This window comes from Corapipo altera, unplaced genomic scaffold (genome assembly GCF_003945725.1).
Source record: "Corapipo altera isolate COAL_440 unplaced genomic scaffold, ASM394572v1 22b, whole genome shotgun sequence".
In the NCBI taxonomy this organism is placed as follows: domain Eukaryota; kingdom Metazoa; phylum Chordata; class Aves; order Passeriformes; family Pipridae; genus Corapipo; species Corapipo altera.
Window position 1 is genome coordinate 8,185,693 of NW_020884876.1, and position 71,677 is coordinate 8,257,369.

The 71,677-nt window shown below is 38.4% G+C and overlaps 2 protein-coding genes and 1 long non-coding RNA gene across 6 annotated transcripts; 2 read left to right on the forward strand and 1 right to left on the reverse strand.

The window, feature by feature from the left end:
- Positions 1 to 5,298: 5,298 nt before the first annotated feature.
- TRAPPC11 (trafficking protein particle complex 11) lies at positions 5,299 to 31,623 on the reverse strand. The gene is made up of 29 exons (XM_027635930.1): positions 31,310 to 31,623; positions 30,211 to 30,380; positions 29,734 to 29,804; positions 28,767 to 28,881; positions 24,806 to 24,905; positions 23,990 to 24,063; positions 23,679 to 23,775; positions 22,758 to 22,891; positions 22,267 to 22,414; positions 21,708 to 21,801; positions 20,290 to 20,369; positions 20,118 to 20,196; positions 19,977 to 20,031; positions 19,029 to 19,174; positions 17,878 to 17,939; positions 17,643 to 17,775; positions 16,922 to 17,052; positions 16,247 to 16,402; positions 15,522 to 15,709; positions 14,706 to 14,854; positions 13,017 to 13,138; positions 12,246 to 12,365; positions 11,819 to 11,884; positions 11,560 to 11,716; positions 9,904 to 10,012; positions 9,316 to 9,407; positions 8,296 to 8,429; positions 7,744 to 7,911; positions 5,299 to 6,288 (listed from the first exon to the last, which is right to left on the reverse strand). Exons 1-29 carry the CDS (start codon positions 31,514 to 31,516, stop codon positions 6,244 to 6,246), a joined length of 3,402 nt encoding a protein of 1,133 aa, XP_027491731.1. The 5' UTR covers positions 31,517 to 31,623; the 3' UTR covers positions 5,299 to 6,243.
- Positions 31,624 to 31,923: 300 nt separating this feature from the next.
- RWDD4 (RWD domain containing 4) lies at positions 31,924 to 38,848 on the forward strand. Of its 4 annotated transcripts, XM_027636173.1 has the most exons (9): positions 32,016 to 32,030; positions 32,298 to 32,378; positions 33,214 to 33,314; positions 33,962 to 34,071; positions 34,182 to 34,326; positions 35,119 to 35,233; positions 36,485 to 36,534; positions 36,703 to 36,705; positions 37,813 to 38,077. In XM_027636173.1, the coding sequence occupies exons 3-9, from the start codon at positions 33,303 to 33,305 to the stop codon at positions 37,843 to 37,845; spliced, it is 468 nt and encodes a 155-aa protein (XP_027491974.1). In that variant the 5' UTR covers positions 32,016 to 32,030; positions 32,298 to 32,378; positions 33,214 to 33,302; the 3' UTR covers positions 37,846 to 38,077. The 4 variants fall into 4 exon arrangements, with proteins under 4 accessions (XP_027491973.1, XP_027491974.1, XP_027491975.1 ...); XM_027636172.1 differs by lacking the exon at positions 33,214 to 33,314 and having other exon boundaries at positions 31,924 to 32,030; positions 37,813 to 38,848; XM_027636174.1 differs by lacking the exon at positions 32,016 to 32,030 and having other exon boundaries at positions 32,292 to 32,378; positions 33,190 to 33,314.
- A 20,011-nt stretch (positions 38,849 to 58,859) lies between these two features.
- LOC113943770 lies at positions 58,860 to 62,760 on the forward strand. Its single transcript, XR_003526436.1, has 3 exons — positions 58,860 to 59,127; positions 59,920 to 59,957; positions 62,549 to 62,760. It is a non-coding gene; the product is annotated as an uncharacterized LOC113943770 (long non-coding RNA).
- The last annotated feature ends 8,917 nt before the right edge of the window (positions 62,761 to 71,677 follow it).

Below are 71,677 nucleotides of genomic sequence, written 5' to 3' on the forward strand. Positions count from 1 at the left end.
AGAGAATAACATTTGTCTGACCTCTTTGCAACCTCCTAGGCAGGTAAAGATCTTATAAACAGGCAATTTAGTAGCAGATAGAGAAAAATTAGCATTTTCCTTGTTATAAAGAGGGTGGTGGTTGAAAACCAGACTAAAATATCTTTACTTTGCTTTTTAGCCTCCTAATGTTGGCCCACAGAGAAACCATTGTACAGAAAACCAACTAGTGAGCATTCTGATATCTTCAAGTGCATTTCTAATTTCCTTTATCTGTGATTATCACATACATTTTGATATTTACTGCAGCTGTTTGTTCTGTCACTTGTGGACTATTTTGAGAGAGCAATCCATTATTGAGCACATATGCCCAAGTATCAAGCTTCCAGGATATGCTGAGGTGGGATTCCTTGATGTCAGTTATGAAATGGAGGATATATGTATCACTATACATACATGTATATATGTGTACATGTGTGCTTATGCCAGGCTTACAGTTAGTGAGACTGGAGGGATGGGGTACTGGCTGCTGTGAAGCAGTTACATGGTTTTACTTACATTTTAGGGCTGAAACAGGCATTTGGAATGCCCCTGGCTGAGGGTGCAAGGCAGCCACCCCTACCAAAAACAGGTGGTAAGAAGATTTCCACAATGGCATCATGAAATCAAACCGTGAAGAAAAATCAGGCTAAGTTCATCCCATGCTGCAGGCTAATGGAGTATCTTCAGAGTGGGACAGAGAACTGAAATATAAGGGGGTTTATCCTCATTTAGGTATTCACTGTTGTTTTACTGCAATTTATTTATTTCACTGGTATACATAGCTGTGTGTACAAACACGTATGCATATATAAAAGCTAGATAAAGAGAACCACCTGGATTCAATACATTTCATATAATTACTTATTAAAATAGTTTGGGAAATGAATAATTGAAATACTGGTTCGCAAAAAAAAAAAAAGATATGAAAAACCCAAATATTTTTGCAAGTTCAAGCTTTTCCATTACCTACTTTAAAATATTAAAAAGCCCACAGTAGTTGCTAAAGAGTGCAGATAAGACAGAAAAGCGAAACTTTTGTATCCAAAATGGTTTACATGGAGAAAGCACGTGCACGCTCCAAAGTAAAAACAGTTAGACTTTTAGAAAGATTAACTGGAATTTCAGCCTCAAGGTCAGCTTTGAATATCCCAATGGAATCAGATACTTCTTATCAACTCCTAAATGCAGGCAAAAAAATGCCAGCTACATGTTTTAATTTACTTTCTAGGGATAAATTTCCAGCTCACAGATCTTCCCATCCCCCTGGCAAGTTCAGACAATGGTAACCAGCATGCATACTTAACATAGTTTTGCATTAATACAACACATCCTATAAGCATAGCCATACAAACTTTCTTGCCTTTTCACAGTATCATGTTACCCAGCAAGTCATCTAGAGATTTGGCAAGGAAATTTGACATAATTTTCTTGAAAAAAACTAGAATAAAATATTGCCAAAGGAAGTTATACCGCCTTGGATAAATCTTTGGGGTATTTTAAAGTTCTATTTAAATACATAAATACTTGGGTTTACTTATCCAACACTTGCCATCTCTTTGGCAGAAAAATTGCAAAACTGAGACATGTAGAGTTTTAGTTTTCTAAAATCTTGCTCATTCCTATTAGTACTTGCAACATATATTCCTTACTCACCTCCCCCCAGATTAAAACTGTTTCTATCAAGGTTCACAAAGGCTGCTGTCCCCACGTCTAGTCCTGCTGCTCTGCCCAGTCACAGTGCCCACCAGTTTCTGCAGGATAAACAAAGACAAGTCTCAGAGCTGTGTTAGGATTGGAAACTTCTATGAGTCCTGCACCATACCTAGGTATTTCCACAGCAAGAGGGTGCGTATGCACTCTCCTATGTGGGGCAATGCCAAGAAGTATTCTCTCCTAGTCTGAGGCTAAGGGAATTATCTCAGAGCAGGCTTTAATCATGGAAATCCATGGGCACAATCTCATAGGAGGTCCCAACACAATCTGCTGTAGAAACAAAGTAAGGGTTTTCCCAGGAGTGCTTTGTCCTGAACAAACAGAAAGCTAAGGCATGTCTGGCGTCCGAGATGCCAAGGACATTTCAGTCATAGAGTTCTGGGGTCCACGATAGGCAGCAGACCAATTAGTTCCCTGACTAATTGCAGAAGTTAGAGTTCATTCTAGAGGAAACTTCCAGAGCTTTTTGAGAAAAAAATTTATTAAGAAACACAATAACATAAGGAGATCAAACAGAAGGTCACAGTGACTCCTGAAAGCCAGTACCTATTTGCACAGACAAATGAGCAAGCAGGAAGGTCACTGCCTGAGTGTGAATCACAGATTGTGCCGAGTTGGTTGAGTCCAACCCTTAGCCCTGCATGGGACCATCCCCAAGAGTCACACCATGTACCCAAGAGTATCATCCAAATGTTTCTTGAACTTTCAGGCTTGTGCTCCCACTTCCCTGGGAAGCCTGTTCCAGTGCCCAACCACCCCCTGGGGGAAGAACCTCTTTCTCATATCCAACCTAAACCTCTACTGACACAACTTCAGACCACTTGAAGGGAACCTTTGAGCAATCTTCTTGAAAAGCAGAGAGCTCACTCCTGTCGAGCCCTCTCTGCAAGGAAGGGGAAAGGCAGTCAGTCCCAGTCTGCATGGATGGCATCCTTGCCAGTAGAGAGAGATAGATGATACCCAAAGGCAGAGCAGAACAGCTGGGATAAGTTTTGACCAGTTTGCATAACTTGGGAGCAGTCTGTATCTATGTTACCTGAAGTCACCTCTGCGTGTTTTTACAAAGCACACAGGTGTAGCCCAGCATGCTAGCCCTTAAATTTAGCAGGATTAAACAGGTCCTAGGTGGCATTTAACACTCCCACTAGGTTTGTTCATCCCTAGGTTTTACTCTAGCAGAAACCTCAAAGCAGATGAAACTGTTTTTCCTTTTATCTAGTTTATCATACTGCAGTACCCAGAACCATCCCTGCAGAGAGCTCTAAAGAACCTATTCTCCAAAATTATTTTACACATTGCATAATCTTATTTTGTGAACTGTCTTTAAGCACTACAATTAATTGGGATATACACTATTTTTTATCGACAACACAACTCACAGCTACTCAACAACCATGGTCCTTGTGAGGTAAGAAGTGTTACAATCAGGAACTATTTTACAACCCAGTGTGGTGAGGCAATGGGACAAACCTGCAAGGTGAGTAGGAGCTGCCTCAGTAGCCTATCAAGCCAAGTGTCTGTCAGGGCACACCTGATAAGCTGAGATGCAAAACACACTGCATAGTCATCATGAATCTGAGAAAGCTGAACACACTTAGTCACAAGTCCTGCACAGTTCTCCATCCTCCACTTCGGTTAACCCTGTAACAAGCTTCATCCTTGGAATAAAGCAGAGATTGCTACTCAGCCCTACTTCCCTACTGGGAAGGTAGTTTGGGGTAAGATACCCAAGTTCACCATTGCTCCCCTGAGCCTAACTTCTTCACTGAAATGACATGAAGGAGCAGGAGCTCATTGTTTTTAGAAAATGAAGCAGCAGAGGAGGTTTAAGGAATAAGGTGCTTTTGAGATGTTTTTTTTACTTCATATGTAAGTAACATACAGTAACCTCAAACCTGAAGGAGGGTCCTAACTGAAGTGTTCTTACCCAGGAACTGCCAATCCCCCAGGTGAAGGTAGAGAAAGCATGAAGAGAAAGAACTAGTTCATTAGGACATGATAAAAGGAAGTTGGTAGAACCTCCAAAGCTCCTGTATAAATCAACAATCTGAGAATACTTCATGTAAGACCCTAAAAATGAATTTGAAAATCTTTTAATCCTTCACTTTTCCTTAACTTCTTATAAATAGAGTTCAGTGGTTGGAAGCAATGAAGAAGGAATAGAGAACTTTCTTTGCTCCATATTTTGCTGTAGCCAGATCAGAGATGAGGGGAAATGTCCCATCTCAGTGCATGAGAGGGGAAGCACATGTTCTTCCCCTCTCATGGGCCAAGCAGCACAAAATGGGAGTAAACGGTAGTGCTGGGGCTAAGTCTCCAGCTCAGTAGCAGTCTGGACATGTTGATCTCAATCTTTTTTCCCTGAGAGCTATTTTTAAACTATTTTCTAAGTAGCTTCTCTTTCTTTGATACTTAATTAGTTCCAATTAAAATAGAGTACATTTAAGTAGTATACATTGAAGTTTGATGAGCAACATTCAAAATACAGTAAATAATAAAAAAAAAATTGCACTTACACTGAAATATATGTGCCCTTTTTATCTCCTTAAGACTTCCAAAGGGATTTGGGTTATGAATCACAAACATTCCCCTCAGCATTAGGGTTTTATGAGTCAGAAAGATAGTCATCATTAATCACTTCTCTAGCATTTTTAACAAGGTGGTTCCTGCTTGTTGAATGTTTTCATTCACATCAGTCATTTACATAGCATAAAAGGTATGCCTAGCACTTTAGAGACAACTAAGACAAAAATCTTTGCTTTGTAGTGTTTATGGCTATAGTAAGATCACACAAAATAAGAAAAGATTCCCTTTGTGAATGAAAAAAAAAATAGGAATCGTAACTATGGCAAAGTATTTTTTTTCATGCTGTGAGATATATTTGCATTTCTGTATTTCCATATTATTTTTATATAGTTCCTACCTTTACTACTCACCATTTTAAGCAGGAAGCTATTTACACACTTCACTTAAAACTTCAATATTATTGTAACCATGAAAGTGTTTTATGCTATCTCCCCTCTGAAAGGAATACAAATCACTGTTTCAGTGTTAGACAGTTTTGGGGTTGAGGGAAGGCACCCCAGTTCTCCACCAAACACTTAAACTACTTGCACCAGCATGTCTTTTAAGAAGCAGTAACAGAGGTGCCAGAGATGCTGTAACCCGACTGGCTACTTAAAAGAAAAAAATACCTGGAAATGAAATACATTTTCCACTCTTAAAAAAAAAAAAGAGAGACAAGACACCTATTCCATGATTGCCACTTAGTTCAGTATATTTAAGCAAAGAATAAGGAAGGTTTAATTTCTTTTTCCTAGTACAATTTATCAGTCACCTTCTTATCCTCCTTTACACAATGAAAAACACCCTCATAATATAACTACATCTGCACTCCATGAAAAAACTGTATATGCTCACATGTTTTTTCAGGACTTCACTCATGCTTTCCTCTGAGTATCACAGCTGTTATTTTGGACTTCAGTGCCACAGATGAATGAATCAGCCCACAAGAGAGACCAGAGTTATGAAACAACTGTGAAAACAATGCAATTAAGGACACAGTTTCAGCAGTACTCTGTCACAAGCTGTTTATTAGAACTTCACTTTGACAATAAATAAGGTATTTCTCAAGCAATCAAAATGTAATTATTTAGAAAGTTAAACAATGCAAGTTTTCACAATGCAATTTTTTATATATACATAATTTACTGTATTTTTAACACCAGTTCATCTGGAGCTGTACAACAGTAGGATGTCTATTTTTTAAATTCACACAGCAGAAGACTACCAAGACATGTCTTTCATCTGGAAGCTGTGTGTGTAAAAACAATCGTAAACCATATCAGCTTCAGGTTGGATAGTCCAACTGTTAAGAACAAATCCCTCTGTTCATTAGACCAGCTGCTGAATTCCAATTTGAATGTATGGCTTACCCAGGAGAAACTGTGGCTTTTTAAAGTTACAGTTTTAAAGGATAGATAGGCTGCTCAATTCCAACAGTATGATGCAACCATTTGTAGTTTACGGTGCTACTGCACAACATATTCTGCTCTCTAGACTAGTGGCACAGGGCAAACTTCTGTAAAGAATGATCATTTTCATTGTTGTATGTCTCTAATAGTAAGTACAAACTTTGCACTTAAACTTTGTACTGTTAACTATGAAAACATCTTTCAGTTTTGGTCACATGAATTAGCATTTCTTCACTTAAATACTCAGGACGTTTAATATGCCTAAATAATGCTTTTCAGAGTTTGACATTCAAAATTAAGTTCAAAAGAATGTTCCTGTTAAATAAAGCACCAAGATTTCCCCATATGTTTATTCCTTAAAGAAAGTCTGTGAAATATTAGCTTTTTTTTTTTACACATTAGTTCTGCTAAGTGTTGTAATTTTAAAATAAAATTTAATTCTTATGGTTTGATCACAGCCATATTTCCAAAGTAAGTTTTACATATTCTGTGCAACATCCCATTTTCTTTAAGTGCAGAGGTACAGGTCTCAAAGTTATGCAGCTGCAATCGAGTTATCATCTGCTTGACGACCCTGAGGCTTTAAGAAAATAAAGACAGAGAATTAAAAAAAACAAACAAACCACCCAAACAACTCCCCCCCAAAAAAAACCCAAATACCAAACAGAAAAGGCTAAGGCTACTAGGAAACTAACTTTGCAATACACTGTATTATCAATGTAGCTCTGGTACACAAGTGTAGCATTAAGCTTATCCTGACTTCTAAAGGTTTCCAATAGCAGCACAAACACAGAGGACATCCAGCTGAAATTTCAGTTTGGCCCAGTGAGTACTTGGTAGAAGCTTCAGCTCTTTAACTGCCCTGTTAAATGCCTTCTCCATACACATCTGGACAGCTTAGCACAAGGCCCAGCTGATCAGAGTTTTGAGCTTTATTGCAGGACAGAAAGCTGAAAATTATCAGTGCATAAAACAGGAATGAGACTGACAGTTTCTTGGAGGAATTTTAAGCAACATCATTAGAGAGGGGAGAGAGCAAGGAGGAAGTTTTAAAGAAAAGGCATCCGTCAATAAGGTTTTCTGAGGTCTTGACAATTCCAAAGCAAAATCAAAGAATTCTGAAGCCTGAAAGAGTCCACAGGAGTGTTCTGAACACCACGCTTTTGAGGGTAAATGCCTTTTCAATTTACTTAGGGAGACACCTTGACAATCAATTTTTACATGTAAAAAGTAAGTTCTGCCTATCTGTTTTTGTTAAAACAAAATTGAAAGAATGCCAGACCTGTTTCCTAGAAACATGATTAAAGATGTCTAGACAAGTCTATCTCAAATCATACAAACAAACTCTTCAGGTTCTTTGGTTGTTAAGAGCCTGAATAAAAAGTGAAGAAAATATTCTGGAGACAGCAGCAGTGGAATGAGGAAGCATGGTTTTAGGTAATTGGATTTAAATGATTCTTAAAAAGTCAAAAGACCACCGTGATCTGATTTTCATGGCATGAGTGAACTGTCTTCAGAGTTATATCGCTTATGAAAAAAATCTAGACTGAGTGATTCACTGACAAAATGTGGTTTTAAAAGTTATTTAGGGAGGTGTGGGATGCTACAGTGTCTCTGAACTTTGTCGTATGGGTTGCTCAAACACTTCTTTTTTCAGAAGTGCTACAAATTTTGGTATTGAAAGTACTTCATTATATTTAGCTCACTCCACTACGCTCAACATAGAGGAAACTTTAAAACTCATATAACAGAGTAAGACATGGAACAAAACAACAGGGAAAGGACAAGCACGTTCAGCTTGTTCACCTAGCAGTAACCAAATATGCATTGCACTGAAACGGATTTCCTAAAGATTTTGGTTGACAACACCAAGGCACAGCACGAGATTTTTTCAAAGCAAGTAACTCTGTTACAAGGTGGCTATTTTAGTCTGCTTGGAAACACTCAGCTTGAACAGAGCTGGAGTGGTTGTCCCCCAAAACCTGAGGAGCCCCAAGGAGAGCCTTTAAACACAGGTCACTTCCCACAGCCTTACCTTTACAAAAATGTGTGTCGGGATGAATCGTCTGAGCAACTGATTGGTGAAGTTTGGGAATCGCATCAAGTTAACGTGAATAGAAGGTAACTGCTGATATCCAGCCATCAGAGGATAGAAGTTATATAACATTTCCTGCTCCGTGCCAGGAAGGATTCTTAATCGGATCTTAAAAAAAAAAAAAAAAAAGCCACAAATATGGGTGTTTTGTGTCTAAAAGCAGTCCTCTGGTTACTTTCTACTTATACAATGGTTACTTTCTGAAGCTGGAAAGAATGTAAATAATTGCCTATTCTAATTTAAACTATTGCTTCTACACTGAAACACCATGTTACCTATAAACAACATGACAAACAGCTCCTAGTCAGACTTCCATTTAGCCCTTTTTCAAAGGGAATCTGAATCTCCATATTCTTCCAGACAGAATGTACCATACTTTAAACACCTAAAACCCAATGAGTTTGTCCTCTCTGCACATCAGCAGAAGTCTAATCAATGCATTCTTCACTACCAGATAAGCCAGCAAGATCAGTAGATGTGACAGTTTTGTACCTGTTTAAGGCCAGAGAACATGAAGGCATCACTGGGTTCCACGGACACCTCCACATCCTGGACTAAGTTGGTCTTATTTCGCAGGTGATACCTGACAGGTAAGGATTCTCGGACTCGACCGAATGATGGCAGATCTTCAGAAAAAAAGTAAGAAATCTCAAAGTGCGTTTCAAATTCCATTAAAAAAAGGAAAAAAAAGTCTATTGCAAAAAGCAGTGAAAAGTTTGAAGAAAGAAAGATACAATAACTAGGCATCTAAAGCATTTCTGAGAAGTTTTTTAGACACAGATTAAAGAACAGAACACAACTTCATTACAATTTTCTAGTAACACTTCTTCAACATCTAGTTACAAACGTCCTAACTGCTAACATTGCCCAAGAATAATAACTAGGAAGTCACTTTGGCTGCTGCTGGGTATTTTCAGCTTACCAAAATCTAATCAGATACTGTCAAGAAGCTCCTTTAAAATATAGGATAGGATGGTGGAAGAATCTCAGTAAAAATGAAACCAAACCAAGGAAAGCATCAGAATTATGTGTGTTCAGTGAGCATTTCAGTACCCCTCTGTTCTTGTGCACGTGAAATGCTAGAAGAGAGACAGTTCACCTGCCTACAAGCATCTTCAACTCTCTAGGCTATTTCTTTCCTTGGATGCAGCCAGGGTGGGCGTGGATGGAACAATTGTCACCATAGGCATCTAGAGAAACCTACTGGGAAGGCAGCATCAGCACAGGTAAGTCCAGCCTCTGTGCTGCCGTGTAGTAAAGGTCAATCCATTGACAGCTTTTAGGAGAAAATATTCATGTAACTAGCTTCTTGTTCTTCCCTTCAAGGGGGAAAAGCAAAGCAAGGCTTGAGGCAGTCTAAGTGATGATATGGTTTATTTCACTAGCCCCATAATATCCAGCATCAGTTTTCTGTCTTTTGCTACAGTCAGTGCAAGCTCTGGTTTCTGTAACAAATTTTTGGCAGTCCTAAAAATTCAAACTGGGATGTATATGTTGCCAAATTAATATTACCTGCATTAACATGGAGGGGAATGCTCTCTACAATCACATGTGGTAGAGTGATGACTGTGCTAACAACAGGTACACTTTCCACAGGTGAACTTCTGCAGGAAAAAGTCAAATGCAGACCATGTTGAATATTATACAACATGAAGTATAAAGCAAGTACACCAAAAGAACATCATTATATGTGACTAAATTAATATTTAGTAGCTTCAAATAAATTAGTAGTTTCAGTGGTGGAAAGAAAAAACAGAAATACCCAAGTATTTCATGACTGGAGAAGACAGGGAATAGAAGGTGACAAAATAGCTTTGTAATTGATCTAAGATCTTCCACGAAGCTTTCTTCTTTGTAATGCTAAAACCATAATACTGTATTTATCTCTTAAGTGAAATATGGATTTATCAAAAGTCTAACTAACTAAGCAGTAATCAGTAAGGTCCAAAGTCTTGCTACAGAAAGATCCAAAACTTTTTTTTGCTTTTTTGCACTTCCCCCCCCCCCCACCCCAAAGAAAAACCAAACCAACAACTCACTATCATCCCTAAGAACAAATCACCTTACTTCATCTCCCCATCAGGGCCAAGAGATGCTTACCTCTTCCAGGAAATTATATAACACCCAGTTGCCACTCCAGTAACATTAGTAACTGGAGGACAGCGAAGGCAGAAGCACTCACTGGCACTCTCACCTGTCTGTAAAACAACTATCAGCAAGATTTTGTTTAAAATCAAAGCATAAAATTTTTGCAGAAGCCACCAAGTCTAAAAATCCAATATGACACAAGCATTCAGCCAGAAAGGCCTTTGAAGTGCTCTGCAAACTATACCTACATAATGTATAAATTGCAAAGTATTTCAACACATGAAAGAGTGACGTGAGCAAGCATACGACAGTTTACTTTCTGATCAGCATTATGAGGTCTTTTATGTAACACAGAATGAGTCATTTGAAATTTAGAGTTCATAAACACCCAAAAAAGGCAAAATAATGCCAATTCAAATTCTGCACTTCTACAGCAAATTCCAAGACATCAGCATAAGAGGTCTCTGATGCTTGAAAATAATATGAACATGGATATCTCCCCTCTTCCACCCAAAATGGATGAGACGTGAGGAAGAGAAGGAACACAAGAAAAATCTACTGACTTTGAGTTTTCACTCTTTTTCTTCTTTTCTTTTCTGATCAAATGAACTAAAAAAAAGTACCTTTTCATTTAGAGAGTGATATTTAAAAAGTACTAACAGAATAGGTTTTAGTCTTTCAAAATTAATCATTAATCTTAAAAAAAAAAAAAAAAAAATCAACCAAAAGATGGACAGCTACGGTTGGTACCTGTGGTGCTCATATGTCCTGGCACTTTGCTCTTTAGGAGCAATCAATTGAGCCATGAAGCACAAGGTGCCAGAGCTGAAGATGAAATATTATAGTTTGAAGACTAAAGGACATGGGAAGTAATTGCTTTTTGCCAGGCAACCTTTGAATCTACAGAGGAACTAGAGTACTGCAAGTCCTTGATTGCATGGGTGGACAGTTGCCCCACAATCAGGCAGCCACTGAAACTGCCTCATTTGATCCGAAGTTAATACATATTTTCACATCTCCGCCCCTGCAAATGCAAAGAATGTTTTGTTGGAAGATTTTGGATTGGCTCTATTGTTTAGTACTCCATTTATTTAACTTTAACATACTGCAGTTTTAATAGGTAAGAGTTGCAAGATAATTTTTTTTAAATTTAAGTAATAAGTTATTAAATTGTGGCAATATTAGAAAAAAAAAAAAAGATGCTTACTACTAATTGTTTTTATAACCTACCCTTTCTAGCTTCACATTTTTCAGTTTTGTGGCTGCAATCATGAGCATTGATCACTGGTCTTTGGATGTTGCCTCTATCACATGGTAAAGTGTTTGCATTCCAGAAAGTATACATAGCTCATAAAAACTGGAAACATTGAGTATCTTTTCATATGGATATCTAAGTTGCATTTCAGAAGTACTTCCCTGACATTTGTTATATTTAGAATTTTGTTTACCATCCATTATTCAAAAGTCTACTTACTTGATCTAGTGAAGCAGAACTACAATTTGAAGCACACTGCTGTCCAAGTTGCATTCTGGCAAGCAACCAGAGTATTAAGCAGCTTTCTTCTATTCACAGTTTGATAAGCAAGCATTTAAAATGTCCCCTTCTATTACTCTCAAGTTATGCAAAAAGTATCCTCCTGATAGAGAGCATACTCTAAGAAAACTTACCATTCTCCACATAAGATTCCAGTTGATCTACTGGGGTCATGGAAGCTGACAGCTGTAGCTGGCTAGTTACAATAGTGAGAGGCCAAGGAGAGGCACTCAGGATGTCCGTCATCAGTAAAAATGGTATATCTGCAAATACTCTGTCCAAGTGCTCCAACTGTCAAAGACAGACATAAGTTCTGACTATTTCTGACCAAACAGGGTGCAACTCTCCAAAGTGGTGTGATTCCAAAATATCAACAACTTTTCAAACACATACCTTCGTGGAAACAAATTTGACAGCAACATCAAAAGGAAATACTGTGTCTATGGTTACAGTTTCATCCTGTATAGGTAACAAAAGAGGTAGAAAGAAGAGTTTCAGACCTGGCTGTTGATGACAAAGATTACTAATGTAAAATTACTTTTAATTATCATTTTAACCAAGTCCTCCCCAGGGAAAAACACATCTTTAAAGATATTTAAGAATAAATGTAGAAAACTTCTGCTTATAGTTACAAAATGACTCACCCTAGGAAGGGCTACCATTATGCTGATTTATATGCTGATTATACCAAATGCTGATTTAGCGGGTTTTTTTTCCATCTACAAGAAAGGTTTCTAAGACACTTGAAACTACAACTTTTAGAACATTTCTTGCATTCCATGAATGTATCTCCAGCAATCAGTGCACCTTTAAAACCTACCCGGTGACACTTGCACAGGATTTCTTTCCCCTCAACAACAGTGTTGATTAAGTAAGAAATGTAAAACAGGAACATTCTTGCACCAACTGTTCCACAACGAATGTAGATTGGTTTTTCCAGCTGCAAAATAAAGGAGATTGTGTGAGTTAAGCTATACCTAATTTACATTAATTAGGCCTAGAGCTGTCCAAAATGTATTAATCATCTTACTTGGTCCAAGAGGGCAATAGTAGAATGGGTATTTTTTGACCATAAGAAATCTCCTTCTATCTTAATCATGCAGTGAGTTTTAATCAGAGTAGCACAGCTCCAGCTGCTTTGCTACTGATGCTCATCTGTTACTTAACAGTACAAGGAACGACCCATAACTGTGTAATATGTGATATACCCGATTTCTAATTTACTGATCTCAGCTTCAGTTTGGTGCAAAACCTGCATATTTGATCCTCTACCACACTGAATCACACTTGCTGACTATTATCTACTGTCCATTAGGCAGGCATTTAATTAACAGTTGAGATTAGCCTCCTTATTTCTTATCTCCCTGCTGTATCATCAATCCCAGAACATACATTATTCCTAAATTTAGTCCATAAGAGAATCTAGTCAAAGAAATACTAAGCTACATGTAAATAGTAGGTTAAATATGCCATAAGTATTTAACTTATCGGTTCATACATCTGAAAGTAAACACTTGGCCTTCTATGAGAGTTTATTAGTTGGTCTCTATTTTCTTAAGTGTGATACAGAAATAAGGTTTTAAGCCTTCACCTTTTCCCCTGGTTGCAAGTCTCCTACAGGAATGTCAGGAAGCAGTGCAGGAAAAGAGTCATCACAGGCATCTGTTCCATGAAGAGTCACCTGAGTTTTCTGAGTCAGGTTGGCATCTTGCCCTAGGATTAAAAACTGTCTTCATATCCACACAGGCTTACATCACTAAAGCATGAAAACAATAACTAAAATACAATATTAAAATACAATATTAATCTCAAAAAAGCAATGCATAAGGAATTAACATTGCTGATTTTATTGAGGGAATCTTTCAAAAGTACCAGCAGAGGGTAGATTTGAACACCATCTTAAGTTTTTAAATTGAAGGGTTCACATCCCTGCAAGTTTGTTTCAGCTATTTAGGCCAGGGAAAAAGTATCTCAAAAATCAGAAATCACATCTAGATGTTCCCTACCATAATATGTAACACAACATGATTATGTGATCCAAGTTTTCTTGATACTCTATAATGAAGTAAAAACAAAAGTTTCACTGTTCTGTGATTCTTTTGTTTTCAAGAGCATGGTTTAATGATTTCACATATTTTTAAAACTGTTCTTCCAAGTTGGTATTGAAAATACATAAAAACAAATGTATAGATGCTAAGTGACACTATTCTTTGGTCAGAGTTTAACTAGAATAGTGGCATTACCACAATTATGTGGGATAATTTTCAACGCAAAACAAGCCACATCTTGCCAGAGTTGCAACTGGAAAATACATCACCTTCCCTATCAATGAAATGTCACGTTTCAATTGTTCTTTAAATGCAACTAGCAAGCCCACACTGACCTTGCATATCACATATTAAAGGGTTAAGATCAAGTAAGGAAAAAACCCAAGAGAAAAAAGAGACCATCTATTAAACGCTGCTTCAGGAGCCAAGCCCAAACATCCAATTAAACAAGTCTCGAGAACAGTCCACTGACTTTAATGAATCATACAACTGCAGAGGGTACGTGGTTCTGTTTCAGAACACACAGAACACATGGCATCCTTTATGTTAGTGGCTCAAAAATATTTTTGCCTTTTAGGATAATTGCGACTAATAGGAGTACCAAGAGTAACATTTGGGCTTGACATATTGAAAACTATCAGCAATATCTATATACAGCTAACTAGGGCTTACACATACAATATTTGCATTTTTAACTTTTCATTCAAAGAAATACTGCCTCAGTTCTCCATCGTTCTCCAAATTTGAAGTGGTTTAAAAGCCAAACTGCAAAGTTCAGAGCAGGGGGAAAAAAAGCACAGGGTGAGCATAGGAGAAAACCCACAAAGACCATACTTAGAAAACATTTATCTAGTGCTGTCTAATGCTTTCATCTCAGTCTCAGCAAGGAAAAGATCTCTCTTTAGGGGAAAAAGAAAGCTTAGTTACGAGCAAATTAAATGAAAAGTTAGAAAGGAATACAAAAGCTTCCACGTTTTCTTTCAAGCTGGTGAAAACTTATATTCTGAAAATATCCAGGTAAATGCCACAGACGAGCCATGGTTAAAGTAATTGTAACTGAATGAGTCTGTTAGCTCTTGTTCTTACCACTGGTATTTCATCATTCCCAACTTTTGCTTTGGTTTGGCTCTTAATTACTGTGGGAAAGCCATTTACTATATTTCTCTGCATTGCATTAAGAACAAGGACTCAATTAAAAGACTGCTGGATTAAAAGAAAATAACCCCAAATACCTGGCTTTAAACCTGCTGTAAGCTTAACATCTTTGGCCACTGTCTCCTCATGTGACTGGACTGTCACAATCAAACAATACATTTCATTAGTCAGGGCAGGAGGTTCATGACGGAGCTGAACAGAAATGTTTGGCACTCTAGAAATAATCCTTTAAGAGAAGAGACTCAGTTATTGTATGTTTCTTAAATAACATGTTTTAAGCCTAGTTTAAAGGACACTGAACCAGTCTACTATTTAAGAGAGGTCTGACAACTGGTAGCCTATTAAACTAAGATATGTGAGGCTCCTGAAAAGCAGTATGATGGGAAAAACTCCGTAAAAACAGACAACTTTGGAACCCCAGGAATAAGCATTAATGGTTCAGATGTTCTGTCAGGAAAGAAAAAAGCACTCACACCAACTGCAATCAAATTTAATTATTTTTATTCCTAATAATAGTTTTCCAATACATTTTTAAGGGATTCTTTGTGCGATAGCTTTCATAAGAGAGCAATAACACCTCCCAGTGTGCACAAAAATCTGGGAAAAATCTGCATAGCAAAGTTAGGTGAAGGGGAGAATTAAAGTATTCTTGGTAGACTCAGAGATCATTGCAAGCTTTTTCTGTGCTCCCAGCTATCTGGAGCCTAAAGAGTCCTAAAGAATTGGATTGTATCTATCTTATCCCCAGTTAAGCAAAGACATACTAAAAAGTTTGTATTGAAGAAGTCCAAACAAGCCTTTTATCTTCTTAAACAGAGTGATCAGGACTTCACAGGAGACTCACAATGATACATTATTTATATACATATATATATTTTCAAGTTTTTACTCACATAGTGCTTGCCTGAATAGTCAAACTGTCCCAGTGCACTTCATTGTCTGGAAGCTTAGGTCTTCGCTTGAAAGAACGTGCTGCCTGCAATGCTTCTTGAGAAGAGGCAGCATCTCCCCCTCCTCCTCGCCAGTTCAGAATCACACATCGGCCAGATTCACTTCCCAGGATCAAGTCCACGGAAGTGATCTGATGGACAGAAATTTGAACATGTATTGGTAACTTTCTCTTCTGATCACCTACTGTAAGAATATAGCTTTTCAACATATGCCGGCACAATAAGCACATGTATCATCAAAAAGCTTCTGGCAGCTTTGCAGACTGAGCACCTCACCACCCCAGGATTTCATTTAATGAAACAGCAGTGGGAAAAGTATCCGTGCTCATGTGTGTGCAGCGTAGTAGGCTGCAGTTTCCTACCCCCCCATAGTGCTATACCACCTCTCACATTTTGGGTTTTTTTAATGTATTGCACATATCTTAAAAAAAAAAACAAAACAAAACTTAAAACGCCAAAAAAATCTTGGAGCAGTACTTAAGTTCTTGTAATTTTTTGTTGTTGTTGTTTTGGCATTGTCAAGAGTTTTACTCTCACTTTTGATACTCAGTTTCAAGAATTCAAACATTCAGAACAGCAGTGACTTAACTGGTGCCAGATCAGAGGCACACTGTAGTCTGAGTTCATTGTATGTAACAGTAAGAAAGCTGCAACATAAATTGACAAACCTCAATCTTCTTTCCTACATCTTCAGTTTTTGCAACAAATTTGAAGGAGAACTTTCTTGTTTTGCCAGGCACTAAGCACATTGTTCCTTGCGATGACTGTTCTAGAACATCACTTTTTTGATAGGCTTCTTCTACTACACAGTATTGGTTGTAATCCTACAATGAGGGAGTGGGAAGAAAGTTGATAAATTCAGGTTGAAGACATCTTTAGAGAATAATGGCAGTATGGCAAATATTAAGGCTCTGTGTAACTGGATCAAACTACATGGGTTCTTCCTATTTTTCACATTATCAAAGTTAGACTTCGCAAGTAATTACAATGCAATTCTTTGACACAAGATATCCATTACATTAATGCAACTTCATGCATTACAAGAAGTAAGACACCAAAATGATCCTTCTGAAACTACAGAAAGCTTCACAGAAAAAAAAAAAAAAGATACAGTAGATGAACTAATCAAACTGCATTTTGGAGTTTTATCCCAGTATCAATACACTTGTCAAAAGTGATAAATAATGGAAAAGAAACCACAAAAACATCTTTCAGCTTAAGTATTAACAAGATTTTTGCAAAAAAGCTTTTATTTTTTTTATGTTTAAAAACACTAATAGATATTATTCCATTCTTATCACAAGCTTCTATCACTAGCTCAGAGATATAAAGAACATAGTTACCTGATTATTGAAACTGATGCAAAGCTTAGAAAACCTGATAGGATGAGGACAATCAGCTCTCAAGTATACATCAAACTGCACAGGAACATCAACATGAAAACTAGGAGCAAGAAATTTTGCTTTGCACTGGACTGGAATTGAAAAAGAAAAGAAACAAGAAGTAGGTGTTAAATATAAACTACAACATTATAGTCCAGAAGCACACTCTTGAAATAATTGTAGTAAGGATTTTTCTGTGTACACTCCTACAACTTTGGTTTGTAAGTGGGACAAATTTGACTACTAACACTGTCACAGAAAGCCACTTTGGCCAAAACCTTTGCAGAGGAGAACAGATGCAGATGTCCAGCAGAAAATAGATAGTCCTGTATACTTGCATGCAATTTTTTTTGTAACAGTCACTCATTCCCCCTTTCTATGGGGAGTATTACTTTGCACATATTTTGCCCTCTTTCCTCAGAATCCTACTTCAAGGCACATCAGAGTGAAAGAAGTCTTCCAAAAAGCAGAAATTCTTCTTTACTAATCCATATCAGGGATAACAGATCACTGAATTCTCTCACTATTTCTTATCCCGCTGATTTAGACAAACAGAGGAGTGCTGAAGTGTTGTTCCTCACTTTAATACAGACTTCATGTGGTTTTTTTTTCTAATCAGTTATTTTCAAGGTATAACTACATCAAAATTTACGATTTGGCATAAATTTGCTTTCTTACTTACCAAATGGTATAAAATCTTGGACTTCTATTGTAAAAATATTACTGCCTGCCAAGGAAACACGGTCAGCCCACAACTTTTGTGATGCTTTCACAGCAGCAGCGTCACAATCAGGTTCAGGATCAGGGCTTTCATTCTAAACACAGGTAAAAGATTACAAACAACAGCAAAAGAAGGCTACCAGACACTGACCACTCTTAGAATTATTTAAAAGGGTAATAGGAGTTCTGCCACTTACCATTAGAACTTTTATCAGATTCTTTTCTATTCGAGATTTCTGATCTTCTTTAAGAGTAGATGCTAATAAACAGAAAAAAACCAAAGGTTACAAGACAGAAGCAAGTGTTCCTACTTTCTTTTTTTTTTAAACTTAACAATAAATCTTTCCTTTAGATTGCATCTTTCAAATAATGCATTCTGGGAAAAAAATTCTAACATCCATCTACTAGTAATGAAGGATTCTTTCGGTTTTCGGAACTTTTCCTATTTTAAATGTTTCCTCTTACTTTCACTGGAACCAAGTAAAATATTTTTTGGTTAGACAAGCATTTTGTAATTTTTTAGAGCAAAATCCCAGAAGAATAATGCTTATGCCTTCCTGGTTTTTATGTTTAAAAACAGAAGAAAGCATAGAAAACTCCGGAACGTGTAGAGAGGCAAGTGCCGATAATGTCAGAAAAAACAACTACTGAAGGTAACAGGAAGGAAAAAGGACTATTTAAAATACACATTATTCTCTTGAAGAAAGGTGGGTTTGCACTGTTTGCTATTCTTTAATACAAAGCAGTGGTCTGGCTACCTAAAAGAAGATGCAAACACATTTTTACCACACCTATCCTAATAGTGGTGTTAGCAATTTAGGGTCCGAAAGGATTATTTCTGCAATGTCCAGTAAGAGACATTACATGGACCAGAGTGCTTGCATTGTTACTGTGCAGCCACCCTGTGTCACATTTTTTTCTTAAAACATTCCACATGTATATTTCATCAGCAGAGTTCTAGTAAAAGGTCTAAGAGAAGCATGTTTGTGATTTTAAATCCAGAAATATAGTGTTAGCTTTGTTACTAGGAAAAATGTTTTTCCCATCCCAAAGCTCAGGAAGTTCCTGTTACGTTATTTCAACTGTCTCAAACGAAGCTTTGTACCTCAGATATCCCTGACACAGTCTAATTGAATGCAATGAATTTTATAATAGAAGAGCAAGAAAACTCAACTTCCAGCATACCACAGAAGGTAGTAAAAATTCAGCACAGGTACACAGCTATTTTGTAGTCAAATAATTTGAAGTACTGTAAGCACTGTATCTGACAATGATTTGTCATACTTCAAAATATATGTACTTAAATTTTTCTGTATAGGCTGAGAGGATTTCTTAAAAGAATACCTACCTCTACCCAATAGCTCTAAAGAGTATGTTATATAATCTTTTAGCTGGGCCATCAGATATGAACATTTGAGTGCTGTTGTCAATATGGAAGTGAGAAGAGTCCACCATCCTTCGCTGCGATATTCACACATAACATAATCCAAAAGCCTGCAACACAGTAAAATCAAGAGAACACAAGTTATACTCACCAATAGTTTTTAGAAGCTTGCCTTTATTTGGTATCCTTAATACAAAAATCATTTTCACTAATACAAATGTTAAAATCAAGTCTACCATTTATATGTGGCAATGATTATTGAAAACAACATGAAATTGTGGCAAAGAAATACATTTATTCCATAAATTTTCTATTTCAAACTAGAAAAATTTTCAAAAGAGAACAAAACCACATACCTTAATACATTCCTAATACTGACTAATGTTTGTTATTACTAGAAAAGCAGAGAAGCAATTTTTTTAAACTCTGTTCAACTGTTTAAGACAAGAATTTCTGCCTACTTCAGAAAAATCTACTTAACATAAAATAAAAAAAGCTTCTCCATAGAACAATCAAGCTCGATACAAATTGATCTGCTTATCGTAGCCTATCTTCTCCTCCCTGTAAATTTCAGTCAGCTACTAACAACAGTAAATACATGTCTGTCTTCAAACAAGAGACAGACAGACAGCACTCAATCAGTGAGCTAGAAACATATAATATTTGCCCAGTAAGGCAAGCTCCCACAACAGCTCAGAGCAGGAAGTTTTTCTGCTCTAATAACTGACTCATCATATCTGTTTTGCTTTCTTTAATAAAAGTGGAGTTTGTAGACTCAATAGCTTGAGCTTCAATCAGATCCAGGTACAAGGATGATCTTACGCAAGCTTCCAACATTATTTCACAGCAATATGACATAGGGTCTTGGTGAGAATACAGCATGCAAAAGAAGCAATCATGAAAGATACTCACTTCAAAGCCTTGGCATAATCTTTAGCGTAGTAATATTCTTCTCCCATTTGAACCACTGATTAAAAAAAAAAAAGTTCCAGATCAATATTGAAAGCCTTTGCAAAATAAATTTAAAAAACGCATCCGATTATCTATACTCACTCAAATGACTTTTCATTCTTGGACATTTGTATTTCTTGAACTGAGCGACAGCATTACTCAACAGAGTGATTATTAGCTCCTATCAGACAAAATCATTACTGATATCATTATATATACAAACGTTAGCATTGTGCTAAAAACAGATTTTTTTTTTCTGTAGAATAAAACTTACCGAGTGAAGGACATTTTTCTCTTTTAACTGTAGAGATAAAATCCCCATCTTCTCCTTTTCAGGATCAGAAAGATCAAAGCCTGCATAAGACAATGAAAAAATCTATGAAACTGGAATTCTGTCCAGACCCAAAGGGAACTATTTATTCTATGAGCAATATGCAATGCAAGCTTCAACTTAAACACAGTTGCACATTCTTTCACCTCACACACAGTTATATCTGTCCAGGAGGGAAATTCTAGAAAACAAATATCTTTCCCCTTGTTTAAAAGAAATTATCTAAAGCTACCCAAAATTAGCAAGTTACAGTAAAACCACCTAGTCTTCATACTGCATCTATTAACATTTAAAGTGTGTATGTTAAGACAAATTTGTAGCCTTTTTTCAATCTGATATCAAATAAGGATACAAGCTTATGTTTCTGTAGCACAGAGCTCAGCATCACATGAACTGCATAGGGCTTTAAAAGACTATAAACTCTTGCTGGAACAAAAAACCCCTAACCTTAATATATCAACAAGTAAAGTTTCTCTTCGTCTAAAACTGTTTAACCTCAGAAGTAGATTCTAAATAATTTTAAAACAGTAGGACTGCAAGATAAAAGAGGTTAGACAGTACTGTATTTACAGTAAACTGAATAAAGTCTTAAAGAGGGCAGTGATAAAGCAGTAAAGCCCAAAGGATATGCAGAGAATATAGAAGACCAAATGGAAAGGGAGAAAGGGAAGTAAAACCACAGATAACAATGAAGATCTCAGAACTATATGTATATTCATATATAGCTCAAAGATGTTACAATGCAGAGTCAGAAATTCTGAGAAAAACATCCTCCTTAATAGGAAAATCATTAATTCCTTTCTTAGATAAAAATCTAAGAATTGATCCTCTCAATCCATTTCAAAATCCAAAAAACTTTTTCATTAAAAAAAAAAAAAAAGAGTCCTGAGCTCCTGTCTGCAGTTGACAAGACACAGTATGGATGGCAGGATGAACTTATAATGATCACTTTCAGAGACATCATTACTTTTGCTGTATCCAGCTCTCCAGCTTCTGTTCCCAGGATCATGTTTCACTGCAGTCGGGATTCCTGCAGCACAGTGATTACAGGTAGCTTGGGCAGCAATAGAAACAAAGCAGCAGCAGAGCTTCAACATGGCCTATGCAACTTTGCTGAAGACCTGATACTGCATAAACCTGAGGTTCCTCTTCTGTTCGTTATAGAGATTAAGCACAGTTCCTGTGCTGCCAGCTGACACCTGCTCAAGCCGTACAACCAACTAACAAGAGAGTGAGGTCTCAGCCCTGCATCCATTTCAGTGGAAAACGGATTACATGTTGATGCCTGCTAAGTTAGCTGGCAGGACCAGCAGCTAAAAAAGTTTGTCCAGACTCCACAGATACAAGACACAGAAACATACTCAATATTCCTTGCCGCCATGGTCTTTGCCCATAGAAGTCAAGCACTCCAGTCTGCGTTTCCAGGGGATCCGGATTGGGATACATCACAGAGGACTGTAAATTCAGCAAATACAGTAACAAAACAGGGTTCATGTTTCATTTTCTCCCAGGTAAGCACCAGAAAAACCCTAAAACAATACCCTCCCCCATGTACTGATACTAATGCTCTTGTTTCTCAGCTTCCCATAAGTCAACAGATACAATGCACATATAGAAAAATACACTGGAAAAACAAACCAATAAGTTTTCAAGTATCCAGAGATGTAGATTTAAAAAAAAAATATTAAGAACATGTCAGAATTATTTGTAATAAAATAAATACTAATGCATTTTCTCTGCAGTAACTTTTGCCATACACAACAAATACACATAACATTAGTAAGCATCAGAAAGACACATACCCCCTCTTTGAGTTTCATTTATGCATATTACAGATTGTTCCACTCCCATTTAAGACTACAATATTAGCTAATTTACTATCCAGTTACTTGCAAAGCGTTTTCTCCCCTCCCAACTTACATCATGGTTACAAAGCATATTTGCTAATTGTTTCCGTTCCTGTGCATAGTAGGCTGCCTGCTGGTAATAGAAACCTGGATTCTGAGTTTGAATTGCTGTCAATCCCAGCTTAATCGCTTCATCAAACAAGTCACCAAAAGCCTGAAACCTGTTAAAAAAAATTTGTAACCAAGATTATGTACAGAACAGCAATTTGAACTGAAAGGTACCCTACAATTAAAAGTTCTGGTTAGTGTTAAGGCAGATTACATTTCTCCGAACTTTTGCATCTAAATTCTGTGGCTGTATTTGTGTCATACTCTGTTCATTCAAAGAGAAAATTGGTCAATAATCAGTGCAAAACAGAACAATAGTGTACAGTTTATATGTTCTAATGTATCTTTATCTTAGATAAATTGCTCAGAATTTGTATCTTGTCTAGACAAGTAAAACAGTGAACTACATAAGGTTATATAAAACTAAGCCAGAAACACTACTAAGCAAAAACATACTGTTTAGACATCCAGGCAGCATGCTCAAAAGCCAGTTCTGCACTTCCTATTTTTTTCTTGCACAGGTCAATATGCTTCCTGAACTGTGCGATTGCATCCAGTGGAGTATTATGCTGAAAACAAAGGCGACAGATCTAAAAAACATCAAAATAAGAGGAAAAACCACTGTGTTAGGCTGCTAAGAATTAACACTCAACCCCCCCCCCCAACTAATTTTACATATTTCTGAAGAGCAAAAATTGCATAAAAAATATAGGGAGAAAAATAGATGTAAACCATAACGCACTATGCCTGAAACCATATGGTCCTCTATTTCATCTAATGCTACTTTTCTTCCCCTTCTCCCCAGGACACCAATGGAAGAGTGCATAACTCACTGCCAAATGTAACACAGAACTGCAGAGTCACTATAAATATCATTATCTTTGAAGACTACAATGTGGAAATGGAATTTGATGGAATCCAACTCCAAGATTGTTGTAAATGGTGGGACAGTTTTGTTTTACCTAAAATCCTCTAAAACACTACAGAAGTATAGTCTGATTCTTAATGAGTTCCTCCTCCTAGCAAGCAGTAACTGAACTATATTGCCCTAAGTTTCTCAAGAAGACAAAAATATTCAGGGAACAAGCAGCCCTTGCATTCATTCCCCCTGCACAGAGTGCAAGTTAAAGGAGTCTAGTCTTTCAGATGATTGCATCTCAAGTGAACTCCAATCCTTCAAAATAATCCCAAACTTCAGCTAAGGATCTTTTTTTTGTATGGAATTCAGAAGTCTCTGCAAGTCTGAGTGTAACTGGTATTTCACTCTTTCTAATTCATCTCTGTAAAAGCAATATAAAATTAACTTTTCACACATTAAAGATGTATCGAGTTCTTTTTTAAGTAAAGACTGTCAAAGATTAGAAGTACAGTTGTTACCTTGTAATTTATAAATCCTGCCATGGTCTTGATTTCCAGCATGTTTGTTTCATGAGCCCTCAATTCATGCACAAGATTATATGCAGTTCTGTAATTCCTAAGCACAAATACTTTAATTAGAGTTAAGTCATACAAAATAATAAAATTTAAGAACAGGACTGCCAACAGCAAAAAACTGCCTTTCAATGAGAGTGTTCTTCCCAGTGAAGAACTTGCCCCTTATACATACATGTTTAAATAATTTTGCATTCAGGAAAATATTTATCACAGTCTATGGTTTAGAGGGTGGAGGAAGATTACATGAGTCTTACTTGAGAGCATTCTGTGTATCCTGTTTCAGCTCACTGAAGAACGCTATTTTGAACTGGTGTCTAACAAATAAAAGCTGCAAAACACAAGCAGTGTACATCATTCACAAACATTCGAACATACCTGTTGCCTACAAAGCAGATACAGGTGATAACTTCAGAAATGTACATAATATAGCACTAGACTTGAAAAACTGACTATGCAACTGTTTCCTAATAGTTCTCTCTGCCACCATGACACAGCAGTGATCTTTCAACAGATTTAATCTATCCAAAGTCTTTTACCCCGGAACAAGGGAGACGCTTTGTAACACCCCAAAGTCTCTACAACAGAGCTGATCGTGGTTTGCAGCTTATCACTTGGATTCCAGATTCCAAGAGAGGGAAGCTGACAATCTCAACAGAACATTGTGTGTCTGAGTGGATTTGAAAAGCAAAAGTTAAAAAGCCAAATCAAGTGCAACTTTGAGTACAAAATGTCTAAGGAAAGCACATCCCACAACTTGTTAAGATACTACACTCAAATAGGTTAAACCATAGAGATAATTAAGAAGTTTTTCTTTTTTTAATCTGAGAGCTTGATTTTTGGGCTGCAGCTCTTCTAATGCAGATGTGAGGAAGACAAATGTAAGAACAAAACCAATCAAAATAAAAGCTTAAATTGCAGAAAATAAAACCTGATTTACTTTCTATACTGAGAGAGGACATCTCAAGTTGGAAGGGGGGAATAAAAACATTTAAGCAATAAACAACTTTTATTTTCATGTTTTAACATGCAATATAATTTTGCACAGTACTTCAAAAACAGGGTAACATTACCTGATGAGTGGTTTTGTTCAAGAACTCCTTGTGAGATTTAACTCTTCGTATTTCTGTGTAATAGTAAGTCTGTGCATGCTCATAGAAAGCATTTTCCAACCTGCAACAAAGTTGCTCATAAGTGTCACAAAGTTTCTCCCACAAACAAAGTTTGAAGTTCCTCAAAATAAGTTATTTTTAATCCTGCTTATTTCAGTGTTGGCAAAGTAGCTCGAGGTATTACTAAACTCTTCTTCAAGTTACAACACAGTTAAGAGTCTGCAGACAAAAACTCTTCACATAAGGATAGCAAGAAGTATAACAAGCAAGCTTTATATACTGACTTCTTATACAACAATCTCTAGCATTTAATTTAAGAAAGTCTGAGGGTAAGCTGTTCTGATTTTGCAAGGCAATAGAAAGTGGAGAGATGCCCCTAAATCAAGGCAAGTAAACTTTGCTGAGGCTCCCAGACAATGTCTGAACAGGTCAAGATCTTATTTGCTGAGGGGAGTAGTGGGAAGGAAAAAAATAATCAGCAAACAAAATTATGAGGGCACAGACTAGGTTTCATTATTCTGTCCAAACATCAACAGCTACTTGGTTTGCAGAGGTAACAGTGGGATTTGTGTTTGCAAGATAAATAGGCCAAGGCAATTTGCAGGGGGAGAAGACAAAGAACACCAAATGCAGTATGAGGCTGAGGAGAACCTAAGAACCATATGCTGTATGATCAAGCCGTAAGGAGTAAAATCAACTAGAACAAGACCAGAATCCAGGAGAGGAATACCTGCAATAGCACTGACACATGCAGGAAATAAAGGCTGAAGTACCAACTCTGTGATTTGGCCAAGAAGGGATCACTGCAGCCCTTGATTAAGGTAGATCACAACTTGTGTTCTGTCTGCCATGCAACTGAGAGGGTGGTGATGAAAACAACAGGAAAGACCACTGGACAGTAATTGTTAACTATGAATTCAGTCACAACAGGAAGACAAGACAAATAAAGTCAACCTAGCATACTTGTTCTGGTACTATATTGTGGTCATATAAGAGAACATGAGCCAGTCTGAGGGGTAAAACAAATTACAATCTTTTATTACTGTGAAATCTCAATTAAAGATGTCAAAATTAAAAGATTTATACCAGACCTTCTGACATGATTATATGCACAAACAGTTGTTGGGGCTTTTTTTCCACCAACTTGGAGACTGTTGCAAATCTCATAATAAATCTCATAATAAAGTGCAGTTTGCAAAGGCTGACACTAGTTAACACACAGCGAACATTCCCACTTTAGCAAAATAAAAGTAAAATATGAAAAACTAGAAGTAATGGTTACCCTATTTTGATGAATTCCAGTGGCAGTTTGTGAGTAGTGTGGATACAATACCAGCATCAATTTATGTTAAGAATTATGGTGTTTATATATAAATACAAAGGTGAGAGAAGAATTAGCCTCTCAGACCAAGACCTCTTCTCTCCCTGAGCATATATTGGAAAATTAATTTTATTAAACCATGATTTGCCTTAGTTTGAGTCCTTCTTTTTAGATCTACACAAGTCTCTCAATCTTTCCCTAATCTGTTTTTGAAGTCTTCTCAATTTATTTGATGTTGTGTTCCCTGTAAATATTAAAACAGAAAGCACAAGAAATTTATAAAATGACAAAGACATAATATTTGCAGTCAGACAGATGCCACTTAGCATAAACAGAAAGAGAAAGCTGCACAGTCAGGAAGGGAGGTGGGGGGAAACAAAAACCTGCCAAGAGTTAAACTTAACAACAACACATTTGTAGGGAAAATCATTTAGAATCAGCAGGGCCAAAACCACTGCAGAAGTAGAAAAGTTCACTTTGCCTCTATCTCAACTTGAGGAAGGGAACATCTTGGGATATTTAATAATATTTCTTTAAAAGCAACATATCTGACTGTCGTTACTCAAATTCACAGAGAAACAAAGTGGTGTGGAATTCAGCAGGCCCCCTTACTGAGCCCTGGGGAACAGCACTTGTGCTGTGGGAGACAGTGTCAAAGGCTTTACTACAGTCCAGGCAGACAACATCCACAACTACTCCCTCAACCACTAAGTGGGCCACCTGGTCATAGGAGACCAGACTGGGAACCTCCCTGGTTGACCAGGGCTGCTGGTAAATGACTGAAAGTGGCTCATGGAGCACTTCTGCCAGCTCCCTCAGTACCCTTGGGTGGATCCCATCTGGCCTCACAGACTTGTGCATGTCTCAGTGATGCAGCAGGCCACTGACCATTTCCCCTTGGATTATGGGGGCTTCATTCTGCTCCCTGTCTCTGTCTTCCAATTCAGGGGGCTGGGTACCTTGAGGATAACTGGTTTGATTATTGAAGACTGAGGCAAAGGATACATTAAGTACCTCTGCCTTTTCATCTTCTTTTGTTACTGTGTTTTGCCCCATATCCAATAAAGGATGGAGATTCTCCTTAGCCCTCTTTTTGTTGCTAATGTGCTTATGGAAACATTTTTAATTGTTTGTTTGGGGTTTTTGTTGGTTTTTTTGTGGGGTTTTTTGTTTGTTGGTTTTTTGGGGTTTTTTGTTTGTTTGTTTGTTTGTTTTTACAGCAGCAGCCAGATTAAGTTTCCTTTTTTCCCTGCATAACCTCATGAAATCCTTGTAGTTCTCCTGAGTTGCCTGCCCCTTCTTCCAAAGGATATAAAATAAACTCTCTTTTTTTTCCCCAGGTTCCAGTCAAAGCTCTCTGTTCAGGTCAGAACAGTCTTCTTCCTTGCTGGCTCTTCTTTCAGTACAGGGGACAGCCTGCTCCTGCACCTTTAATATTTGCTTCTTGAAGAATGTCCAGCCTTCCTGGACTCCCTCCCAAGGGACTCTGTCAACCAGTCTCCCAAACTGGACAAACTCTGCCCTCCAGAAGTCCAATGTAGCAGGACATTGACTCCCCTTCCTTACTTCTTCAAGAATCTAAAATGCTATCATTCTGTGATTGCTGTGCCCAAGACAGCCTCCAAGCATCACATCACCCACAAGTCCTTCTCTGTTCACAAAGAGCAGATCCAGTAGGCACCTTCCCTACTTGGCTTACTGACCAGCTGTGTCAGGAAGTTCTCTTCCACACACTCTAGGAACCTCCTACACTCTTTCCTCTCTGCTGTGTTGTATTTCCAGCAGATATCTGGTAACCTGAAGTCTCCCAGGAGAACAAGGGCTAGTAATTACGAGGCTTCTCTCAGCTGCTTATAGAATATTTTATCTGCATCTTCATCCTGGTTGGGTGGTCTGTAACAGACTCTCAGCAGGATACCTGCCTTGTTGGCCTTCCCCCCTGATTCTTTCCTATAAACACTCAACCCTATCATCACCATCGTTAAGCTCTAGACAATTGAAACACTCCCAATCAAAACACTCCCTAACATACAGGGCTACCCCACTGCCTCTCCTTCCTTGTCTTTCCCTTCTGAAGAGCTTATAGTCATCCACTGCAATACTTCACTTGTGCAAATCATCCCACCATATTTCCATGATGGTAACCAGATCATAGTTTTCCAGCTGTACAAGAGCTTCCAGGTCCTCCTGTTTTTTGCCTATGCTCTGTGCAGTGGTTTAGATGCACTTCAGCTTGGCTATTGATCCCACCATCTTTTTGAGGGGAGAAGCCCTAATTCCTACATGATCATTCTCAGACATCATTACGGTTCCTAACACAGCCATAACCTTTGTGTCTTCACTGTCACATGAATTTCCATCCCCTACATCCAACGACCCAGCAGAATGAAGGTCCTCACTAGCACACCAATACACTGGCATGCTGTCCCCAGGTTTAGCTAGTTTTAACCCTTTCCCCCTTTAAGTGTAGTTCAAAGCCCTTTTAACAAGCTCGGCTAACTCTTTCCCCCATTTGAGACAAGTGTACACCAGCTGCTGCCAGCAGGCCTGGTGTTGTGTAAACCTACCCACAATCAGCAAACAGAGCAAAACAGTGCTTACCTTATGATATAGCCAACAAGATGATCAGTGTGTGGAAGTACAAAGAGTGATTTTCCAGAAAGGTCACAAGCATTACATAAAGCTGCTGCCCTCTCTGATGCAATAACATCTTCCCCTAGAGAAGTCAAGGAAAGCACAAGTAAGTGGTATGTGGTGCCACAATGTCAAACTAGCTCTAAAAGCTTAAAAGTCAAACCTTAGGTTCTAAAAGATATGGAAAAATCTACTAAAGTTAAAACCAAGATGACATTCTTTCTTACTTCTTTCAGAATACTATGTGCTTCATCCAGCAGAAGACATTGCAGAAGCTTTCTAGCAATTTCTAGCAAAAAACTACAAGTATTACATAAGTTTTTCATCTCTCACAAAATTGAATACTCTATGTCTTGAGAAATACAACAGCATCCAGAAAAGTCAAACACATACAGCAGGTAGAGCAAAAACAAAAAAACCATTTTGCCAAACACTCAAAAGTGTACAGCTACAGCTGAAGCAGCAGCTCTACAGAAATGCAAGGTTAAAGTGTATTACATTTCACAGCTCCACCTGGCTCCAAAATTTTATTGACTGAAAGAGAGTTAAGACAAAAGACCTTTGTAGGTACCAAATACCTTTCCTCTAAGCTCTCAATGCTTTTACTGCTTTTTTTGATCTTAAGTAAAGCTTAAAATGCAACTTGCTTACAAGAAGGTACCCCGTGCATTACACTAGTAAACCATTTTTGACACTGTGTACCAAAAATCAGACTTGGACTTAAGAGGAAGACATTAAGGAGAAAAGTATCAAATGTTTAGGGTCAACTACCCTGAGTGCTTTTTATCCTTACACTTTCCTGCAGTCACATTTAATACATGTGGAAGACATTAGATGAAGAACTGCAGATAATGTGACAAACAACAGTCAGTTCAGTCCCTTGGGTCTTCTGAAAAACAAAAACTTCACAACTGCGCACAGAGTTTTCAAGTACCTGGAGGCAATGGCGTTTTTTTCTGAATCAAAACCACAGCGACTTTCGTATTTCTTCCCTGCAAGCTTTGCCTAAAATAAAGACAACACAGTGTCAAGGTTTCACTTCTTAATTCTGAATAATCAGAACAAAATGAGATTTCAGTCTAGATGGAAGCACTAGAAGAATGTTACATAGGAGAAAAAGCTAAACATAATAATATACTCCATCATTCACAGAATGCTGTGTTCCCTTTTTTTGGGAGAGGATAATTGCACTGAGTTTAGCAAGCAAAATTTCAGGGGCTGTTTTTACTTAAGTAACTTTTACAAATAAACTGTTCAAAAAAGCTTTTTTACTGTCAGTTGTATGTTAAAGAGCAAAGCTCAAGTTCCCCTTAATTTGTGTTTAAGAAAAAAAAAAAGATATGTTTTATATTCTGCAATTTACACTTACATTAGTTTTTACTACACTATGAACCAAGTGAAAAAAGTCTACCTGACAATTTCAACTCGAGTAGCACACTCCAACTGCTTTTCCTTCCACTGTGGCTCATCCCAGTCTAGTTCATAGAATACCACCACAAGTGCTGGAACCAAATTCAGGTGTTTGTTCATCCAACCAGTCTTCAGGATTCCTTTTGGAATATACCATTCATAGGATGTCCTCTGAAAATATTGAGGATATTAAAGCAAGCTACCAAATCCATTTACAAACATCTGTAGCAGGAGAAAAGGAATTGCCTCTACATTCTTGTCACTTGAGAATATGTTTGTCTATTTCCTTTAACATTCCTCCCCTTGAGCCTTTGCTCCCTATTAAGACATATCCCTTGATACCTGGCACAGGACTTTATGTCTGAGATAGCAGCAGCAAAGAACAACATATTCCAGGTAGACTGGAGAAGGGTCAAGTTCAGAAGCATGTTTCGTATAGTGCCATGAAACATTAGGCTCAATTTAAAACAGGGCTCTCAAACAGAGCAAGGACACACCAGTTTAAATTCTTTGCCTTTGCCAGCATCATGGAATTATGTAGTTTTCCAAGGGCTAAATCCATTGACATTGTTTCTTAACTTGCCGTTGCAAAGCAGAGAGTAGACCAGAAATACTCCTTCTGCTGTGTTTCACTCAGTTAAAGGCTTCAGGCTGTTTTCAGAACACACTAATTCCAAATATCTAATTTCTCCAGAGTTAAACTTGAGGTTTCATTAAAGCTCAAATTTTACAAGGTGCCTTAGTGCTGAGTCAAAGAACAGCAAGTACTTTAAAATGCAAACCATACTGTCTTCCTCTGCTTCTGGCTCACGAGCTAAGGCACCCGGTCTCCTATGCACCCACTGCGCTCCCTCAAAACACCCTTGGCTTCCCCTTCACCCTCACAATTTCCCTGATTTGAAGCTCCCACGCTTCCCCTCCAACAGCGGGGGAAGAGGAAGCACAGGTCCGGCCGGGCGCGGTGCTCGGCCGCCTGCGGACCCTGCAGACCAGCCCACGGCCCTTCCCTCAGGGAGACACCAACTCCCGCGTCCTCACTCCCGAGGCCGTGCTGCGGGGACAGCGGGCTGGAGCCCTGCAGGACTGGGGGCACTCGGTACCTTCGTCCTGCACTTGGGGTACTCGTGGTCGCCGGGCAGCACTTTGAAGGAGATGGGGACGCGGTCGGCCCTGCGGTTAGCGCAGAAGGCGTCCCACACGGCGCGGTGCACGGCGTTATACACCACGTCCAGGCCGGTGAGCGTGACGAATGCCATGGGCCGGCAGCACAGCTCTACCGGGAAGTCCCAGTGCGTCGGCGGGGTCATCCTGCACCCGGCACGGCGGCCCGCGGACCAGCGGGACAGAGGTGGCGGGAGGGCGGCCCAGGCCGGCCGCAGGAGCGCCCCGTTGTCCGGGGTCCGTCCTCCCCGGAACGCCGCCTACCGCGGCGGGACAGAGCCGGGACGCGCCGGGCAGCGCCAGCTGGCAGCGGCCGCGGGTCACGGGAGGCAGCGCGGGCGGGCCCCGCCTCAGGAAGCGAGCGCCGGGCGGCGTCGGAAGGGCAGCGCGAGCGGCCAATCAACGCCTCGGCCGCACCGCCCGGCCCAGTCAGGGGTGACGTCACTGACCAAGGAGCCAGTGAGCGGAGGGAGGAAGCGCGGGCCAGCGCGCAGCGGGCCAATGGGACAGCAGGGGGCGGTGCCCCGGTGAAGGCGTGTCCGTGTGAGGGCGGTGGGGCCGCGCAGCCAGGCCCGCCCAGCCCCGGCGGGAACGGGCACGGGCACGGGCCGGGCCACGGGAGTCGGGGCTGCGGCCATGGCGGCCAACGAGGACCAGGAGGTGAGTCCTAGGCCCTACTCCCTGCGGGAGAGCGGGCCCAGGACGGGAGGGAGGGAGAGAGGATGGATGGATGGATGGATGGATGGATGGATGGATGGATGGATGGAGCCGCCGGATGGGGAGGGTGGGCGGCGCGGGAGGCGGCGGGCGCTGGAGCAGTGAGGGGCGGGAGGAGGGAGCCGGGCGCGGCTTCGCGCACCCACCGCGGGCGGGTGCGAGCGCCGTGCGGGGCCGCGATCGGTAACCCCTGCTCTGCCCTGGCTGCAGATGGAGCTGGAGGCGCTGCGCTCCATCTACGAGGGAGACGTGTGCTTCAGGGAGCTCAGCCCCGTGTCCTTCCAGTACAGGGTAAGGCGAAGTTGCGCCCTGAAGTTACTTTGCTGCCTTGAAGTTGCCGTACCAGGGGTTTCTGAGCCGAAGAGGTGTCCGATGTTCAATGAAGGGTAGATCCGTAGGCTGCTGTTTCAGAATCTTTGGTACAGTGATGCTTCATAGTTCATATTTAGGAACCTGCTCCCAGTGTGGGTTTATCACAGAATGGATCAGGTTGGAAGGGACCACAGAGGGTCATGTGGTCCAACCTCCCTGCTCAAGGAGGGTCATCCTAGAATACATTGCACAGAATTGTATCCAGATGGTTCTTGAATATCTCCAGTGAGAGAGACTCCAGAACCAATCTGGGCAACCTGTTCCAGTGCTTGGTCATCCACACAGTAAAGAAGTCTTTCCTTATTTTCAGATGGAAGTTCCAGTGCATCTCTTTCTGCCCCTTACCTCTCATCCTATTGCTTGGCACTACAAGCCAGTTATCCCTTAGCCTTGCATCTCTATGCCTGGTGTAGCGAGAATTGTCAAACTGTCTGAAGGACCCAGCCTGCTGAGTAATACGTCCCCTGGCTGGTCAGAAATGTAGAGACTTACAGAGATGTTTGCATGTAAAACTTTGAACCTTCATTGTTGCTCAGTTACAAGGTTCCAGTCTCTCATCCAGAGGCAGCTGGACATGCTCTGTCTACCTGCTAAAGAGAAAATCCATGAAATGCTTTGGGCACATGCACTGGTACCCTTCTGCTCAGGAGAGACATACAAGGAGTGCCAAGCTCAAGATATGCAGTTAGATTATGGCATGAAATTCTCACCAGCTTTCTCAGATTTGAAGACCTGGACGTTCTTCTGAGCACAGACTGAGGCAGATCTTTGGATGGCTGGAGGACTTTACTGACAAAAATTTAGGCACCCATGGGACAGAAGGGAGACTTCTAGAAATGCTATATGCATGTACTGGCGAGAAGACATCTAGAATCACCTTTTTGTGACTTCTCAAATAACTTAAGAATAGTGTCAGTAATTGTAATGAGATATGGGTCAATTTAATTCATAGCTCTGGAGTCCCATCCATGTAAGTGCAGCCTTTCTTCACTGATAGGATCATTCTTAGTTAATTTAATTTCCTCAGAAGGAGAAATGTGACATGCCTACAAGTCTACAGTGTGTTGTTTTACATTTCACTAGCTTTGCTCATTTCTAATTTTTATTAGATGAAAAATAATTGCCAAAAGTTAGGATAACTCAATTTAAATGCAGTAAAACATAGTGTCAGACGAAGACAGTAATACACCTTTCCCCCGAAGAAGGATTTGTATTACGAGAAGGCATAACACAGGTAAGTGAACGACAAAAAATTCATATGCCATCTTTCAGACCGTCATGTCTTGCACCTGTCTTGCATACGGAGCACAGCTGTTTTGTAATCAGTTTGCTTCAAAGTGCTTTTTCTAGATAACAGCTTTATTTTCTGACTGATAACTTTATGCAAATAGTTGTTGTCTCAAGAAATTTGGTTGGTCTAAAAGAAATAAAAGACTTCTGTATTGATATTGTAATTCTTAGTAGGTGACGGAAAACAGATAAAGTTTTTCTTTTACTTTCAGATAGGTGAAAGTGGTGATCCCAAAGCCTTTCTAATAGAAGTTTCTTGGCCAGAAACATATCCACAAACAGCACCAGTCATATCCATGGATGCTTTCTTCAACAACACGATGTAAGTATTTATGACAGCTTCACTCCTTGGCCTTGTACGTGGGGGCTTTTTGTTTGGTAAACTTTTCTTCATCTGTCTAGTTTATAGTTTAGTTTAATGGTTTCTTTTAGATCTGCAGCTATTAAGCAAAGTATATTGGAGAAGTTAATGGTAGAAGTTGAAGCAAATCTTGGAACTGCTATGACCTACACACTTTTTGAATATGCCAAAGACAATAAGGAGGTGTTCATGGAAAATCAGCCCGTTAACACTGTGGTAAGTAGATAAATTCAGGTTTTGCTTTTGTGCTTTTAAAACTGAAAAAAAAAATGGTTGTTATTTCTCTGAATACTTCATAGCTCTCTCTTTAGGTTGTAAATCAGTTCACTGGGTATACACATTAGTGACTAAAATTGTCACACAGAGTATGGTGCTGCAGTGCTCTGTGGTCATGGTTGTTGTATTTGATTGTTACTTTGCTGTTATACCGAAATGTTTGTGGGCTGCTGTTCTGTCCCACAGGGTAACATAAAAATGGAGACTTGGAGAAGAAGCAAAACTAAAGGAAGCTGAAACAGAGATTTAAGGTGTCTGCTGAGGGTTGGAAGGGTGGCAATTTACTGCAGCCCTCCTGAAATGCAATGGATTGCATAAGTGCACCTTCAGGGTGTTAAGGAGTCAGACTGAGTCAGTTTGTAGTTTCTGTGTTCTGTAAGGACGTTATTTGCCATCATAGTGCTTCAGATTTGCTCTGAGGAAGAAGAAATTATTTCCATGTTTGGGAAGTCTGAATCCCTTCACTAAAATGTAAATCACACTCCATGATAAATTTGAAAAGTGTAAGAGGTGCCTTTTCCAACTGTAAAAGAGAATAATTCTAGTCCCCAACACATGTTTTTCAAAACTATGGTCCTGATTGTATGTTGATTAAAAGCTGCAGGCTGCTGACAACATTACTTCTTTCTGACAGCCAGGATATTTCAGTATGTCAGGTTTGGTAATCACACCACACAGAGGTATTCATGGAACTAATATGCAAATATTTACAACCACTTTTGTCTTTCTCAGACTTCGGTAAGCAATAGTATTGCAATTGGAACTCCTGATGTGCCTGCAAGTAAGAAAAAAGAGAAAAAGGAACAGTTATCTAAAACCCAGAAACGAAAGCTAGCTGATAAAACAGGTTTGTTTACTATAATATTCTTTTTTTGGTCAGTATGAAAATCCAAATTTTATAGGAATGACATCTTACTGGAGTCAGAGTCAGTAGTCATTTGTTTATAAGATTAACTACTTTAAGTCTGTGGTCTCTGTTTTACTTGTTCTATGTGAATTATTCTTGCCTGAGATGTTGGTTCTAGTTAAAGCACCTTTCTACAGAGTAGGGATTTCACGATGTCATTGTCTTCTAGGTTTTTTTTAATTCAATTTGTGACAAAAGTGAAATTTTCAATATTTGTTGGAGGAGAGGATCTGGGACCTCTATCAACAGAAGATGTATTTTTTTTGATGGGCCCTCATAAATAATTCACATTATTAAAAATGTAATTTCTAAATGAAAGTATTTGTTTTGAAACCCAAAATAAAACATCTGATTTAGTTTGTATTTTAGAAATAGAGGTGCTTCTGCAGATATTTAATGCTTTCAATGAAATAGTAGTGTTTTGATTGAAAGCTGTTGGTTACTTCAGTTGATTCAGTTAATGACTCGTGTTCAGCTTTAGCTTTTACTAATGATCTAGATAATACAATCCTATTACAGCAATAAGTTGTACCCTGTGATAGAGGTTTCTGCATATAATCTACCTAACCTAGTGTATAGTTGGTAGACTTGATGTAAACTGTATAGAGGAAAAGCTGCATAAAATTTTGTTCTTTGACAGAGTTCATCATTGCTAGTCAGCCCAGCTCATGTTGGAGTTACCTTCCAAGTTAAATTTCAGATGGACTGAGGTGTTTTTATTCAAATGGAATTACTTTGTTTTTATTCAAATGGAATTACTTTGAATCACATAATCACAGAACCATCAAGGTTGAAAGAGAGCTTCAAGTTCATGCAGTTCATCCATCAACCCAGCACCACCATAATCATCCCTAAACTGTATCCCCAAGTGCCACATCCAGATGTCTCTTGAACACTTCCAGAGATGGTGACTCCACCACCTCCCTGGGAAACTTATTCCAACACCTAACCACTCTGTCAGTGAAAAATGTTTTTGTAATGTCTAATCTGAACCTCTCCTGCTACAGTTTAAGGCCATTTCGTCTAGTGTATTCGCTTGGGGTTGGTTAAAGAACAAGCTGTTTTTGTCCTCATGGCTTCGTAGTGGACAAATTGAGGAGTTTGGATATTTAGAATTTTGTGCGTTGATTTTGAAGAAAGGTAAATATTCCCCTTAACTTGTGTTGAAAATAAAACCTTCTTGTTCTGCAGATAACAAAGGGGAGCTTCCACGAGGATGGAACTGGGTGGACGTAATTAAGGTAACATGACTGTATTATATGCAGTATTATGAAACTACTGTGTATGTACATTAAAAATGATTTGTACTTATATCTGAAGAAAACTGATCTGATATGTTTTTTCTTGCTTTTCTTCCAACTATGTTTGGATTTGACTATGGTGTCTGATTAATTTCTATATGTGTCCAGCATGTAAGTATTTTCAAGTTATCTTTTTTTATTGTAAGTAAAGAAAGAGTAAGAACAGTTGCTTATTTTGGGTTCTAAATTACGTATTTCTCAAATGCTTTAAAGTGCCAGTCCTTCCAAATGTTAGTCAGGACTTTGGTTGCTCTTTTCACCTTGATTGTTTTAGTATTTATTTACTGAGCAGCTAAATTTTAATTTTATGATGGGAGGGCTTTGCTAACCAAATGTACTGCAAGTATTCTGTCTTCATATGAGAACAAGATTCAAAATAAAATTAGTGGTGCTGCTAGGTTCTGGACAGCAGTCGATAAGTAAGCAGAAAACGGGAGCTGTGCCAAGTGGGAGCAACTTACTGTCTCCTACAAGCCCAGTTCTCTGCTACAACTACTCCAGTGGATAATTATTTTCTATTTGCCCCTCAGCACTGAATTTTTCCACCCTCTTGTATTTGCTGATTCAGTGAAAATCGCTGCTTGACAGTTTTGAAAGCAAACTATTTTATTTTACACAACTATGAGTAATTTTCAATGTAAGACCTAAACACCAGTTCCAGTTGTTAAATAAGAGCAAGTAAATGATGAGGGTGGTTTTGGGCAGAGTCCTTCTAAGTTGTAAGTGGCTATTTGTAGTGAATATCTTGGGTTCCAGATAGATTTCATAACAGGCGTGCTGCATTTAATAGTTAGAAATTTAGCTTTAAAAACTGAGAAATATGAAGTTAATGTCTGTTTTTATATTGTTTAAATTTCTATATGGGAATTCTCTCAGAGATGTGGGAAAATAATGTTCCATTACTTCATCTTTTTTATTTTGGAGAGCTGGTGATGGAGCCTTCAAATTAAATAGAAACAGTACCCTGAGGTTTTTCTGGGATTTGTTGCTGGTTTTTTTAAAATTCAACTTTCATGTTCAGGAAGTAAGCTCATTTAGTGTTTAAGTTTAAGAATTAATTTTGATGCTTTTCAGTCTCTTGGTACAGTAGCACAGTCTGTATTGTTAATTAAGTATACATGTGTTCAATGTGAGATGGAGATAATGTTGTTCTTGTTTCCTAATAAATGGAATGGCAGTCTAAACTTTGAATACTTTCTTTTTGTGTCTCTTTTATAGTTAAGCAAAACTGGTTCTAAAGATGATGAATAAAGGACTTTGGTACAAGGAAACTCCACCTTTTAATACAGTGCAATTTTGGGTCACCATCTCTCTCTTAATAACTTTTGTATTTGCTGAAGTAAACATTTTATAAAGCTCGATTTCCTAACTTGTAAATCTAGTCACACAAGTTTATCTAGAGACTATGTAGTCTTCTTTGGAAAAAAAAACAAAACAACAAACTTGCCTTAAATGAAGGTTAGATTGTGATCAAGGATATAGAGAGCCAGTGTGGTGAAGTGAATAGTGCTGCAGTGTTTCTTAATTTATATTTTAATCTGTAGTAAAATCCTGTTATAGTGAACCCAATGATACTGTAAACATTTCCTGATGTTCTTATTCCAATTGAAGAAAAAAGCACTATAACAGTGACTGGTCACTTGACAGCTTAATTCATCAAAATAAATTATTCCATGGAAATAAGACCTTTGTCATTTCTTTATCTAATATGAACATAGAAGGAGAACATAAAAACTGTTGCATTGCAAAACAATGAGAGCTTGTGGTCTCATTTCACTAGTTAAAATAGTAAATACTAGTGAAAGCAAGGCCAGATATTCTAGTCTGCTCAAAAAATGAATGGTTATAGCAGAAGTGTGTCTTCTTTACTCTTGCAATATCCCATCTGTTGGTCTTTCTCCAGTGTGCATCTTTACAGGTGGCTGGATGTCTGAGGGGCAGGAAAAGTGCTTTCTTGCAGTGTCTCAATAAGTGTTGGGATTTTGTAGCTCTTTCACTGGAGAAATGGGCATTCTTTAGGGGGGTTTGCTGACTGAGTGGTGGGACAGTGGAAGTCAGCAGTTTGTCAAACATATTGGGAGAACTCTTTTTTGGGTGAGCTCTTTTTTTTTTTTTTTCCCAAATCTACCTCTCTTGTATGAGAAAGAGAAGTCATCTTTACTATATAAACTGCTATTGAATACAAGATGCCTTAATGTCCTTTATTATTTTTGTTTGGTTTGAGATGAACTTTAATAAATGCCTATTTATCTGCTGTGGTATGTGTTTATTTTTTTTTAATTGTGTAGTGCCTACTGTGCTGTGCAAGTTTGGACTTGCATTCTTAAAAATTGGTGGAAGAATTGTGTCTTCCCTCTTGTGGTATATGTTTACATGATACTCAGGGTAGCTGTGTTACTAGTATAAGGGTCAATCACCTCACTGAGAGTTACAGGGACAGTATCCATTGTGTTCAGTACACGCAGCAAGTCCAGCGCCCCTTTGAAAGAGTGCACTCCACTGTGTACAGCACTCTTCGTTTCAGAGAGTTGTGATTTCTTTTTGAACTCAACTCTCATGTAGTAAAAGGTTGTAAGGTACACATGGGAGGACCTTTTCCAAACAATGCAGTCTTGCCTTTGACATAAACTGGAGGCTCGTGGCTGTACCCTGAGCAAGAGTGTCTGACGGGGAATACCACTGCAGGTAGAAGTTGCTCTGGCAGTATGTGGTGAACCTGTGACAGGGAAGAGCATTTAGCTTTAGTCTCTGCCAGTGTCGGAACAAGAAGGAATCTTTCTGTTCACTAGTTCACCAAGGGGAATCGACTTGTCTTTGCTGGTATCCTCGGTGTATAAATCAAGTTGCCATGACAATTTATCTGATAAAGATTAGTTAGGGAGGGTGGAGGAAGGACAAATAAGAACCACATCTCTTGCTCTTTATAGTGTTACTGTGTGTAGCTTATTAACCTTGTGAAATGCCTCATTTTTCATCTCCTAGTCTGTAAATCACGTGCTCTCCTGAAGATACCTGAGTCTCCTCTGGTTCTGTTAGTAATGTACCTGCTTTGAAGTCTACTTTCAAGGGAAATATTTTGCGTTGGGAACTTTTGTACCTGTTTTTCTCCTCTGTGTAAATTGTGAAAGGTAATTTGTGTTTATAAACCATTTTCTGATATGATGTGATGATTGGAACGGGATCATTTAAAGAATCTAGGTACTTGATGTTATGGAGAGGCCTAGTACTGAGGAGAAGGAAAATGTAATGATTCTCATGAAGAAAGACACAACTGTAAATAGAGATCATGAGTCCTGAGGAAAGTCTAAACACTGTTGAAAAATGCACTCCCACCTTTTTTTTTTTTTTTTTTGGGTAAAAACCCACTGGCTCTGGTAAAACAGTGATGTATGCTTTTTTTCGGTTGGATGAGAGTTTCTTGATCGTAGGGCTACACCACCTCTTTAAATTCACAAGTTTTGCAGTAGAATTTTGGCTGGCCTGAAAAGACAAGTGTCAATACTAGTAACAGTAAAGGAAAAGTAGCAGGTGTTCAAAATGCTGTTAGTATCCCACCAAACATGCCCCATTGCAGTGGAAGGTACCAAATCCCAGGGAATAATTCAGAGTGCCTTTATGCTGAATAGAGAGGTGACAGCTGTGATTAGTCAGCAGTGTGTGCCCACCATGTCCTTCTCACCCCTGTGATCAGCCTGGCACAGATACATTGAAATCAAGTTCATAATTTCTGCAGTCCTGCTTCAATTGGTTGTAGGTGGGGTGGATAGATAAAGCATGCCCAACTGATGAGCAATTAGATTTTGGTGAGTAAAAGACCAGTGGAAAAAAAGCCAGCATTTCTCCATAGAGGAGCTTTGGTAAAGAGCAAATGTGTAGAGACTATCCTCCTTTCACCTGAGGCATACAAATGATTTTGGGTTATACCATGAACTTTGTGCTGTGAAAATCCTTGAACAGGTGTGAACCAGAAATAGTTCCCCTTTGGAAATTGTTTCCTTCAACAGTGTGGCACCTTAAGCACTTGCAGTTAACAGCAGAATGAAGAGGAGAGGAAATGTTCATTCAACAAAGAAAATATCAGAAGTGTGAGAATTCTGGGTGGATTGGAGGAGGAAGTGGACAGGAAAAAACATGCTTGTATACAAAACTAAAAGAGCATAGGGGATAAATTGTTGCTGCTGCAGTACAATACAACAGAACAAAAGCTAAGCATATCATTGCAGAGCTATAAATTCTGTCATGAGTTTGAGCTAAGGTGAAGGACAAGAGGATTGTGGATTTTCTTTCTGTCACTCTGGTTTCTTTCACCAACATGGACTTGGCTTCATCTCAGAATGGATCTGCTTTGTGGTTATGAGAAGATATTTCTGTTTGACTAATTTATGCTTCCTGTTATTCTCTTTCTGAGCCCATGGAAGCAACCTCTGAAAGCCTGGTGTAAGTTAAGACAAGGCATATTGGCTAGGCATTGGAAAATATTTTATGTGGGTAAAAGAAAGAATTGACTGCTTCTTCTCTCTCTCCTTCATTCAGAGCAAAGTGAGGAGTTACTCCAAATGACTGAATTACACACGACATGAGAATCTATATCCAGGCACTGGTGTACTATGTCAGCCTGAAATTTTTACATAGCTATACCTTGCTACTGTGTCTGAGGATTCATGCCTGTGGTTCCTACAGATGTTTGTGTTTAAAGTATTGATGCTAAGAATAGGCAGAAATTTGAAAACTCTTACTGTGATTGCCTACTGCAAGCTGCTTATGTTGTAAGATGGGTTAAGGTTGTAGCAATGAGAGAGAAAGCCAAGCTATAACTGCATAGCCTTATTGGAGGGGAGTGGTGTTGTGTGGGTGTCTCTGAGGGCATAGTTTCTTCTGCAGTATCTTTATGATCAGAAAGGAAAAATCAGTCTAGTATGATTTTGGAAGATAACATTCAAGAAACTATATGGAAGGAAAAAAGCTATCTTTTCTTTCTCAAGGAATTATCTGCTATAGTGCCACTGAGAGGCAATAAACAGAGTCTTGTATGGAGCCACTTTTCAGAGCAGGATCTTACTTTAAATCAAGTAAGAGTGTCTGTCGGTTAATGCATTTTATGATTTCCTGCAGGAAAGTCAAGTGTGAAGAAAGCATTACTATATAAAGAAGTGCTGTCTCCACTGTAGGGAACCATTTGATCTGTACTTTTAGTGGAAACGATGGTTCAATTGACCTTGAAGAGAGATATTTTATAATAGTACAGGGAAAATGTAGCAGCCCATTGATAAAAAGTACACAGCCTCTATAGGTGATTAACAAATTTTGTACAGCATTATCAGTTTTATATTTTTCTGTGAAGATCAGTGCTAGAATATTACCAGGTTTTAGTTGACTGATATATAGCATGGTTATGATTTTCCTTTCCCCCCTTCATGCCATATGTCTTTAGATGATAAAAGTACAGGATGTAGTATAGAAATTTATCTCCAAAATCAAAATAGTGCTACAGTTACAAATCCACTCAAAGGAAATAATCTTACTCAGAAGTAAGGATGTGCCAAAATTAAAGCTGCCTGTGTGATGTTTGTATGAGAAAGAATTCATAAGAACATTTTCTTTCTGTGACTACATGTTCTTCAGGTTTTGTTTGTGGGGTTTTTTTCCCCCCTCGTAGCGTCAAGCAGATGGTTAGTGCTTTTCTTCCTTGCGTCCCTCTTAGTAGGAAAGTAGTGCAAAAAATGAGTTTTAGTATGTTCCTAAGCCTGAAAAGAGAGCAAAGTTTTCACTTTGTGAAAGTAAATAAAGTAACAGAACTGTCCCTGGAAGAAAGTGGACATTTGAAACAGCATGACCAGGTATAGAGGCAAATTAATTTGCTGTAGTAAAACTGAACATATCTGAGTGGCTTTGGTCCGCTTCAGAGTTTATCTCCATGCAGTGGATTTGTGACCACTAAATGCTTATGGATAATTTTAGGCTGGCTATAGAGCTGCAGTCCATGTAGTTAACCACTGCTTTCAATAAATTCGTGTTACAGAAGTCTGTGCAGATTCTATCGTGTTGGTAATGAGCTCTAGTTCTATCCCTTTGCATTTGATGGAAGGAGAGGAGATACACTGTTACTGCTCTGTGATGGAAGAAATCTGCATGTATGCTGTCAACAAGGGTGCTGGACTTGGTGAACAGACACTACAGTCAGTCTGACAGCATTAAAAAGGTGAAGTTCTACAAGATAATTTAGTAGCCTTATCTTAATGCGGATCCACTATTTTCGTATGTTTCTTTTTTTTGTTGTTACCTTGCTTATGATGTTTAAAATGCTCTAAATACAAGCAGATACATTGGCTTATTAGCTAGTGTGTATATGTGTCAAGTGACTAACTGTTCAGTCAGATGAGTTCAAGAGCAATTGTTCTGTGTTTCCTGATTTCATGGCATGATGAGAGTTCTCTAACTCTTTTCACAGTGCATTCCTACAGGTAAGCTTCCTCCACTGTTTTCTTCCCATCATGGGCCAAAAAAAAGGTACTCAGCATCACTGTGTGTCTACCACTTGTTTTATTTCCTCCTGTTTTAAATGTATATATTTGAGGCCTCTACTACAAGCTCTAACTGGTAAAGATTGGACCGAATCTCTTTGTGATCATCACAATAATCTTTGTTTCAAAGACACAGACCTTACTGTGTTAGATGCTGCATTGATGAACGCAAAGAAAGCAGGTGTGGTCACTGTCTTGCAGGATCAGGAAATGGGGAAGAAACATATGTATTACATGCACATGCATGGCAAATCAGATTTTAACCATTCTGCTCACAAGACACGTGAAGAGACACATGCTAAATGTGAAAAGCAGACACTCAGCTTCCTTGGATATCTGTTTGGAGAGAGAAGATGACAGAAGTATTGAAGAGGGAAAAGAAGGAGGAAGGAACATCTTGAGTCTGGAGCCTTAAGAACATGGTTGGTTACTCTTATGAAAAATACAGTTGATAAACATACATTGTTTCTCTGTATGTTAAAATATCTCTAAGGTATTTTAGAAGATGATAAAATATTTTAAAGGTGTTAATGATAAACCATTGAGAGAAGGAAAGAATGTCACCAGAAAAGAGTTATACACAGGAACAAACCTAGAAATTGTGATTTGAAACTGTGGGATTCTTGTATACCAAGCAAATGCAATTTCCATTACTTAAGAAGTAGAGATAATTCTAAAACCTAGCTTCATCTTTCCAGTGAAATTCTGAGTAGTTTAATGTTTTGAGTGTTGCAAGCTCAGAATTTTATCTGCTGCAAGGAAGGGTAGTGCACAAAATTTGGATTTAGATGTATATTTTGCAATTGCGAATTCAGCTCATCAGTATTTAAACCTCCAATTAAAGTGTGTCTTGTGAGCAGAATGGGTAAAATGTGATTTGCTACACATGTGCATGTAAGCACAGTCTTGGTAAGATGCGTCATTGCAAAAGAAAGGGGACAATGAAGCATAGTTTTGACTGATACACAGTGGTTAGGTTTGTATTGTATGTAAATCAGGTTTTTATTTGTCCCCCTGTGTGTATGTATTCCTTTTCTCATTGCTTTCAGGTTTTGTTGGGCAAAAGCTTGATAATCCCATCATCCCAGGAATACTGCAAAAGAAAATCTTGTAACTAATTAAAGGTATAATTGGAAGAATGAAATTAACCAAAACAATGCAAAAGCAGAAACTGTTATGTGTTGCATCTCATGGGGCATCAAAAGAGACAATTCTGACCGAAAAAGCAGTGCAGACAGATGGTAATCAGGCAGATGTTATTCAACATTTTTGGGAATTGGCAAATCATCAAAACAAAATATAACTGGAATTCATTCTAACAGAGAATCAGACTCAAACATTTCAGATGAGCAGGACCTGTTTAATGTGTCACCTTCATTCCTCAAGCACAACCTGCTGTTGAATGTGACAGGGAAATGTAGCTTCTTAACCAGAGGCACTGATAGGATGAAAATTTTCATAGAATCATAGAATACACTGAATTGGAGGGGACCCATCAGGATCATTGGTCCAACTCTTGACCCTGTGCAGGACACCCAAAGAATCACACCATGTGGCCAAGAGCATTGTCCAAATGCTTCAACTCTGTCAGGCTTGGTGCTGTGACCACTTCCTTGGGGAACCTGTTCCAGTGCCCGACCACCTTCTGGGTGAAGAACCTTTCCCTGATATCTAACCTAAACCTCTCCTGACTCATCTTCATGCCATTTCCTCAAGTCCCACCACTGGTCATAAGAGTGAAGAGATCTGTACCTAACCCTCTGCTTCCCTTCATGAGGATGTTGAAGGCTGCAATGAGGTCTCCCATCAGTCTCCTCCAGGCTGAACAGACCAAGTGACCTCAGCTGCTCCTCATACGGCTTCCCCTCAAGGCCTTTAACCATCTTCATTGCCCTCCTTTGGATGCTCTCCAAGAGCTTCATATCTTTCTTATGTTGTGGTGCCCAAAACTGCACACAATATTCAAGGTGAGGCCACACCAGTGCAGAGCAGAGCAGGACAATCCCCTCCCTCAATTGGCTGGCAATGCCTGATCCCCCCCAGGACATGGTTGGCCCTCCTGGCTGCCAGGGCACTGCTGACTCATATTCAACTTGCCATTGACTGGGACCCCCAGGTTCCTTTCCATGGCACTGCTTTCCAGCATCTCATTCCCCAGTCTGTACGAACACCCAGGGTTGCCCCATCCCAGATGTAGAATCTGGCACTTTCCCGTGTTGAACTTCATATGGTTGGTGATTGCCCAGTCTTCTGTTTTTTCAAGGTCTCTCTGCAGGGCCTCTCTGCCCTCAAAGGAGTCAACAGCTCCTCCAAATTTAGTATCATCTGCAAACTTAGTATTTCTTCAAGCTCTGCATCCAAGTCATTTATGAAGATGTTGAAGAGCACAGGGCCCAAGATGGAGCCCTGTGGAACCCCACTAGTGACAGGTCACCAGTCTGATATTACCCCATTCACTATTACCCTCTGTGCTCAACCTGTGAGCCAATTGCTCACCCACTGCATGATGTGTTTATCCAGCTGTGTGCTGGACATTTTATCCAAAAGGATCCTGTGAGAGACAGAATCAAAAGCTTTACCAAAATCCAGAAAGGTTACATCAACTGCCTTCCCTTGATCCAACTAGGTGGGTTACCTTGTCATAGAAGGAAATCAGGTTTGATAAGCAGGACTTTGCTCTCATGAAGCCATACTGGTTGTGACCAACGACTGTGTTGTCTCTCAGATGTTTTTCAGTATCTCCCAGAATAATCTTTTCCATGATTTTACCAGGTACTGAAGTGACAGGCCTGTAGGTTCCGGGGTCCTCCTTCTTGCCCTTCTTGCAAATCGGGACAACATTCACCAGCTTCCAGTCAGCTGAGACCTCTCTGGATTCCCAAGACCACTCAAAAATCATCGAGAGAGGTTTTATGGTGACATCAACCAGCTCTTTGAGGATTCCGGGATGAATCCCATCAGGCTCCATAGATTTGTAGGGATCCAGCTGGACCAGCAGATCCTGCACAATTTTAGGGTTGACTAGGAGTCAACCTATTCTTGCAGTCATGGTCCTCCAGCTAAAGGGATTCAGTAAAGGAAAAAATGTGGGTTTCCTTCCAATCTGTTAAGGAGATGAATTTTTTTCTTCATTAATCTGAAAGCGGTTCACTTCTTTAATCACTGGAATTTTTATTTCTAAGTGCTTGCATGGTAGACGTACTAAGTCTAAAGAGTTTCCTTACACATTATATTGTGCAAATGAATAGTATCTTTATTTAAATGAACAGCAGTGCTTTTCTTATTATACCAAGAAGTGCAGCATTGGAAGGTATCTGAAGGACAATATTCCTGAGTTTTTATTAATGATGCTGGTAACATTGTCATCAAATAGGCATATGACATTTTATCCTTATCTTAAAGATGGTGTAACTGAGGCCCAGATGAGATATATACTTGTTAAAACAGAGGTAATAAGTCTCAAACCTGTACCTGTCCGTCTGCTAAACTGTGCAGCAATTTGGTAGGCTAGAACTGCACCTATCTGAAGTAATGGTGTTCTTTATTCACCTTTTATGATTAAAGCAACTTATTAATTTTCCAGTATGTTCTCACAGCTTGTCTTTTAGTCATCTTCATAACACATTTTACAGGGATATTTTCAGCAAGGATCTGCGCACAGGCACCAAGCTAGGAGGAAATGGCTGAGTGCTTTCCAGAAACTATGTAACATATTTCAAGAGTGTGCTCCACTTCTTCTCAGAGGAAGCATCCGCTGAGCTTCTTCAGACAGGTGAAACTAGAAACCCAAAATTAAAAGAAGGGCACTGAGCCAGATTGTTTCCTAAAAGAGGGAAACAGATTAGTTCTACTAATAAAATAAGTTAAAGACATCACTGGTTTTGGCATTTGTCAGAATCTTGTGCTAAGACAAGTGATACTTTAGTGTGTTACACTGTACTAAAGATGTAAAATAGACTTTACTTCTCAATAACCCTAAATGCCTTTTTCTTTGCAATATACTGTTTAATTCACTTAAATATATGGAGCTCTTTCTATAATCTGCAGGCAACTCTTCAGGCTCTACTAGAGGATCAGAAAGCCTGGAGTTGGGCCAAACAAAATAAAACACATGCTGTGAAATTCTATTTAACTGCAGCGAATAAAATGAGTACTGCAGAATAATCTTAATTAACACAATAATAATTTAAAAGCAAAACACAGTTAATGGTTTTTCTTACAAATAGATCTCTTCTGGTTTTCATATAAAGAACAAAGGAAAATCAAAGTGGCTGCGCATCAGAGTTAACAAAGTCACTTAGTACTTCTTTCTTAGCACAGAACTATGAGTGTTGTAAGCAGTTTCATACAAATCCATTCTGTCCCCACTCCATGATACACAAGCAGAAGGATTCAGAAATTTACAAATTAATTAGCCAGCAGAGACCACATGGAGGATTCAGTCCTACATGTCTACAAACAAGTCAGTCTGTAGTGTATATGACTGGCATGTATACCCCTCACCCCATAAAGCTCTTATGTTACTTAAAATAAGTCCAAACATATGAAGCAGCATAAGGGGACAGGAACTAATTAAAATAATTCTGGGAGAAGTTTCTGGGGTATTTAATCCATTGCTTGGAATTCCAATTAAAATTGGTACCAGATTCTTATTGGTACCTTAAAGTTGGATGGCTTCCTTTTTAAAAGAAGAAAAATATTAATTAGAAAAAAATTATTTTTATAATTTAGTTTTCTTTTGGAATGAAAGTTGTGATGTAAAATACATGCCTTGCAGCTTAGTGATCATAAAACCGTGGAGTGGTTGGAAGGGACCTGTAAGGGTCATCTATTCCAACTCCCCTGCAATGAGCAGGGACATCTTCAACAGAGCCCTGTCCAGTCTTACCTTGAATGTTTCTAGGTATGAGGAATCTACCACCTCTCTGGGCAAAAACCATTCCTGTGTTTCACCGCCCCTATCATAAAAAACTTTTTCCTTATTTTTAGTGTGAATCTACACTCTTTTGGTTTAAAACCATTACCTCTTGTCCTATGACAACAGGCCCTGCTAAAAAATTTGCCCTCGTCTTTATTCGAAGCCCTCTCTAAGTAGTGAAAGGCCGCAATCAGGTCTCCCCAGAGCTTTCTCTTTTCCAGGCTGAACAATCCTAACTCTTTCAGTCTGTCTTCATAAGAGAGGTGCTCCATCCGTCTGAGCGTTTTCGTGGCCCTCCTTTAGACTTGCTCCGACAGGTCCATGTCTTTCCTGAGGACCCCAGAGCTGGATGCAGCACTCCAGGTGGGGTCTCACCAGAGTGGAGTAGAGTGGCAGAACCACCTCCCTCGACCTGCTGGCCACAGTGCTTTCAATGCAACCCAGGACATGGTTGGCTTTCTGAGCTGCAAACACTCACTGATGGCTCATGTCCAGCTTTTCATCCATTGAGTTGTCTTTAAGCATAGTATAGCTCCATAAGCAATTTAATGAATAGACTGTACAGTTGCTTAAGTTGGTTCTAAGACTAAACGGTATGGACTTGGTTCACTGAAGAATATGAACTTATGTGACCATTCTTACCCCAAATGTTTTCACACTCGATTACGGTTTTCTGATGGGAACATTGTTTTGTTGTTGTTTTTTTTTCCAAAACAACTGTCAGTATGTGATTCAGACCAACAAGTAAGCTTCTGAATGAAAAAAAACATAGGGATGTAAGAGTTAGTTTGGTTTATTGGTGCCACTTATGAGAGCAGAAAAGTATGATTGCTGCTATTTGCAGTTTCCATGCATTTTTCTGAGGTAATAAAAATATAATTATTGTTTTGTATAGTGCAGAGATTACCGATGCTTATTATAATATAAGAATTATCACAAATTGTCATTATCATAACTCCTGTATTTGGGATACTGCAATACAGTGTGCCCATTGTTCTTGTGGAAGGACTTAGATTTGTACCTAAGAATATAAATCATAAAATATGTTCTAATTTTCAGTTGTTTCAGCTGATAAATGTGTGGATGTGCTTATTTTGTAGGTAAGATATCACAGATTTTAAACTCATTTTAACAAATGATCTTTAGGGTGTGAGATTTTTGAAATAATGAATATTTTCTGAATCCTGCCAACAAAATATCTTTTAGAAAGGGCATCAAACTTTAGGCCTCTGCGATGGTTTAACCCTAGCCAGCAACTAAGTATTACACAGATGCTTGCTCACTCCACGCGTTCCCTGTGATAGGAAGAAGAATCACAAAAAACTCCCAAAACTTGTGGGTTGAGATAAGAACTGTTTATTAAATGAAATATAATATAATATAATACTACTACTACTAAAAATAATTGTAATGAAAAGGAGAGGAATAAACCCCAAAACAGACAAGCAATGCACAATACAGTTGCTCACCACCTGCTCACCACTGCCCAGACTGACCCCGAGCAGCCATCGACAGGTCCCGTCCAACTCCCCCCCAGTTCATATATTGAGCATGACATTCTGTGGTAGGGAACATCCCTTTGGCCAGTTCAGATCAGCTGTCCTGGCCATGCTCCCTCACAGCTTCTTGTGCGCTTCCTTGCTGGCAGAGCCTGGGACACTGAAAAGTCCTTGACTTGGGGTAAGCACTGCTTAGCAACAACCAAACATCAGTGTATTATCAGCATTATTCTCATACTGAATCCAAAACACAGCACCATACCAGGTACTAGGAAACAAATTAACTCTATTCCAGCTGAAACCAGGACAGCCCAAAGTACCAGTCAAGAACACAGACCAAAAAAAAAAAAAAAAGAACGAAAGAAGAGTGTTTAACTACTTCTTCAATTTATTTTGCTCAGTATTAGGTGCTGAAAATCAGTTTCCATCTGGACCGAAACACTGGTCTCTTTTCTGCCCTGAATTTGAATCACAGAATCATAGAATCAAAGAATCATAGAATCAGCCGGGTTCGAAAGGACATCTGAGATCATCAAGGGAGTTCAGTTCTGGCAAGAACCTTGCATCTTCCACTTTCCAGCACAAATGTGTTAGGATGCAGCTTTAACTCTGATCTCAGTTGTAATCATTGCTCAGTGGGTGTATTTATGTGTATTTTGAGCAAAACATAACAACCTGCATGTTGTTTTGGTTTGTGGTGATTACTTTTAGCAGTAGTTGTGGTCTCTGGAGTGTACATTACCCACCAGGGGGAGCTCAAGCCAAGAACCATCTGATTTTTATAGACTCATACAATCATTTAGGGTGGAAAAGACTGGTATGATCGCTGAGTCCAGCCGGTAACCTAATACTGCCAGTGCACCACTAAACCATGTCCCAAAGTGCCACATCTACAGCCTTTTAAATACCACCAGGGATGGTGACTCAACCACTTCCCTGGGCAGCCTGTTCCAATGCTTGACAACCCTTCTGGTGAAGAAATTTTTGCTAAAATCCAATCTACCTTCTTCCGGAGCAACATGAGTTGTCCTTCCAATTCCTGGAAGATTACTGGTGGAAGTCCTCTCTTAAACTTCGCAGGGCTTTGGATTTGGGCATCTGTCCTCAAGTTAGCTGGGGAGCAGATGGCAACCAGATAAGAAATAAGTGCATGTCCCTATGCTCCCTTTTTTGGGAACTGTCACATCAGTGTCAAAGCAAGCAAAGCAAAATCTTGTGATGTATATGTCATCATTCTTTGGGTTTTATGTATGCTGTTCTTTTTAACATGAACAAGGCCACCAAAATTGTACAAAATAGAAATATCTTTGAGAGTAAAGTAGTATTCCCTGAGAAAGTTAGGCCAGGTGGAAGCAAGTGTGAATAGGTAATCTGTGTTTCTAAAAAGAAGTCTCTCGAAATTCCTGACTACAAACAGGATGGAGAACATTTCTGCTCTGTGTTAAACTGAAATTTTGTTTATAAAAAAATTAGTTGGCTGAAAAAGGATAGAAAGTGTAGTTCATCCGTATTATGTGTTTTGATTTTTTTCAGCACAGAATATGTGTCAAAAGTGTTTATTTTGACTGAAAATTTTGGAACTAAATATTTAAGTGTTTCCAAACTTACATATATTCATTTTTTTCCTTAAAAAAATCACAGTATTTTGGTGTATTCCATTTTATCCAAATTCATGACGATATACTGACAAGTGTTCTGACTTTTTTACTTAGCTAATTTTTTATTCAACTCAACTACAGTGATTTCCTAATTGTATATTATTAGAAGTTTGTTAAAATCCAAGCCATTTTTTTATTGTATCGAGCTATGTTTTCATTATTACATATAAACCCTCAGACTATGGTGAACAGGTTAGTAGCCTGACAAATCCCATATAAAGCAATTAAAAAAAACCTTGAGAATTTTAGCTGCTTTGTTTGTCCATAAACATGAGGGCTTAACACATGCATCTCCTTGGCTTGGCTATGCCAGTACCGACATGGGGAATGAATGAGGAACTCCGTAGGGGTTTTTTTATGATAAACAATTGGTCAAGGAGGGGTTTTATTGTTTTTATTCTTATTTGTTTTTATTCTTATTGTTTTTATTCTTATTTGTTAAATCATAAGATCAATTTATATTTCATTGACTTTTAAAAAAACCTCTTCCTTTGACTTAGAGGATGGGAGGAGCACTGGTCCTTCTGGACAAGTGAGCTTCTTTCCACACATTTCCTTCTGCATTTGAAATAAGTCATCCACAGAGAGATAAGTAGATGTTGAGACATGGAGATTAACAGCTGAAAGGTGGTAAAGAACAGCTTCTGATACCATTTCTGAGTTGTAGCTGACCACATGAACATAAACAGTCCTTAGGAATAGGTGGAGCTGACTTCTTTGTACTACAAAAGGTGGGAAAGCTCATGAAGTTAATTATAGCTGACCTATTATATACAAAGCTGGTCCTTATTGCCTCTGTGCTGCTTCCGGCTTGCTCAAGTCATTTGTAATCTTCAGTACCATTGCTTCCTTTGACTTCTTCAAAATGGTTAGTCTATTGGTCATAAGAATTGGGACTGATAGGAGACAGAGAAACTTCCCTAACAGTAGTTAAATTTGCTTTCTACACCACCAATTATGGCTGAACAGTCTATGAGACTTTCTACTGGATTTCTTTTTCAGTTTCAAAATGTTGTCTTGCAAAAATGGTAACAGTCACATCAAACCTCAGTTTCAGGTCAGGTTTCTGTTCCTTGACAGTATTTTGTCATGTCCTTGAAAGGAAGGTACAAGACAGTTTATATCAAATTGCTGTCTAATGGACTTCGTTTTATGGCTTCCTCAGTTAGAAGTTGCATTATATACTGGAGCATGAGGTTTTAATACTTTTTTTTTTTAATGTCTGAATCTGTTCTAACTTACGAAAAGCTCATTATCCATTTTTTTCCCAGCATTTCTGAGAGGAGGGCTTACTTCTGTACTTATTTTGCTGTCAGTTTAGTTACTGATAGGATAAGTTGTCAGGACTTTTAGTAGGCATTTTCCAACATTTCAACAGGAATGAATATGTCAAATATAGAAAATAAAAAGAGAAATGTAAATTTCTCTAAAAATAAGGAAGAAAATATGAGCAGGACACTCATAAATTTCAAACCCCAAACAAACCTTAAATTATGCAGTTTACAATTGTGTCTCTCAGCAGTGGCTGTAAAATAACTTACAGTGCTGTATGACACTTTGCATGTGCAGTGAAGGATTTTCCTAATTAAAGAAAAGAGAATGGGAGAAAATTTTACAACTTTTTGGAAGAGGAGATATATTATAATTTCTTTCAGATATAGTTAACTAGCTATAAAATGACCCTTCACTTTGCTTTTTTAGTTTTTTTTAATTACTTTTTATGCTCCTCTTAATTATTTCTGACAGCTTTTTTCTTCTCTCTCTGCACTTCATTGCTGCTGTCATTTCAATCCTCTCATTTGGATTTGTTTTTCTCTCTTGCTTTGTGTGGTGGTTATACTTCCATATTCTCTGTTTTCGTATATGACTTTCCTTCCCCTTAGAATTTTATTGCCTCATACTTTATTCTGACGTCAGGAAAGGGAAAGGAATACATGCAGCTGCAGATTCAGGAAATATACTCAACTCTGTGAACCTATACTCTTTTTTTATTATTATTTCAGGGTTTTGATCCGAAGCACTCATGCCAGTTGCTGCATTAAACACTCATTTCTTCAGCAAACACTACTATACACAAAGATTGCTCCATACTAAAGAGATCCAGTGAAAGATTATATTCTGTGTGCTTATAGAGTAGTAGAAAGTATTTTTCACTATTGAGAATTTAGGATTTAAAAATTCCTGAATATCAGTCTTCCTTCATTATCTTTTTGCGAAAGTCAGGTCTGTTAACAATTTCTTTATATTTACTCCATTGCTGTATAATTGATGTATTCTCATTATGTAATCTGAATCTAAATGTTATAAGGGATCCCAAGGATACATTTTGTAGCTTTGAATTCTCTCATCTTTTCAACAACCTACTGTATCTTCCAGTAACAAACTGCTACTCAAGTACTTCTTCCAAACGCAGGTTGAAGGGCATCCTCCTAGTTTGCTACACCAATCCAGCATGCAGCTTTATGTTTGTTGAGATGATTTCTGAGAACAAGGTTTGTCCTAGTGCAGCACAGGAGTGTTCTCTCAGTTGGTGTCCTGTTCCCTGTATCAGCTGGGAGTTCATTATTAATCTTTGCTATATAAATATTGTAGTCATGTAAAAAAATGATTGGCTTCCTAAGGGTGACTAGTCCACTTCTATAGGTAGGAAAGGACAGTAACATACTTACGCAGTATGTTTCACTGGATTTGAATGGTGAGATTTAGGGGAAGTGTCTGCCACTCTCATTAATTTGATTTCAAATGGCACTGGCAATACCCTGTATCAAAGACAGAAATATTTTTAAAGGTAAATCCAGTTGCAACAAGTTAAGACAAAGTGTTAGAAAGCAAATGGATGAAAAAGGAAGGAAGCAATACATAAAAGGGATTGTAAAGGGGATCATCCAAATTGTATGTTGATGTCCTTATTCAGCCCTGGGTTTTCTCACTTTTTTATCACTGGTACATCTGAAGGGTATAAAACTAGATGTGCAGATGGTGATGGCATTGGGACGACAGCAAATCATAATGAACACTGCATCTAGATTCAGTGCAGGCAGAAACAAGGGCAAAATATTTAAAAAAAACCAAAATGAAACCATATTAAAAATTTCTACTGTATGTGACAATCTTTTATACCATTATAATGTGCAGTTAACTATCATATTTAGTAATCTGATAGTTTTTATTCCTGAACTGTCACTTCCAGAGCAATCCTTCCCTTTCCCTCCCAGTCATAGCATAGTTGGTATAAAAAGTCCAAATCAGAATGCATCAGAGCATCTGGGGTTTATTCAGTGACTTGCTCATCTGGTTGATTCTGACAGTATAGACCTGACGTTGTCATATACCTCTTGCACTGGGTTGAGCATACACATCTGGAAACAATTCAATCTTCCTTGTTCATGCACTTAAGTGTTCAGATTTTATTTAGTAGTGTGATATATTAGGGCTACAGATATATGTTCTCTGTTTTAGTTGACTCGTCTTTTCTACAGAAATAAAAAAGAAGCCATGATGTTCAGTGCTAGCAAAGGAGATGTGGTTGTTAAACTGATACACCAAGACTCTGTGGCCTTGGTACAGAGTAACTATTGACTACTTTCTTGTGATCTTTAAGTAATGGAGAAGCTGTAACTATTGACTACTTCCTTGTGATCTTTAAGTAATGAATGTTTAGAAACTATATTCTTGCTTCTCCAGAAAAGGAAGTTTTGACCAATTTTAAAAAATATGTTGGTGGCCCATGAAGTCTTCAAGAGCATCTTTTCTAAATTCTTCTGGAATTTTTGAAAATCACTCTGGCAGCCTTCCAACAATTTCAGGTGCCTAATTCTTCCTAAAAGTCTGGGCTTTTGCCCCTAACTTTTTCATCCAGCTGTGTTCTGTCTGGAAGCTGGAGATTTCGGCTCTCTCATGCCTCCAGTGAACCCTCCAGATTCTGGTACCTGCATCCTATCCTGCACAGCAGCTGCTCCAAGACCAAATTCTGTATTATTCTGTTACTTTTGGAAGGACCAGCAGGGCTGCCTTCACTTTACACTGACATTTGACCCTGAATTTTTCTTGAGAGAACATGTTTTCTTTTCAAATAGTCTTACAGATTTTCAAACAATTGCTGTTATAAAGTGCCTGTAGTGCTGTAATAGAAACCTCCCTCTTGCTATGAACAGCTCTGCTGTTCCTTACAGGGCAGCAGCTGTTATGCAAGTAGAACTTTTAGTGTTAGCATCTTTGTCTACTCTTGCACTCTTCAGGGTTGCTGCAAGGACTTTATTTGTACCTGCTTCGTTAATCATCTGGGTTATTACCTCAAGGTATTAAAATGTATTCCAGACATTAATACTACTGAGATAATACTCTGGAATGTGAAGACCACAGGCATACGGCCAAGTTACTTTCAGTTCATCCTGGAGGTGAGTGGTTTCATTTCTGCTTCCATTTCTTAAATAAAGGAGAATTTTTTCTTTGGATTTGAATAATTTCTGAAAGGATCATGCAAATGGAAATCTCAAACTATTGATATTGTCATTCCATATTCTACTTCTATAATCTCTTCTGCTTTACCATGGTACATTGTTTAATTTCTTAATGTTTCACATAAAGATCTGCAACAAGGTAGCAATGAAAAGCAGTGTGCCACGTGGTTAAAAAATTAATACCAAATAACCTGAGTGCTGTGAAATATATCATGTGACAAAGGAAATGGGCTTAAGTAGTAAGTGTATTCATATTTGTGAAAATAAAAGAAATGTGAATAAAATTTCCTGTGAATTTTGTGGAATTTTAAGGGAATTTAAATTAAGTTCCAAATGTTATGTTTGCTCCTTATCACTGAAATGTACCCTAATCCTAAAAATCTCCATTCTGGAAAGCAAGGTATGATTTTCAGTTCTGAATGAAAGTTTCTGCTGCTATCTCAATAGTTTATCAGTAAACTGAATACTAATATCAATAATTGAACATACATTTTAGATTTTCTTGTAATAGTATGAGATTTAAACATACATTTGATGGCATTAAAGTCAAACAATGGCTTATTCTAAAAAATGTCCTGTGCAGCGTGGCTCAGGAAAAGATACCTGGAAACGTTCCTTCTGAACACAGATGTTGTGGTAAGACAGTAGAAGAGAGAAAATTTTGCTAATTTCTACTTTCTCTGTAAGCCAGATTACATTAGGCTTTATACGTAGTGATCAGCACCCTGTATTTCACCTACAAAGTTAAATGATCACCAATGCAAACATTTGTGTACCTGGCCTTTGTGTACTTGCCAAAAAGGTGGCAAAATCCAGACAGACCATTCAAGCAACTTCACAGTATTGTCCTAGTAAAATAACCACAAACACAAGTGTTAACTGCAGAATATTCTATTCTTGTGTTACAAATGCCTTTTTTTTTTTTAATTTAACCTTAAATTTGTAGGTGTTTCTCCTGAACTTCTTTGTTTACCCTTTTGTAGGGGAGAGAGCTACCTTCAAATGGAACTTGGCTGCAAAGATCAATAACCAGTAATTGACTGTTACTACAAACAAGGCAAAAAATATAACTGTTATTTGAGACATTGTGGTTATACAGACTTGTTCCAGGCACGTTCAACATATACAGATATTAGATGTTTAAACATTGCCTTTCTTTAAGTTCAGGGCACGTAGCTGACAAGGCAACATGAAAAGCACAGTGTTGCCTTTGAAAACATGACTGAAACCTTCAACAGGTGATTCAGCCAAAAAGAGCACACAAAATGTACTACTTCCTATAATTTGGAGGCTGGGTTCAGAACTAACATAACGAGCATAATGCTGAACATTGCTAGAATCATCCAGTTACAAGCAAGTTGAACATAATGAGTTAGCCAAAGGACTCGTCTTTGCAACATCTTGATGTGCGGACTTTTTTAGACCATGTCTCAGCCAAATTATAGCAAAAAAAATGGATTTTTAAAAATTAATAATTAATTATGAGAGCTCAGAACTCGAAAAGTGAGCTCCCACTGGTTTCAGTGAGGCCAGGATTTCAGCTCTGTCTTGCAACTGGATACATATATATCTGCGCTGGGAAATTGGAGATGACTGCCACGGAATTATTCAAAAGATTCATAAACCAAGCCACTTCAAACATTAAAACACAACAGAGACAACTCTGTAGGCAGAATAATTACTAGTCATAAATTGTGAGTGGTTTGGGTTTTTTTGTCTTGGAGATGTTGTATGCAGGAATCTCAGTGTTGGAGTGGTTACAGTGTGGAACAGTAAAATCAGAATGCTATGCGGTTAGAATGGAAAAGATAGAAATCATTGAAATTGAGCTGATGAAGGATACAGAACTCTTTGTATTTACAAACGAGGGATTTGCCTTTCTTCTGAATTCTCTAACACTCATTTTTCATGTACTAAATACAAATTTACTCATAAAATAAGTTTTGGGAGTTGTGCATGCTTATGGGCTTTGTGTTTTTTACATTTCTGTAAAGCCTAATTAAACAAGACATTTGCTTAGATAATTAATTACACAAACCAGGCAAGAGATTTTTTAAATATATTTTTACTAGACTCTGTTAACTTATGACTGTGGCAATGGATTTGCCATATGCAGGATGGAAGAAGTCCTGTCAGAGATGGACTAGTGAAGAAAATGAGAGCAGTTCAAATGTTACAGAAACCGAAGTTTTTAAGGTGGTTTAAACAGGTTTTAAAATGGCTTTTACCTTTTTGCAGAGTCACTGATCTTCTTCCCAACATCCCCTCTGCTCCCACACAAGGTGTCCTGGGAAGGTGTCCTGAGATGTTTCCCATTGGCCTTTGTTAACCCCTTTCTATTGGCTGTTGACCCTTCACCTGATGGTTTTTTCTATGTGACCCTGAACTTGTGATTGGTCCCCTTTTGACCCTCCTGAAAGCCTTATAAACCCCTACCCCACAATAAACTTCCTCTTTCATCCGTCCCTCCCTGGTGGTCTGTGTGCTCCTTGCGGGGTCGCAGGGCCACGTGCTGGGGCGGGGGGAAGGGCATTCACCTCGCAGGTAATGGGCTAGCAGCCTAAAGCCTGGAGGTCTCCCCCATTCCCACTAATCCGTCGGATATGACCTTTTGAAAAAAGTATGTGAAGAAACAGTCAGGTCACTACATTGTTCCTTGCCAAAGTAAAGAGTACAGGATTCTTGAGGAATTCTACTGCTTGACCTCTCTGAGATTAGGTAAGAGTTTGTCTCTGGCACTGACTGCATCACTTCTTGCATCATCCACAAAGTTTTATGTATAGAAAAAAATCATATGTTTGTGCTCCATAAAACTAACTGCTAAATACTTTTAATTAGAATGATTGTTCAGTCAACCATCTTAATTTCTTTTATTTTCTTGAGTCACAATATTTATTAGCATAAAGGTAATTCTCTTAAAATCCATCAGATACTTGTGGAAGTCTCTAAATAAAATTAACATCTGAAAATAAGCAATTCTTTACAGTATATTGTGTTTCTGAGTGGAAACTTTAAGTCTGGTTAAGGTCAGCTTTGCTTAGTTTCAAAGCTACTATGGGAAGGCCCCCTTTTCCAGAAATGGAGGGAGACAAAAAAAGTTGCTTTCTGTGGATAAAACTCTCTAACAGTAATAAAGACCTCACTGGAGCAGAAAGACGCAACTCATTCTTCCCTGTGCCTGTTGGACTGAGTTGGTTTTCTCTAGCATTTGTGAGGTCTGTGAGAAATGTTTGGATAAGATCTTTTGGTGCTGTTCCCAGAACATAGTTCATGTGATATCAAAGAATCCTGATGTTTTGCCAGGGAACTTTTTGTCATTGGGAATTTGGAGGCTGGGTTTGTAAAGGATTGGATGAGCTGCAATACAAAGGCAACTCCTGAGCAACCTACTCTGGCAGGCCATCTTCTGTCAAAGGCCACCAGGAACCTGTACCAGCAGACTCCACCCAAAAGAAGAATAGAGCAAAGGAGAGACAGGTGACAACTTTAACTTCTGTAGCACTGCAGAGCTGAAGCTGAAACATCAGTTGTCCAGGCCATGGATTTGCACTGAAATATGAATTACTGGAATAACTAAAGGAGATCACTGTAACCTTCCTTAAAGCCAGAGTGTCCTTGTCTTGAAGCAGGGAGATCAGAGATGAAGACCAGACTGATGTGCAATTATTATATTCCTTCAACTGCAAGAATTGGTGACCCTAGCTGTCTGAGAAGTAGGAAGGAGAGGTTGTGACTGTCCTCACTTAAATACTGTTTCAGTAGCATTACCATCTCTCTGCGCATCAGTCTAAAGCAGTGGTTCCCAATGTTTTTTTCCACCTGTCACCCCTAAGTTTTGTTCACTGACAGGACAGTCCTGGGTGAATGGAAGGTAGGCATACAGACAATTTTCCTCACTACTTCCATTCACCTCCTGAAGTCTGGAGTTGCAGACAGCATGTTTTGACTTCTGGGTAAATGCAAGGAATTTATTCTACCACTGCTGTTCACAGTAGTTACTTAAGGTGCAGTCTGTCACCACCTGCTTACAATATACAAAAGATGAGAAAGAAGCAGGTTTTCCAGAAGCCTTAAATTTGTAGTGATTACCTATTAGGTATATTGTGCATCTTTCGTGCTTAGTGAAGATGAAAAGGTGAGAATCCTAACATGTCAAGTTTATATAGCTTCAGCTCACAAAATATTATTCTGCTTAATAATGCATATGTTACGTAAGAATTGTTAGAAATCTGAGAAGCTATTTTTTCCAACTTTGGTTTCTCTCCATAGTTTCCATTATGATCTGGTATGAGGAAGGTCTCAAACAGGTAAGTGTTCTGTGGTCATGACCATAGTTAACTCCACCTTTTGACTTCTTAACTTACACTGATGATTAAATTTCTAATCAGGAAATCTATGATTTTTCTTCCTAAAAATCAAGTTTTAAATTGTAATAAGAATTTTACAGTTTCATTGTGTTGTAACCAGAATTTCTCTTTTTTTTTCCCACAACTTTGCAGCATTCAGTAATAATCTTTGGTATTTACTGTCACCTGCATATATGAAGTATAAGTGGGGGCCTGTGTTTGGCCTTACTGTGAACAGTTTCCCATCTGACATACTGTAGATAGTCTCAGCCCTGTGTTCATTTGAGATGACTTACTTTGATTTTTCTTAGTCATCACTGCATTGGGTCAACAGATAGATCAGCTGGAGAAGTTATGACAAGTGCATATGTGTACATATACAATAATTTATATAACCATATGAGGGGACTTATGCCTAGAGGTCCATTTGATTTTATGTTTCATTGACCACCACCAATGCCACTTAACAACTTACATAAATAAACATGCAAAGACTGAGAGAAGGGTACATATTTTTAATTAGATATAGATGAGATAAAAAGAAAAGTGCTGACATAAGTCTGTAGAAAAGTTCTTGACCTTGTGACTTGTGACATGATCTGCTGCTCCTTAGGTCACAGTGGGTTCATACCACGTGCACCATTTCTCTGAGTTGTTTGCAAGTCTTGTGCCAGCTCCTTCTTCTTGAAACCAACACATCTATCCTCTTTCTATACATAACTGCCTTGACCTACAATAGATCCTACCTGGTGCTTCCCAGATACACTGAAGAAGAGAAAATTGACTGTATCATGCCATGGAACTTAGAAACTGGAATGCAACTTACTTTTTGTAGGTTTAAAGGGTCTTTTCATGTTGAAAACAATTTCTAGATGTGGTATTTATAAAAATAACCAAAAGTTTGGATAGTGAATATTTGCAGGAGACTACTCAGAAATGATCAGCACAGCAAGGATTACTTACTGAATATGTTCTCTAGATGCTAAAAATTCATGTACTCATTTTGCCAGTCCCTTCCACCAAAAATTAACAATTAACAAAGAAAATAATGTGAAGTATTATTCCAGTGTTTCTTGAATAGGTAGAAACCAAAGCATATATCCAGGTTTGCTGCTTAAGATACCTGAACATCTATCACATTTTCTATGACTGTGAAAAATATAATTATTTTGTTATTAATTTATTAATTACATGCAGCAAGGAGAAAGCAGAGCTGAAAATCCTTTTAGGAGGTGATTTATTTCAATGGTACTGAAATTTATTATTATTGAGCCTGTCTTTCTACTGTAATAGGATAGGCCCTTCATATATACAAACATCCCTATTTTCAGTCCAGCAAATAGGTGGTACTTCTGTTTAACACCTAGAATGTTGTCCCTGGGTAGTTGTGTTCTGAAGCTGCTGCCTGAATTGACAGGTATCATTACAAGCTTCCTCTGCCTGATCCAAGTCTTGATGCCCCTGGGAAATTGCACCATTCCTCACATCCTATGCCTTTCAATGTTCTTCACTTGTGGATCCGGATTTCACTAGGAAGAGAAAGGTCAGCCTTCCCCATGCACTTTGTGCCACTGGGGTAGCAATAACTTCAACACAGTTCAGCTCACTCCTACCAGGGGAGTGCAATGAACATGCAACAAGTGCCCCCCCAGGTGGCCACCGGAGATGCTCCAAATGTGCCCCTAGGCAGGGCAAATCTGATGGCTCTGCACCCCTCCTGTCCTGAGAGCAAATACAACATTCTTCAAATTATTTTCAGAGAGAAATTTTAGGGGAATAGATAGGAAGGAGAAATATAAGACTAAATTCTCCTGGAGCTTTGCCTGGGCCTCCAAGGTTATATCAGTGTCTTCCCACAGCTCAAGAACTCCTGATCCAATCCATTTCCCCTTGCCCAAAGGCAGGATCAGTTACAATTAAACTAATACCAACATAATGGTATAGCCTGTCTTGTAGCATCTTTGTCACTGGAGATCTTTACTTTCCAAAGTAATATATTCCAGTGTTTCACTGTCACTATGGTTGGACAGCTCATTTTTTTATTTTCTCCCTAGTGTCTTATTTAAACTTTCAGTGCTCCATCCAAAGGACATTAGTTATTGTCCTTTTGATTTACACAGATGTCCCTTTGCTTTTGGAAGCAAACTTTCACATTACTGGGGATTAGTGAATTCAGTCCTCTTCTTTCTAGGCTCTGTTCTATCATTAGAAGTCATTATCTTCTACACCTCTTCTCTATGTTGTTGCTTATTTGAACTCCCTCCACCTTTAAGAGTGGTTTCCTAAACTGAATAGCGTATAATTACTCAACAAATCTTAAAACAGAATTCCTATTTATTCATCTCACAAGATTTGGTTGTGTTTTTTTCTCAATAGTGCAAAATTAGTGACATATTGATCTTACTCTCTTCAAATCCTAAGGTTTTTTGTCATTAATTATTGTACTATATTAAATAATCATTAAAGGTGCTATTCCTTAAGACTAATATCAAATTAATATCAGATGTGTTTATCTGACAGGCACTTAAAATTACTATTTTTCTAAATTTTAGGTTTAAAAATTATTGAAAAATGAGCCAGGTTTGTACTGCTAACAATTACATATGATGGCAGAAGAATTGGTTTTGGAGTCATGATGGAAAATGAGTAAACTCCCAAATGTGTTCCTCTTTTGTTACTACATGAATGGCACAATCAACAATTATCAAGTCCTTCTACCAAATCTCTTGCTCAGAAAGGAAAAATGAGGAAGCTGGCTAATGCTGATAAGGTAACTTCATGAAATGCAAAGAATAAGTTAATGGGTTTTGTGCTTCTGCTGATAAGTCAAGGATTTAAAATGTTTGTAAAAATTACTTTATCTTTTTAAACAAAATGACTTTCACATCATTTTATTCCACTCATTTGCGACCTTTCACTGTGGTTGGTCATCCTGCCAAGTTTTTTACCACTTAAAGGAATGACACAAATATATTAACTTCTGCTTATATGTTCTGGAAATAAGCAGGAATGTTGAGCACTCATTAATAGAATGGCATGATTTGTTTGAAATTAGGCTTTGTCGTGTGTCATCTTTAGTAAACAGTGCTCTCTTTACATGGGACTCAGGTTTTAAGTATGACTATTTGTGAATATGCCCCCACTTTTCCCAGCTAAAGTAGATGATGATCATTCCACTCTGGAGTAAAAAATCTAATCACAGGGACACACACCCACTGGGAGACCTGGGTTGAAGAAGGTACAAGCATCAAACAAAATAAAGGGATCTAGTGAAAAATAAGACTTAGAAGAAATTTAGTATTTTTAAAGAATGAAGAGTAAGTAATGAGACACAACTGAGAGAAGTTATGCGTGCCATTTATTTAGAGCTAGTGCAGTCCAGTCAGCTGTTTCATGATCTTTCCAAGCCTAACAGCTCAAGTGGTGATCTCTAATGGGTTTTATTTAAGATTTAAAAAGAAAATGTTCGAAATGGTACACTGACATAAAACTATGACAAAGCTATTATACAATCTGTTTTAATGGAGCTGCTTATAGCAGCAGCACCTTCAACTGAAACTCATAACACTCCATTAAATATCTGCCTACATGGTTCAAAAGCATAGCAGAAATAGCAATACCATAATTATTGGTTCCGTTATTTCCCATGGAGTGATCCAGATACCTAATGGTATCTATCAGCATGTTTTAGAGCCTTGAATTAGTTGACTTCAACTCGGATATCTTACTTAGTTGCTTTTGGTTGATGCAATTAAGCCTTCAGTAGGAACTTGGCCATTTTGCTGAAAACACAAGCAGTATCTTAGAGAAAGGAGCTTACTGCCCTCTCATTACTAAGTGCTCTCATGCCTGGCTTTGGTTCAGGAGCTTGTACCCAGTGCCTCTCCTAATTTTTGCTATTCAAGGCAAAAATAAACAGTTTCAACATCATTATGTGCTCATGGTTTTTAAATTTAATAGAGCCAATCTTTAAACAGAGACAGAACCTGCTATGTACAGATTCCATATTTTGCCAAGGCCTCAATTTAAAATTGCACCTCAGTCTTACCAGTTATTCAGGCTGTTGAATAGGAGATGAAGCACCTGATAAAGAGCAAATCTGCACAAAACCTTTGGAGAAATGGGCAGAGTGGAAAGGCACAAGCTGTTAGGAAAGAATATCAGTTTATATCAGTGGGAAAATAAAGTGTTTGAAAGTACAGTCAGCCTAAGTAAAGCCTATAGCTTCAGCTATAAAGAATTGAATGGAAGTATAACATTTTTATGTTCATCAGGTATTTCCATTTAAAAGCTGTGCCTAACTTAATAAGAAGGAAAACTAGGTCTATAATCTGGGCCCATTTTATGTGTCTTTATATGCAGATTTACATTGACCATAAAGCTCAAGAAGGAGCCTCATCAAATGATCTGTTGATCTGGCAAGCAGATAACATGACCTTAACGTATCAACAACTTTTTCCTACTGGGTTTTTTTGAACAAACTTTTGTCTAGAAGCAAAAGCTATTCCAAAATAGGAGATATATTTTTTTTTAATCCTTCATTCAGCAACAGAAGAGAGGCAGGAGTGTTTTTGGTTACTGTCAGGACATTCCTCCTCTGCGAAATCTGCACGATTTGAATTAGTAAAAGAAGTTTTAAATTTATTTTCAGTTAATTTAATTCTTATAAGTTTTAACAGCCTTTTACAGCTAACAGATACTGAAGCTGCAGTTCAGTTACTCTGGTGTACTCCACAAAGTCATGCCTTTCAAACCTGTGGATGCTTTCTTCTCTTCTGTTGAACCCCATACCAGCAAGTATGGAATGACAAGTCATTAAATACAAGACAGAGAGGTGTGAGCAAAAAAAATTTTATTAAATATGAGACTTATGTCTGACCTGCTTCCCCCAAACCAATTTTGTCTCCGTGGCAACAGCCACAAGCGTGTGACAAAACATTACGGATTTCTCTGAAGAAAACTTTAAATACTTAAAATGTCACTTACCAAGAAAGCATTATCTTTTATCCTTAAGCAGGTTTCAAAAGTGCAGAGCACGTTTACAGGAAGACAAGCCTTGTGGCTGTAAAGCTTCATTAGCTTTACAGTGCATTAAGTACCCTCCCCACAGCAAGCAGGACCATATGTTGCACGGGTGTAAGAATGGACACAGACTCTGTTAACTTACCTTATCTGCAAGTGCTTTGGGAACAGGGAAGTATGTCTTCTGAAGTCGAGTTTAGAATAGCTCTGGTATGATAATCACAAATTTTATTGCATGTTCTTTACATAAAGTCATCCCGAAGTACCTTTGCAGCTTACTACAAATATTTTAATAGTGTAAGAGGGGACAGACTCAAAATTATTCTTACCTTTTATTGCTAAATAAAATGCAGTCATAATATAGATGAATTTGCCGTGCTAGTGCATATTATCATTAGATTGCAGAGTACTGCACTGAAAATCATAGCCAAAGTATGTATCCTTATTTAGAAAATGCTCAGAGGCCTGTTTGTGTATGACTTCAACTATTATTGAACATTTCCAAGTTTTATGAAATTAATATGAAGAGTTCTTTACCAATGCAGAAATTCTGTGATCCAACTGATACTCAGAAATGCAAATCATTTACTACTTTTTAAACTTCTTTAAAGCTCTCCCAAAAGCCACGTAATAGTGAGATTATCTTGTATCCCATGTCCCAGGTCTACTGATTAACTTACACAACTCATTGGCTTCAACTGACCATTGTTTGTTATTTCAATATTATGCCTTTGGGGAAAAAACATGTTTAGTTTTTTTCTTATAGACTTTACTATCTATTTGTATTTGAGTATGTTTTTGTTATCTGTTCACAGGATAAAAGCTTGGGATCCATTTGAACACCAGCATACAATTATTCCAGGTTATGAAAGAGGATCACATTATACTGTGATCATCAAACTCCAGCTGCTGGAGGAAAGGATAAAAGCAGTCCTACTTGCAGGTCTATAAAACTGACTATTATACTGGTACTGCTTCTATTTCTCATCTTTCTCCAGTTATAGATGGCATGTTAGTATTAAACATTTACAAGGCAAAATTTCTAAGTAGGCAATAAGGTAGGAATGTAATGGGCTGCAACTTTAGTACAGTTTTTATATTATCTCGATTTTGAGAAATGATGGGTACTTTCCGCTTTTAAATAGAATATTGAGGGCTTTAACTTTGCTATCTGATAAGGTCAAAAGGAGCCTTGGAATAATTCTGTGTCTGCCCAGCAGCAGCTGACAGACTAGGGAGCATGCAGCCTCTCCTGCCCCACCCCACCTTGTCCCTGCACTGGGGAGCAGGATTGATGATCCTGGTTACCAATCCCTTCCTGCCTCAGCCACCAGGTTATCCAGGCTATTTAAATGGCTCCAATAAAGTATTCCTCAGACAATTAAAGGCATTCTTCAAGGCCTGAAAAGTACATTGTCCAGAGAGGACAAGGTTGAAAATAGTAAAAGAACAAGAAAACAGAACTAAGTAAATAACAGTACCAGATAATCTTTATGCAAATAGCAGAAAATTGGGAAGTTTTGTTGTTGCTTAACACAGGTTCCTTTACTCTAGACTTTTAATGTCCATTTATATTTATTTCCAAATGATACCTATGCATTGTTAACCTCAAACAGCAAGAAAACAATATCTCCATACAAGCACAAAAGGGACTTACAGCTTGTCTGGCACAACTATGGATGCTGGGACACCTGTGGGCAAATGAGTTGCACAACTCTCATCCATTTCCTTCCCCTCTACATTAAAAAAACCAACCAACCAAAAACAAACAAAAAAAAAAAACCCACACAAAAATATGACAACAAAACAAAAAAAATCCCCCAAAACCAACCAACCCAATACTGTTTCTCCACTGTTAGCAAATGCAACTACTGTGATAAGCACACATTATACCTGTCTGGGCTGCTGTCTCCTAGTTGAACCTTGCCATATTCCTCCCTGGAATATGGACTGCAAGTAAATTGCAGTCTTTTCCACAGGGGTATGAAACAAGTTTACGCACCTAAAACATGTCAGATTTTTAAATTCATCCTGCATATAGTTATATAGCGTTCAATTTGTCTCCCATAAAAACCTCTACCTCACTGATGCCACGCAGGGACAAAAAGTTTGGGGTGGCATCTATAAGCCTTCCATTTCATAGCCTGACTGGTGACCTAAATAAAACTTTTCAGTATTAGGTTTTTCCAAGATGTAATTTATACTATGGCTGTCAGGAGTTAAGATAGTAGTTGCCATGGAGCTTTAATCTTTTTTTAGGGTTTAGTCAAAGGAAGCTGGAAATCAGTATGCTGGTAGAACCCTGCTCAACAGAATTTTATTCAAATTGGTACAGGATTTTATCCTAATTTCTCTACTGAATGTTATTCTTGAATGTTATTCTCAAATGTTCTAGAATTCATTCTATTTTCTTCTCTTTCTCAACAGGAGATGAAAGTTTCCTTTTAGGCTTCTGAAATCACACTACATTCAACCCAAAAAGTACTCAAGTTGCTCCAACTCCTCCAACTATAAGCTGTAACTTTCTTCTAGTCTTACTGTCCACAGCTAATCACTGTAGTGAAATTCATTCACCAGCTTTTGTAATTTCAGTGGAGGCACTCTAAGTTTGCAGAAGCAAAGCTTTAGGGAGGATCTTATTTTTCTGTGTGCTCACCAGATGCTAACCTCTACAATAAAAAACAGGCCTTCAGAACAGAAATTAGTTTCAATACGTGTATATGCTACTTATAACTTCCTTGACGTATACATAAGAAAAAAATTGAAGTATGCAATGCATGAAGTACAAATTTGCCCACACTATAGTCAGTGATGTTCTGCTAGAACACAGGTGCAACAGAAGAGAGATCCAGTTCAGTCAGCATATATACTTGAAGTTAAAACATCACTGGCTGACTCAAAGCTCAACTTCCCCTATACCAGGTAAACCAAAAGAATGCAGACATAGGTGGAAAAAAATGCAAAACTTGTCAAAATAAGCTTTTAGAACTCTTACACTACCCCAACCAGAAATTAGAAAGGATTCAGATATAATATTAGCTTGATCTTAAGAGACTTGGATTCAAAGGCAAATGACAGCTTCACTTAATTAAAATTTCCCAGAATTTTCACTAAATACAACTTCTACTGGCCAGCTGTAGTGAAAATCCATAATCCTCAAGCTATTCCAAAGATTGCAGAGTAATCAGGAAATTGGCACAAGAGAAAACTACCAAATCTTTTCAGCTCTTTCATGGTATGCTAATAATAAAAAATCCAAATATTTTTCCTTCTAGGATATACAAGTCTGTCGGACTTGAACAGTTGCACAGTAACATCTGTTTTTACCACTGACAGCAGATCGTCTTACCTAACTAGCACTGGACAGAAAAACAATTCTTGTGAATTTGAGTGACAGCCCTGCTCATCAGCTTCAGAGTATCACATGTAAAAACCTTCAGTATTTTTTTCAATCTGAGGTGTCAATGTCAAAGACTTGCAGAGCTGCTGGAGATGACCCCTCTGAATAAAATAAGTGTGTAAGCAGATAAGAGAGAGAAAGAATTCTAAGACATTAACTTGCTGGTGTGACAATTGTTGGAGTTTTGTCCCAGTAGAGCAGCTGAGCCTAAAGAATAAAAACCCAGATCAGGACTTTCAAGAGCCAGATCTGTTGCTGTTAGAAACGGCACAAGCCACAGAAGTGCCAAACTGCTCATGTCAAGTATGAATTCAGACAACCTTCAAGCTGAAGTGAGAGGCTTTTAAATTGAGTCTTCAAAGTTATGAAATGCCATCTTTACAAAGGCTCACTTCAGCTCTGAAAGAATATCCAAAACGAAATTCTTAGATAAATTCAAGGAAGAAATGGGCATTTCACTTGCCACCATTCTGTACTAGTTTAAAGACTTGTCAGTACCACATTACTATTTCTGGATGTGTAGATTAGTTACAGTTTGGCAGGGAAATACAGTTAAAACTAGTTTAAATATGGAGGTATTATCACTGTGCTGCAGATATCAAGATGGCCTTACAATATAGATGGCAAATACGAAATTGTTCATTTTGCTTTCAAAACAGTAATCTTTCTATTACGTGTATTTGTGTTTTGCTTTAAAGTTTGGTTTGACTAAATGATTATTTTGTCAAGATCAATCAAACTGGTCCATGGGACAATGATCAAGAAAAACTCTCGCTCCAATACCGTTTCTTTTAAATAGTTTATGGGGACCTTTTGCTGCTGCTGAACTTGCATTACTTCAAAACTGAAAGGCAAAAAGCAAGAACTTAGAAGTGTACCATATTTTCATAAGCTTCAAGAAACAAGATATAACCTAGGCTGAATTAGGGTGCAACAATTATTTTCAAAAGAGGAAGTGGTTTCCTGTGTAGTCACATACACTTCTATCAACTTCCAAAGTGTGTGTTGCCCAGATTTTTTTTTTTTTTGCAAGAAGCTAAACTTACTTCATGACAATCAATATATATCTTGAAGATGAACTGGTTTAGCAGTGTTTACTTTTTGTTTTCACTTCACCAGTGAGGTTCATCCCTTTAAGAAAAGGAACTCAACATTAAGAAGCAACATAAGAATTCTCCACTTACCTTTCTGATTTCATACTAGCCTCTTATGTGCATCTTCAGCAATTACCATTGATCTTCTATGAAAATGGATGCAAACCCACAAAATTTGTGTTTGGTTAAAAAAAAAAAATGTGGTGAAATGCTAAATTCCAGATAACATCAGATCTTCTCATGTATGTCTTCACAACAAATTAGCCAGAGCATTTAAAGAAGTAATTTTAGAAGCACTCATATATATTTGAGGCACGCTGCTAATCTGCAATATAAACCAAATTATTTCTACATTCAAGCAATTTCATGTATTAGGCAAGCAAGTGCAATTTCCCCAGCAGTATCTTCACTGGAAACCTTAAGAATTCATCTTCCCTACCAGAAGGTCCATTAGTATAAAAGAAACTATCTCTGCATTAGAGATATCTGGACCACTTTCAAAATCTAAAATTTTCTTTCTGTAACACCCCAACATACACTTCCTACTTTAGCAATTATTTCAGATGAACAATTATATAAGGCTCCCTGCTTTCTCTTCGGCATTGGAAAAAATTATTCTTGATTTACTCAGTGCAAATTCAAGCAATACTTTTCAAGATAAATTAGTAATGTTAATAGTTACAAATTCACTTGTACTTCATTCTGCAATGTTACTTAAGTGATGTTTGTTTTTTAGTACTAGGAAGCATGCCATTTTAGGTCAACATTACATGTTCATACAATCTTCGGCCCTAGGCTTCCAATCAATCTTGCCAAGAAGGAAATTTGAGAATCATTAAGCCATAACAAATTAAAAGAGTAGTAAAATGCACACAGAACAACTTATGCCACTCATCTCCAACAGTGGGCCTGATCATACTCCATCAGTAGCCATGATCCAGCTCCCTCAAGACTATCATTGCAACCTCACATCATCCACTAGGCCTGGAAAGCACGGTAGGGATAAGGCTTACCCTCTCTCCTACGCTGCTGATGGTCAGAGCCCTTACAGTAGTTTCCTGCAGGAGCTGTTTAATTACTGTGGTACAGGTCTCCCCAGTGAAGCACTAGTCCACTTAATAAACCTACGATTTTAGAGCAAAAATTGAAAACACTACCTCTACAGTCCCCTGACATATAATTACTATTACTTGCAAGTGTTAAATCCTGTCAAGTAATCAGATCATAACTGAGGAAACAAGCTCAGTATGTTACATAGCCTATAATATTGAATGTCCTGCACATTGACTGGTGCCATCTGGCCCGACAGCATCAAGGCTTTTTTTGTGTGTATGCCACGCACAGCACATCCTGCCCTCCAGCCCCAGCCAGCACAGCCCTCTCTAGTGGGGATGCAGGAAGGAGTTTTGATGGCATTCATCCATCCCAGCTTGCCTTTGCTTACCTGCCTTGTGGGCTGCTCTCAACTCAGCACAACTGCTTCCAGCCAGGCTTGGCCAGAGATGGTGTCACTTCTCCCTCTGCGCTGTCAAGGGAAACCTTAGCAGCAAAGGGTAGAGACCTACGGGGACTTATGAGCACTTGCAGCCCACCCATAGACAACCCCCACACCCAGCCCTGCAGAGCTGCTGTCAAGCCCACCAGAACTCCAGTATCAAGAAGAGATTATTGAGCAGGAACCCAAAGTGCAAGCTTTGGTACCCCACTCACTTCTCCATTAGCATCTCCCATTACAAAGGAGCAGAACACCTGTTTTCATCTTTTTTTCACTTCCCCTAAGACATGGAGAATAGGAAATTCACTTTTAAGTACCGCCCAAGTAGTGTTTAGATACTACCAGCGTACATCTGGACAACACTCTTCCACACCTGTCAGAAACCTGCTGGGATTTGTCTATTGGCTCTGTGCCAGGCATGCTTATGCCTTTTTTTTTTTTTTATTATCTATCAAAACTTTTATTGAAAGCTTTTACCTTCAGGCTTTTTAGATAGTTGCCCAAGTCCAAGAAATGTGGTGCTATGCATGAACCCAGGTGTAGACACACAAAAACACAAATACCACTTAAGGTATTAAAGTTTACAGCCCAGAGAATACCAGTCATGTTTCAGCTCTCGAGAGATCAATTATGATGAAGATTCCATCATATTTGCAATTTCTGTTCTCTG

Coding starts and splice junctions, on each gene's coding strand:
- TRAPPC11 (XM_027635930.1), bottom strand. CDS start 31,516: ATGACCCCGCCGACGCACTGGGACTTCCCGGTAGAGCTGTGCTGCCGG. Junction 16,403..16,921: donor GCATCAGTTTCAATAATCAG/GTAACTATGTTC, acceptor CCCTCATTGTAG/GATTACAACCAATACTGTGT. Junction 8,430..9,315: donor TCCCCTCCATGTTAATGCAG/GTAATATTAATT, acceptor TTTTTTCTGAAG/ATCTGCCATCATTCGGTCGA.
- RWDD4 (XM_027636172.1), top strand. CDS start 32,007: ATGGCGGCCAACGAGGACCAGGAG. Junction 32,031..32,297: donor CGGCCAACGAGGACCAGGAG/GTGAGTCCTAGG, acceptor CCCTGGCTGCAG/ATGGAGCTGGAGGCGCTGCG. Junction 34,327..35,118: donor ATCAGCCCGTTAACACTGTG/GTAAGTAGATAA, acceptor TGTCTTTCTCAG/ACTTCGGTAAGCAATAGTAT.